Raw genomic sequence first — 72,089 nt, forward strand, 5'->3', positions numbered from 1 at the left:
CAGGAGAGGTGACGAGGTTTAAGTCAAATGGTTGGGATTCGATGGATCGCACAATTCTTGGATACACAAGAACAATGTGGTTTAATTCGTACAAACTGTATTTTATTTTTAACATATAAAGAATATGAAATACATATAAAGTATCTGAAATATAAAAATATATGTAAGATGTATACAGCATATAAAATATGAAATATAAAAAAGAAAAAAAGAAAGATAGAAATATATATTTCTTTTGTTTTCCTTATACATACATACATACATACACACATACATACATACATACATACATACATACATATATACATTACATTACATTACATTACATTACATTATATTACATTACATTATATTACATTATAAGGGTATCCGGTAATGTCCCCACGGCAGGATGTCGGTCGAATCAGGTACGATATATCGTTTGTCGTCGTACGGACTCAGGGCGATTTTTGTCTCGCTGATTGTGTACACCTCGTGCAATTTTGATCTTATGCAGGATTGTTGTCGAGTCATTTCAATTTCATCGCGCAGACACCGTGTGTAATCGTCAAATGTTATCGTTCTCGCTATGACGGTACGCTTGAAACCTTTAATCTTTTTTGTATCCTTTTTACTATTTATTCGCAACGCGTACATTTTTGCTCTAAGCCCGACAAATTCAGTCATGATCGCACCGTTATTCTCGTCCTTCATCAAACCCGGCACTTTCTTGTTCTCGAGCGGTATACCGTACGCGTTGTTAGCTGGATAATCGCTCGTGTCGAATCTAGCGATTCGCGTTTCATATTCTCGTACACATCCTCGCACTCGATGTGATAAATCAAACTGTCTGTATCGGTGTACATTATTTTACAATTTTTGCGATATAACGGTAACATGTATTCGTGGTGAAATTCGTATAAACACACTTTCGATATATCGAGTATACACATACTGACATAGATCAGTTTATTGAATTTCACCTCGAGGTTGCGCAGTTCAACGGCGACCAAATTTTCTGAAAAGACGCTCCTGCTATAAAAATTTGGTTTCGCGATCATTGCCTCCGCGCCGTATCGTCCGTCCCACTTTGTTAATAATTTTACATCGACGTGATTGCGCACGTTTTCCATAATTTAACCGAATACCGCGTTGTTCATTAACTTGTATAAATTTTTCTCGAAATCTTTTGTCGCGCGCGTTCTAAACCGGGTGTTGAGTTTGATGTAATCGCGGAGCCATGCGGATTGAGCGAATTGCAATACGCGATGTATCTTTGCGATGCGAAGGCCGTGACGCGTGCAATGCTGCAGGTTGCTATAGTGTATGACATAACGCTTCTTATCGTATAAAGTCGCGAGGAGCTTGTCCTGCCGCTTGCCGGGCAGCTTATCGCGCGTTGGACAGAACGGTAGATCAGTGTGCGCGTCGTGAAGATGTTGCGGATGGGAGTGGTGCACTTGGACACAGTACAATTGGACACGGTGCAAATGGACACGTTACAAATGGACACGAGATTTTGCACACGGTTCAATTGGACACAGTGCATTTGGACACAGTAATTTTGGATACAGTAGCTTTTGGACACATAAGAAAATACGCATCGTTTACTTGGACACCGCTCAATTGGACACTGTTCCTTTGGACACCGTTCGTTTCGACACAGAAAGATGCGCACCGTTCATTTGGACACCGTTCGTTTGGACACCGTTATTTGCCCACCGTTCGTTTGGACACCGTTCATTTGCCCACCGTTCGTTTGGACACCGTTCATTTGCCCACTGTTCGTTTGGACACCGTTCATTTGCCCACCGTTCGTTTGGACACCGTTCATTTGCCCACCGTTCGTTTGGACACCGTTCGTTTGGACACCAAAATTTGATTTAAATTATACGACGTAATCCACACCAAATTTTTGTTTTAAATAAGAAATAGGTTTGGGTTAGGTTATATCTTCCGGAAGTGGAGCCCCCCCGCAGGGCGGGCGGAACCCACTGTATCCATGCATGACATCCAAATATGCGAAAGGCTAAACAAAGTGCTAAAAGCAATGTAAAATTAATGACATCAGTATCAGAGATATATAAGTATGAATATATTTTATTTTGATATTATAACCTTCAAATGTATCTCCTTTTCACGATTTCATATTTTACATAGATTTACCAGTATAAAGTGTTATAAGAATACTGATTATATTTTCCCGAAATGATTTTTATTTTTCTCCATCTCTTACATATTCAAACAAACAGTGCGCATGTTTCTGTGTACAAATGAACGGTGTCCAAACGAATGGTGGGCAAATGAACGGTGTCCAAACGAACGGTGGGCAAATGAACGGTGTCCAAACGAACAGTGGGCAAATGAACGGTGTCCAAACGAACGGTGGGCAAATGAACGGTGTCCAAACGAACGGTGTCCAAATGAACGGTGCGCATCTTTCTGTGTCCAAACGAACGGTGTCCAAATGAACAGTGTCCAATTGAGCGGTGTCCAAGTAAACGATGCGTATTTTCTTATGTGTCCAAAAGCTACTGTATCCAAAATTACTGTGTCCAAATGCACTGTGTCCAATTGAACCGTGTGCACAATCTCGTGTCCATTTGTAACGTGTCCATTTGCACCGTGTCCAATTGTACTGTGTCCAAGTGAAGGCCACTCGTTGCGGATACTCCAGATCGACCTCGAGAATATAACCTGTGGTTGAATCCGAAGCGATCGCGCTAACGTCAAAGTCAGAGATGTCGTCGACCCATCGAAAATCGGCATAGGGCAACGGTTGACACATCGCCCAACCGTACAAGTTGTTTACATCGAAATACATCATGTACGACAATGGTTTCGATGAGTCGTAAGACGGCATGTACTTGTTATTGGCTCACGCGTATCTGCCGGAACATTGGCTCAGGCCACCGCGTATTCCCCGTTCGATAAACATAACCATATCGATATCAGTAAATAATTCGAACGTAATATTCGTATGTTTTAGCATCGCGTCCCACGTGTATCTAGGAAGAGTATAATAATACGCGGGGTCGAGCCCGTAACTCTCGATACATTTGTTGCGAAAATTTCCAAAAACGTCGACCAATAACAAGACATCCGTTTTTAAATATAGATCGCTGTATTCGCCTAGCGTTCGAACGGAGAACCGCCTGCAAACGTTTTCGGCGTGCGCGTAGTCGATCTCGGATACGGTGTCACCGGTCAAGGAACTATAAAATGATTCGCGCGGTGGTAAACACGTATCGTGCAACCTATCGACACAGTCAATGTATTCGTATGGAAAGACACCTTTTCGCGTCAATAAATTGAACTCTTCGATCGATAACTTTTGAAATTTCGATTTTAAAATTTGAAGTTTATCATTATTTAGAAACGATGTCAATTTTTCGAGACTAGTACTGAGAAATTTGTAGGAATCGATGAACCGTAACTTTATATCGCTTCGCCAATCTGATTTTTCTGCGATATCTTTAACGTGTTTTGTGAATGAAATATACTTTTCTTTCGTTATCGGTAGTACGTTGATTGAGCCTTCGAATGCGGTAGCTATTTCCTCGATGATAAAATGTGAATCGTAACCGGATAAATAGTGAAAAACTATTGGAATACAAAAAGAGTCTTTATAATTTAAATTGCAGTTTAAATGCGCGGGACCTCGACACCTCCCGGTAAGATGTCAATGATCGCGTACGCGTGTATCGTCTTGCGCAAACGGTTTTTTGCAAATGTAACAGTGTGTCGCGCTGTGAAATTTTCCCGCTCATCTCGCGTTAAATTTACCATGGGGACATTCGTGGTTAAAATAATCTTTACGCGTTACGCTAAATTTTTTAATTTTTCCACGAACCACGAAACGCAATCGGTACTACGGCGAGAATGATACGCGGATAACGATTCGCCGTCGGTCTTCCTCAGCACGCACTCCAAGTCGGCGTATACGACGAAGGGAAGTCGCTCCTTTCTGTTGTAGTTGTTGAACGCGAGCCACTTGTCTTTATCGCTCGGTAACCGGATGGCGCACTCGTTCATTTCTCGGCAATCTATGCGGCAATGTGCGACTGCAACTTGTCCTCCGATCCAAAATAGTGTAAACATCTGTAAAAAAAGAAATAATTAATCTTTCTTTCGTATATTTTATATATTGCATTTTTATTAAATATACGTACCGATCGCAGATATATTGTCTTCGTTTGCCACAACTCAATTGTGAGCTCACAAGGCGGGATAAATTCTTGATCCACGCAAAATGTCCGACGTCTTGCGAATCTTGCATGTACAACAAGTTGACGTGTCTGTCCTTCTTTTGTTCGCTCAAACGTATCGGGACAATGTTGTTTTCTTTCTCGATGTTGTATACATTTATCGAAATGTTGTGAAGTTCAAATTTTTTAATTTGACTCAATGTCATCGGAAACTCAATGTCTTGGAGATTTAGCACTGTCGTATAATGTGGATACGAAGATTCCCGTTCCGCGTTTCTTTCAGCTGGATGTAGAGCGGCGACCACCGCCCACGCGAAACACGCATTGTCTTTGGATTGCATTATTTCTCGCGATAATTTAATGTGGCACTCCGCGCGCATTGGATTATATTTATTTATATTTACAGTTATATATAAATCGAGAATTCGCGACAACGCCCACCCGCTATCGCGTTCTTGAAATTCTTCGAGCGAGGCAAGCGTGGGCTCGACGACGCGTCGCTCGTACCACTCGTGTAAATCGGATGTGCGAGAGTTCATAGTTTTTGGTATTTACACTTTTATTTGCGCTCTTATCACCCGACACGAATTCACCGTTGAACACAGTGTTCACTTTTACGTTATGATGTCTTTCCATAACTTTTTGCACGTGTCCGAGCACGATGTCTTTGGCGTCGTCGAGAAATTGTCGCGGTTCGATATAGTCTGCGTTAATCACTGCACCGGTTAGTATACGGTTTTCGAACGCGGTATCGATCTCTCGCCAAACGAGTCTTTCCGCGGTATTGTCACCACTGTAATCACCACCGCTGTGTATAAACCGTCTCTTTAATCGAGTCCTCGCACCCTCGAGTCGCGCGATTCTAGCCACCAAAGATTGTCGAACTCCGATCGAGAGTCGCGGACGTTTGACACGACTGTGTTCTTCGAGCTGTTTGATAAATTCCTCGCATCGCTGCGCCCTCGCGAAATACTCGCCCAAGGTAGCGACTCGACGCGACAGCTCCAACAGGTCGCGTTCGGTTTGCTCGGTGTTTTCCATGTTTTTATTATTATTATTATTTTTTCACACTTTTTATGCCAATGTTTTTTTTTTACTGTGTTCAAATTGGGCACATATTGCATGGAAAGATCTGATACATCGGAAGTCTGCAATTGGAGCAGGACCGTCCACTTATCGCGTCGTATATCTCAATCACATGCTTCCGAACAGCATACATGTATCCGAAATCAGTATCTGCTATGGAGATCATACACGAAGCACATACGGCAAAAGAACCACCCGTGGAATAATAAAAGTATATAGCGCAACACTTTGTACGTCCGTTTAGCGCAATAATTTGCGAATGAAGCACTATCTTGTCAACACATTCCGTAAGGTCCTCGCTTTGATCACTCTTGTAATTACTGTCCGACAATGCGTGATCTTCGTCGGACGATTCATCTAATACTGCCACGAAATAATTATCTATTTCCATTTTTTTTTATGCAGATTATCACAGAATCTTCCTCTACACCGAACACTTGCCACACAAAAATTTACAAGTATCTGCCGTACCTCTTTCAGTCGATATACGGACCGCAAGCTTTCAAATCGCATACTGAGTTTTTGACACCCTTCGTTCTTCATTATATATTTTTAATCTATCGCGTTATGTTATCGCGAAACGTATCCCGACAAACGACGCGATAAACGGCTCTTCCTGGAAAAAAGATGAAGAGAGCACCGCGATGGTTCTATCTTGTTTATATTATTTATAAATTCTCGAGCAGCCGGAAATCGGCGCTTGCCTTATATTTCAGACATCGACACCCGCCTTTTGTAAGTACACCGATAAACATGTCCCGACGCGAATTCTAGCAGCCGGATATCGGCGCTCGCCTTATCATCTAATTCCAATGTTACGCGCAATAGTGCGCGAGCGACTTTTCCTGGAAAAAAGATGAAGAGTGCACCGCGATGGTTCTATCTTGTTTATATTATTTATAAATTCTCGAGCAGTCGGAAATCGGCGCTCGCCTTATATTTCAGACATCGACACCCGCCTTTTGTAAATACACCGATAAACATGTCCCGACGCAAATTCTAGCAGCCGGTGCTCGCCTTATCATCTTTTTACGAAATTCAATAATGCCGCATGTGCAATAGTACAGTGTGAGACGATATTTGTTTATAAATTCTCGAGCAGTCGGAAATCGGCGCTCGCCTTTGTAATACACCCCCGCCGATTATGCTCCCGCGATAACCATTCCCCGCCCGCGTGACGTCAGTCCCCCGCGCCACCAAAATCCCCCTCCGCTCGCGTGACGTCATGCCCCCTCGCCCTCGCGGTTTCCCCTCGCCCCGCATTCCCCTCGGAGGACCTGAGTTAGAACCCGCATATAATAACTACTATTAGTATGACTATATTAGTATGACCTTAAATAGCACCGTCAAGGTCGTATAAAAATCATTTTAAATTTTTTAAATGGAATCCCCTATTTTTCATTACATATTCTTGTAGCTTATCTCGAGAGCTTTTTAAAACACTATATAAGGTAATACCATAAAGTATTTTTTTATTAAGTACTTTTTAAGTTATTTTATATTTTCATCTGACATATTTTGATATAAAAAATAAAATATTTCGTAAAATATTCAGTTTTCGATAATCTTACTGTAATATTTTTATGTACAGAATAATGAGACAAATCAATTAGTGCCAAAAAAACAAATAATTGTTTTAAAAAATACATTGTAAATAATTTTCTTAAAAACAATTATTTTTTATACTAATTGATTTGTTTCATTATTTTGTACATTACCCCCTGTATAAACAGAATTATTTTTACAAGAATTACCTTCAGTATATTTTGTATTTATGCATTTTCATTGCTTAGTCTGCTTCAGATTTTCGAGGTATACATATATTTTGTAGTAGTTTATTATTTGAAAATAATAATGCATTTACACGAGTTTTTACACTTAACATACAATAATGATAGTTTAATAAAATATCTCGTTGATAAAGAAGTTATTCGTGGCAGTGCCGAGTGTCCAAAATGTGGTAATATTATAACTTATGCATATGATAATTTATAACTTATGTATATGATAATTATACGATGCATTGCACTAAAAAAACTTATAAGATTCTACAAAAACGAAAAAAGCAAAAAATAACGTGCAATTTCAAAATTAGCATGTTAAACAATACTTGATTTCAAAATACTCATTTAGATATTGTAAAAATATGCCGTTTTATCGGATATTTTTTAACGATTCAACCAGCACATCATTATTTTTTATGTAATGAATTGGAGATAACCGAACATACTGTTATAGATTGGACCAATTTTTGTAGAGAGATAAATTAATTTTTCACAATATTAGTATTCATTAATTATGCAAACATTACATTAATTATATGTATTTTATTATATAGTTATTAGCACAGTATTTTGCAAAAGAAGAACAACAACTTGGAGGACTAGGAATTATTGTAGAAATAGATGAGGCGAAAATTAGTAAAAGGAAATATAATAAAGGTATTTTAAGAGGGTGTTTGGTGGAATAGAACGCAACAGTGGCAAAGTTTTTATTGTTCTCATAGAAGACCGATGTTCTGAAACTTTGTTACCATTAATACGTAAATATAATACATTGTTCCTGGTTCTATTATTTATAATGATTGTTGGCGTGTATATGATAATATTAAAAATGAAAATTATGTATATCTAACAGTAAATCATTCACAAAATTTTGTTGATCCTAAGACTGGAGTTCATACTCAAAATGTAGAAAGACTATGGCGAGAAATGCGTTATAATATATCACGTTTTGGTACCCAAAAAGATAATTATGAACATTTTATCTCTGAATTTTTGTTTAAAAGACTTTACAATCTTGATAAACGAATTGATGTTTTTTTTGATATTATAAGAAAAATGTACACAATAAATACTAATTAAGCCATTATTAAAATTATAATACTAGATTATTATTTACCTCTCAGCGAGTATCACACAAGATTAAGTTTAAAAGTTATTAACAAAAAAGTTTGAAATATACCGAAGTACATGCATGGACAGGAAACACGCGTGCGTGCGCGCGCGCCCAGACACACACACACACACGGGGGGGGGTGCAAGAGAGATTTACAATGTAGCATGTACTTTGTAAGTTGTAAAGCGAGGTCCACCCTGCCTACCGGCGGGGTGGGTGAGGGAGAGAGCCGAAGGCCCCCCTTGCACTCCCCGTGTGTGCGGCACGCGTGCATGCGTGCGTGCGTGCGTACGTGCGTGCGTGCGTGCGCGCGCGCGTCGTGCGAAAAAGTGCGCAGTTTTATGTCCCAAGCATCAGTCAGTTACTATCTTTAATTGTTCATAATTTTGTAGTAAACAACGAGTGACGATTAAATTAGCAGAAAAAGTTATTCAGAATTATGTCCTTAACAACATATACCAAGATCATTGAAATCGGTGAGATCGCCCTTAATCTTAAGTTTTACCATTAAATCAATCAATTATTTCCTGCTTTAACAAAAAAACTGTTCAATATATCAACAATTCACTGCTAATGATTTTCCTTCGTTTATACATATACTATTTCCACATACATGTTAATTGTTTATGTCTTTTGTAACGATGCAACCGCCATCGTTACCCGGCACGTAGCCAGCCGGAAGTCTGCCGCCCGGCGAATACCAGCCGGGCAGTGGCAGAGGCGCCCAGCGCTCTTTTAATACTTCAATCACCGCGGTTGTGATAAACAACCATACGGCCGTTATACGGCCGCCATTACACCGAAGACCGAGCATAGCCGAACGCTGCCGGAAGATCCCGAGCGTCACCCGCCGAAACGCCGCGTCGTTTCGCCCAGGGGAAGCGACGCGTTTACCGTAATTTACCCGCCGAAAACAACGCGTCGTTATCCCCATCCGGGGGCGAACGACGCAATTACCGATAGACGCTCGGGTATAAAAAGACGGCGTTTCGGCATCTCGGGACCAGAACGATTCCTGAATCCGCTCGAGCAGTACGCTCCGAGATACCAGAACCGATCCTGAAATTCGCAGCAACGACGGAACGTGAGGTTGACGTGTTCGCAGCCTCCGCCGAGCATTCTCGGTTTCCGTGCAGTCTCCGAACTCCTGACACGAATCCGACTAACTCGACGAGAGCGGAGTGTTCGCCACTCTCCTAGTTTACGGTCACTCATCCGACCACTCCAGCCAGCCGGACCGTGGGTTTGCGAGTTCGCTGCCCCATCGAATTTTCTCGACTCCGCCGCGCTATCCGCAACTCCGCGAACGGAAGCAGAGACGGAGAGTTCTCCGCCCGGTCGAGGGTACTCGATCTCCGATCGCACTCCCCTACCACTGGGAATACGCGATAAATCCCGCGACAACGATCAACGCTATTTTAATACTTGCGAATTATAATCACCGCGCCAAAATACCTATCACCTAATATTCCATTCTATTCCGCGCGCCGTCACAATAAACACGGCCTTGCCATACACGCGCCGACCGACCGCGCCCAATTTCTTGCGCGTCTCGCGCGCCGTCAAAATAAACACGGCCTTGCCGTATACGCGCCGACCGACCGCGCCCGATTTCTTGCGCGTTCCGCGTGCCGTCAAAATAAACACAGTTTCGCGAATATTATAAACGGTTCGATATATCGAACATCGCGCCCCGAATCGCACACGCGCATTGCATCATTCGCCACGCGTTAACTATTGTAAACCGACCATTGCCGAACGAGGCAAATAAAGACGATATCTGTTAACTAAATCTTTTCGTGTGTCTCACCTTTTCACGAGCCCTGATCCCGACTGAGCTCATCCACGCACTCGCGAAAAGTGACCCCGTTACACTTTTAATACTTAAAATAACTGCTATATTTTTCATACTTTTTTGTTAATAACTTTTTAATTAATAATGAGCGACGGCTAAAACCTTTTGCATGTTGTTCAGGATCATGACCTTGATAACATATGTCAAGGTCAAGTTCATACGAGGAGGTTCCCCTTTTATGCAGGTTTACCCTACTCAGATATAAATACCTAGTTATGATTTAAGTATATTTCTTGAAAGAACTAAATCATATGTAGAAGATAAAATACGAACTGGATTTAGAAAACATACAGTTGTAACAGTAAAATTAGTTGCAATGATGCAATATCATGTATTAGATTTATGTGTAATGTAATTGACTTACATACACATTATTTTAGTAATGTTGAGCATATCTTATCTGAGGATATAATATCTGATATAATAGAAATTATATATAATATTATTTTTTAAATAAATTTGCTAGCTATAATAAAAACACCAAATTTCTGTTCGAAAGAGTTATTCAACTTGATTTACAGTCCGATAAATATACCCCTCTTCAAGGTAGAACTTACGTTGAATTACCCAATTATATTATAGCAAAAAAATTTTGCGTTAATATTAACAATAGAAAAACTAATAAATTTAAATGCTGTTGTGCCTTCGGGGAAGCACGGTAGTTGGGATCGTGTGCCGGAGGGAATATGGAAATTCGGGCTCCGCCCGAGAACTACACGTACTTTAGTTAAATATAATAATTCAGACACTTTCCACGTTAAATAAGTAGATAAATATCAGCTTTATTTGTGACTTGGCTTATTTACAATGTTCCCGCACATTAAGGGGATCCAATATTACCGACAGAACGCGAATATTCTTTATTTTGCAAAATCTTTTTGTTGATTATAGATATCAACAAATCCTTTTCCACAATTAAGGTACACATAATAACGGAGTGCGGAGTTTAACATTTCATATGAAAAGTTAAAAAAAATGAGAGGATTACAGTTTTGTTATCGGCTTCTGCGTCAACATTTACTTAATATAACAAATTTGTAATCTACACGTGCCTAATCAGTAAACTCCGCACTCGGCATTTCATCAAAGAGTATAAGTGAACTGAACCTATTTTTGTGCATATGTTGTGTGCGAGATGGGGGCTCAAGAGTAAAACAGAGCAGTAGATTAGTTGCGTGATGTCGCGATAGACGGAGCTGCAATCTTACATGACAAGGACAGACATAATCGTACTATCTTTGTCTCTTTCATGCGTGTAGAGTAATATACATGTACGCACTAACATTATTGCAGTATCTTTTTTCTCTCGATCATACGCTCTGTCTCTTTCTAATCGCTCGCTCGCTATGTACTACGTATCGCTTAGCTTCATGCTCCTCGCATATTCACTTACGCGTTCACTCGCGCTTCTCTCTCTCTCTCTCTCTCTCTCTCTCTCTCTCTCTCTCTCTCTCTTTCTTTCTGCTCGTTCATTATTGTATATTGTATTCTTTTATTCCCATTATTATATTCTTTTATTTGCTCAATTTTTATTCTTTCTATTCTCGTCTCCCTACATGAAAATAAATAAATTTATTTATTTATGTTTATTTGATACATCATAAATGAGATACACAAGTTATTTTCTTTTTCTATTTAACTATAGTTAAATACAACACATGTACATACAAAATACACATAATTAAATACTTTTTCTATTTATGACATACACAATATCTCATTTATGTTGTATAAAATAAAGACGAATAAACTAATGTATTATTATGTAAGAAGACGAGAATATAGAAAGAATAAAAGTCGAAGAAATAAAAGAATATAATAATGGGGATGAAAGAATACGATAAAGAACGAGGAGCAAGCGAGATGACAAACATCAAACAGTTCCGAAGTCTCGTTCGCGAGGCTCTCTTTATCTATAATATCTCGGGTTACATATCTTTCGTAAAATTTCTGTTTTTCGTATTTTATCGATATCAAAATAATTTTAATAGATTAATGAGATTCTTGCAATTAAAATAATACTAAACATGACATAAATCGGATGATTTTTAATCAGTTATGTTATTAAAATTATGATTACTTATTTCATTTAAAATAATCGGATTTATATCGTATTTGGTGTCATTTTAATCGCAAAAATGTAATTAATCCATTACAATTATTTTCAGATATATAAAATGCGAAATACAAAAGTTTTCTATAGTAAGATGACATATATACGTGAAAGATTTTACAGATAAAAGGAGTCACGCGAGCGAGGCTTCGGAACTCTTTCATGTTTGTCATCTCACTTACTCCTTCATTCTTTCTCGCTCTCGCTTTTGTCGACTCTTCAGCGTCGGCGATCTTTCCTTATCTACAAAATATAAACATCTTCTATATAAAAAGTGAAACTTGTATTTTCCATTTCATCTGTATAAAAATAATTATAATGGATTAATGAGATTCTTGCGATTAAAATGACACGAAACATGACATAAATCGGATTATTTTTAATCAATTATGTTATTAAAATTATGATTACTTATTTCATTTAAAATTATCCGATTTATGTCATATTTGGTGTTATTTTAATCGCAAAAATCTCATTAATCCATTATAATTATTTTTATACTAATAAAATACAATATGAAAGTGTCAGTTTTTATTTTATAAGATGTTTATATATAGTAGATAAGGAAAGATCCCCACCCCTATAGAGCTAGCCCCCCCACCTAGCAAAAATAAAAAAACAAATAGCGTACAATTATGAGCTATTTATGAGCTTTCATATCCCGCAAATTAAAAATTTTGAGCTTATTGCACTACACAGGAATTTAATATTTATGGTGGGTCGATATCGACTCAGCCCCCCACCATAAATATTAAATTCCTGTGTAGTGCAACGAGCTCAAAATTTTTAATTTGCGGGATATGAAAGTTCATAAATAAAAATAAAAATAAAACTTAAAAATATAATATTCAATCAATCTATGCGGCAGAATTAGGAGCTATTTATGAGCTTTTAAGCTAATATAGTTTTAATTTTTGAGCTCATCCCCTTAACCCATAAAATCACCCTACGTCCTCCCGGCACAAGAGAGAACTATACTCAAAATTAAAGAAATTAATTATTTTCCGACTAAATATTGTTTATCGATTTATGAGCTCGTAAAATACACAAATTTCGATTATTGAGCTACAACCCTTTTACAATAAAACCACCTCACATCTCCCCGGCACAAGAGATAACTATACTTAAAATGAAGGAAATTAATTATTTTCCAATTAAATATTGTTTATCAATTTATGAGCTCGTAAATTACGATTATTGAGCTACAACCCCTTTACAATAAAACCACCCCACATTTTTCCGGTACGTGCATTTTGATTATTGTATTGTAACTTTTTTTGCAAGAACTACTATTATATTTCTATATGATAAAATTATACATTATAATTATAAAATAATAAATTTATATATTATGTCTGAATTAATTTTTTGATAGACCAAAGTATGCAACTCAATAATTTTTTCATATCTTTCATATAAATAAAAAAAAAAAAATAGGTCAATTGCGCAAATGTTTAGTTTATATTTTGATGAATCTTAGTATATATTCTTTTTATAAATTCTTTTTTTATGAATTAAATTAATACCGATATGTGAAATATAAAAGATTATTGCAGATAATCTTAATCTTAGATCTCAGATATTTAAATTGTATTATAAGACAACATTTAATAATTTTCTTACATCTATTCAAAAGGACATAAAAGTTAATGAATTAATAACAATTCTTATGATCCAATTTTGTTTAGAAATAAATTTATCTATTATATTATTATTGCATGTGATTTGGATTTTTATATAAATCGTAATTGTCTTTTTTTTGAGAGAATTATTTATTTTAAACACATTTCATTTATTAAAACTAGTTATAGTATAATTTATTTAAAAAACATCTTATTTAAACATTTAACATTTAACATGAACAATTATATAATATTATGTAATGCTTCTGTATATAATATTAAATAGTATATAATAATAATTGTAGATTTCCGTTGAAATTTGATGATACAGTAATTTCTGTTTCTTTTAAATTATCTCTTCTTTCTAGCAAATAGCAGTAAAGTGTCCTATTGTTTTTGGATCAGAACTACGTGTTCCAGAAGATCTTACAATAGATTAACCACTCCTCTTAAGCGATATGGTTGAGACATAAAACTACATTTTAGAGTAGTTGGTATGTCAGAAAGTCGTATAGTTTTATTAATATTTTCAATATCATATAATTCGCATATTATGAAATGGCTTGCGAAATAAGATTATATCATAAATAAAATATAAAACATAATAAAATGCATATAGATGAAATTGTTTAACAGAAAAAATAATGTTATTCTCTTTCTAATACTTATTATAAACATTTGTTACTGTGTTTTCATTTTAGCGATACATATTCTTACATTATTGCATTACATTTATCTGTTCGGATCTCTCTCTACTAAGTATCATATATATTACAATATAAATAAATATATTTAAAAAATATTCATTATACCTGCTTGAGGTGGAGCAGTTGTATCTACACCAATACAATTTGTTCTGGAACATTTATTTGCGCCGCCCAAAAGAAAATGTTCTTCAACTATTTTACTGAATTGTTCTTCTATGAGAAATGCATGTTGAATTTGCAATGTTGGAAACCATGCAAGTATAAAGAAATATATGTTTTGATCGCGATTTATCGTGATAAATTATTTTCTTAATAATGCTACCAGTAGCATCAATAGCTATAGAGGCGGGTTCCGTAAATGTGTATTGTCTATAAATATCAAGCTGATATTTTAACCAATATATTGTATAAAAAGGATCCATTCCTATATTGTGAATAATATTTGTTAATATAGTGCGTTTTGCTATAGACAACGATATAATCGGATTCTTATCAAAAATTTTTGAATCTGAATATTCATATACTGCATCACAGAGAGCTTGTTGTTTGTACAAATGAGGAGGTTCCGGATCGCCCGGTGACATTATTTTTGCAGCTGTTTTAGTTCTATAAATCATAGCACCTTCATTGTATTTATATAATTGTTCACCTATCTCAAGACATATAGGATTTCGTAAATATCTTTTACTGCAATTGCCTGTTCCTTTTGTTATTGTGCATTTAATTATAATAGTTTCACTATCTGTAATGTTTTTCGCGATTCCATTTATAGTGCTACCGCAATTACACTTTCCGCATATTGTTAAAGTATTATTGAAAATTTTATTTCTTTTAAATTGATATCCACATTGCAATTTACATGCTTCCCAATGTTGTTATAATTGCATCTTGCCATTTTCCTGCCTGTAATACTTGGTATTGTCTAAAAGGTAACTTGCGTTTTTCCGTTCTTGCATACTGTTTCGTCTCTATAAGATTGTCGAATTCATTTCTATCGAATATAACATCTATTATACTATGCTCTGGTTCTTCGTCCGATGAAAGTGAAGTTGTCTTTGATAAATTGGCAATACTAACATCCAGAGAATTAGTTTTCGAAAGATCTTTATTTATTTCCGAGGTTAATCCGATTGTCTTATCAAGCAAAGTGCATTTGATATTAAAGCGATTATTCACAACCAGGGTATATAAAGCATGCGGTTGTATTAGTCCTATTTCTTTTGACATATTGGGTTGAGTAAAAAGTCATTGCGTATTTTTTGTATGTTTTTCAAAGTCATTTATTTATATAAAGAATAAAGATCAATCAATGATATATTTTCCGTTTTGTTCGATAACCTTTTGTCATCTTTCGGTGAGCTTCATAATTCCCCGTTCGTAGAAGGACTTGTCTTTATTGGCGAAAAACTGAACAAGGTGCTGATTTACCACCTCATCTGAATTTAACGTTATTCCACGCAAGGAGTTTTGAAGAGAGCGAAACAAGTGGAAGTCTGACGACGCAAGGTCAGGCGAGTATGCTGGGTGGGGCAACACATCCCATCCAAGCTCCAATAATTTTTGACAGGTCGTCAAAGATGTGTGTGGTCTCGCGTCGTCGTGATGGAACACAACTCCTTTACGATTGACGAGCTCCGGACGTTTCTGGATGACAGATTCGTTCATATCAGGCGCACGGTTCAACGACGTGCGCCCGGCTAAAGATCGGCGCTGATTGGCCAGACTTTACTCAATAATAACTCTTTTATTAAGTGTTATATAAAAAATTGGTACAGGACTTTTCTTCTCGGTTTCACCTGCTCTACCTGCACATGACCGGTGATGCGGTTGACGCCGGACACCTTGTATATATATGTCATGTTACTATAGAAAATCAAATGTCTGTATTTCGCATTTTATATATCCGAAAATAATTTAAATGCTTTAATTACATTATTGTGATTAAAATGACACGTCGTAAAATATTAATAAATAATGTTTTTATGTATTGAATTAATTTTAATCAATATGAAAATAACTTTTTATTCGGTTACAGAATATTCGTTTATAAAGATGCGCATTTGTTTTTATTACTACGCGATATTTGTAGCATGCATGTATCTAAGTATGTATGTACGTATCGGGGAATAAAGCGACTGTACTATTCACACGCACACAGCCAGGCACATGCGATAATATCAGTGCGCGGCAGTATTCAGTCTCAGTCTCAGTCTCAGTCGCGCGTGTTGTGTAGATACGCGTAACGAGAGATAACCGCAAAAGTGTGCTCAACCATTATAACGCGTTATAACGCGTCGAATTTAAAAAACGAGTGTTGTGTTTGTGTAGTTATAGTGTGTTCATATAATGGGGCGAAAATGTAATGAGAAACGCTTGCCTCGCTTTGCCCGCAGACTTTCTTTAAAAAGAATAAGGGTCAAAAGGTTAGTATATTTATATACCATAATTCTAGAAGGAATTGTTTTAATGTATACTATATACTAATATGTCGCTAGATATAATTGAATTTTTTTTCCGTGCAGTTTACACAAAAATATAAGTATGATAATGTAATATTATATTATATAAAAATGTAATATTTCAAGTTTCTTTTTTTATTTTTTTTATTATATCTTTAAAGCAATTCCTAAATAGAAAACAACATAAAGACATTTGTATAAAAAAATTGTAACATAAAATTAATGTTTAAATAGAATTTAAGTAGTGTTAATAGGCGGGTTCTAAGCCGGGTCCTCTAAGGGGGGGGTGAGGGGCGAGGGGAAACAGGCGCGGAGGAATGACGTCACGCGGGCGGAGGGGGATTTTGATGGCGCGGGGTCCGCGGAGAGGGGTAGGGGGACCGCGGCGGAACGCGCGGCGGAACGGTAGGCGCGGGGTCCGCGGAGAGGGGGAGGGGACCGCGGCGGAACGGTTGGCGCGAGGTCCGTGGAGAGGGGGAGGGGGACCGCGGCGGAACGGTAGGCGCGGGGTCCGCGGGGAAGAGGGAACGCGAAGGTACGACGCCGCAGCGCGGTGTATTACAAAGGGCGAGTGTCGATGTCCGGCTGCTATAATTTATTATAAACAAAATAAAACCATCGCGGTGGTCTCTTCATCTTTTTTTCCCAGGAAGAGCCGCTCGCGCACTATTGCGCGTAACATTAAAATTAGATGATAAGGCGAGCGCCGATGTCCGGCTGCTAGAATTCGCGTCGGGACATGTTTATCGGTGTACTTACAAAAGGCGGGTGTCGATGTCTGAAATATAAGGCAAGCGCCGATTTCCGGCTGCTCGAGAATTTATAAATAATATAAACAAGATAGAACCATCGCGGTGCTCTCTTCATCTTTTTTCCAGGAAGAGCCGTTTATCGCGTCGTTTGTCGGGATACGTTTCGCGATAACATAACGCGATAGATTAAAAATATATAATGAAGAACGAAGGGTGTCAAAAACTCAGTATGCGATTTGAAAGCTTGCGGTCCGTATATCGACTGAAAGAGGTACGGCAGATACTTGTAAATTTTTGTGTGGCAAGTGTTCGGTGTAGAGGAAGATTTTGTGATAATCTGCATAAAAAAAAATGGAAATAGATAATAAATTCGTGGCAGTATTAGATGAATCGTCCGACGAAGATCACGCATTGTCGGACAGTAATTACAAGAGTGATCAAAGCCAAGACCTTACGGAATGTGTTGACAAGATAGTGTCTCATTCGCAAATTATTGCGCTAAACGGACGTACAAAGTGTTGCGCTATATACTTTTATTATTCCACGGGTGGTTCTTTTGCCGTATGTGCTTCGTGTATGATCTCCATAGCAGATACTGATTTCGGATACATGTATGCTGTTCGGAAGCATGTGATTGAGATATACGACGCGATAAGTGGACGGTCCTGCTCCAATTGCAGACTTCCGATGTATCAGATCTTTCCATGCAATATGTGCCCAATTTGAACACAGTAAAAAAAAAACATTGGCATAAAAAGTGTGAAAAAATAATAATAATAATAAAAACATGGAAAACACCGAGCAAACCGAACGCGACCTGTTGGAGCTGTCGCGTCGAGTCGCTACCTTGGGCGAGTATTTCGCGAGGGCGCAGCGATGCGAGGAATTTATCAAACAGCTCGAAGAACACAGTCGTGTCAAACGTCCGCGACTCTCGATCGGAGTTCGACAATCTTTGGTGGCTAGAATCGCGCGACTCGAGGGTGCGAGGACTCGATTAAAGAGACGGTTTATACACAGCGGTGGTGATTACAGTGGTGACAATACCGCGGAAAGACTCGTTTGGCGAGAGATCGATACCGCGTTCGAAAACCGTATACTAACCGGTGCAGTGATTAACGCAGACTATATCGAACCGCGACAATTTCTCGACGACGCCAAAGACATCGTGCTCGGACACGTGCAAAAAGTTATGGAAAGACATCATAACGTAAAAGTGAACACTGTGTTCAACGGTGAATTCGTGTCGGGTGATAAGAGCGCAAATAAAAGTGTAAATACCAAAAACTATGAACTCTCGCACATCCGATTTACACGAGTGGTACGAGCGACGCGTCGTCGAGCCCACGCTTGCCTCGCTCGAAGAATTTCAAGAACGCGATAGCGGGTGGGCGTTGTCGCGAATTCTCGATTTATATATAACTGTAAATATAAATAAATATAATCCAATGCGCGCGGAGTGCCACATTAAATTATCGCGAGAAATAATGCAATCCAAAGACAATGCGTGTTTCGCGTGGGCGGTGGTCGCCGCTCTACATCCAGCTGAAAGAAACGCGGAACGGGAATCTTCGTATCCACATTATACGACAGTGCTAAATCTCCAAGACATTGAGTTTCCGATGACATTGAGTCAAATTAAAAAATTTGAACTTCACAACATTTCGATAAATGTATACAACATCGAGAAAGAAAACAACATTGTCCCGATACGTTTGAGCGAACAAAAGAAGGACAGACACGTCAACTTGTTGTACATGCAAGATTCGCAAGACGTCGGACATTTTGCGTGGATCAAGAATTTATCCCGCCTTGTGAGCTCACAATTGAGTTGTGGCAAACGAAGACAATATATCTGCGATCGGTACGTATATTTAATAAAAATGCAATATATAAAATATACGAAAGAAAGATTAATTATTTCTTTTTTTACAGATGTTTACACTATTTTGGATCGGAGGACAAGTTGCAGTCGCACATTGCCGCATAGATTGCCGAGAAATGAACGAGTGCGCCATCCGGTTACCGAGCGATAAAGACAAGTGGCTCGCGTTCAACAACTACAACAGAAAGGAGCGACTTCCCTTCGTCGTATACGCCGACTTGGAGTGCGTGCTGAGGAAGACCGACGGCGAATCGTTATCCGCGTATCATTCTCGCCGTAGTACCGATTGCGTTTCGTGGTTCGTGGAAAAATTAAAAAATTTAGCGTAACGCGTAAAGATTATTTTAACCACGAATGTCCCCATGGTAAATTTAACGCGAGATGAGCGGGAAAATTTCACAGCGCGACACACTGTTACATTTGCAAAAAACCGTTTGCGCAAGACGATACACGCGTACGCGATCATTGACATCTTACCGGGAGGTGTCGAGGTCCCGCGCATTTAAACTGCAATTTAAATTATAAAGACTCTTTTTGTATTCCAATAGTTTTTCACTATTTATCCGGTTACGATTCACATTTTATCATCGAGGAAATAGCTACCGCATTCGAAGGCTCAATCAACGTACTACCGATAACGAAAGAAAAGTATATTTCATTCACAAAACACGTTAAAGATATCGCAGAAAAATCAGATTGGCGAAGCGATATAAAGTTACGGTTCATCGATTCCTACAAATTTCTCAGTACTAGTCTCGAAAAATTGACATCGTTTCTAAATAATGATAAACTTCAAATTTTAAAATCGAAATTTCAAAAGTTATCGATCGAAGAGTTCAATTTATTGACGCGAAAAGGTGTCTTTCCATACGAATACATTGACTGTGTCGATAGGTTGCACGATACGTGTTTACCACCGCGCGAATCATTTTATAGTTCCTTGACCGGTGACACCGTATCCGAGATCGACTACGCGCACGCCGAAAACGTTTGCAGGCGGTTCTCCGTTCGAACGCTAGGCGAATACAGCGATCTATATTTAAAAACGGATGTCTTGTTATTGGTCGACGTTTTTGGAAATTTTCGCAACAAATGTATCGAGAGTTACGGGCTCGACCCCGCGTATTATTATACTCTTCCTAGATACACGTGGGACGCGATGCTAAAACATACGAATATTACGTTCGAATTATTTACTGATATCGATATGGTTATGTTTATCGAACGGGGAATACGCGGTGGCCTGAGCCAATGTTCCGGCAGATACGCGTGAGCCAATAACAAGTACATGCCGTCTTACGACTCATCGAAACCATTGTCGTACATGATGTATTTCGATGTAAACAACTTGTACGGTTGGGCGATGTGTCAACCGTTGCCCTATGCCGATTTTCGATGGGTCGACGACATCTCTGACTTTGACGTTAGCGCGATCGCTTCGGATTCAACCACAGGTTATATTCTCGAGGTCGATCTGGAGTATCCGCAACGAGTGGCCTTCACTTGGACACAGTACAATTGGACACGGTGCAAATGGACACGTTACAAATGGACACGAGATTGTGCACACGGTTCAATTGGACACAGTGCATTTGGACACAGTAATTTTGGATACAGTAGCTTTTGGACACATAAGAAAATACGCATCGTTTACTTGGACACCGCTCAATTGGACACTGTTCATTTGGACACCGTTCGTTTGGACACAGAAAGATGCGCACCGTTCATTTGGACACCGTTCGTTTGGACACCGTTCATTTGCCCACCGTTCGTTTGGACACCGTTCATTTGCCCACTGTTCGTTTGGACACCGTTCATTTGCCCACCGTTCGTTTGGACACCGTTCATTTGCCCACCATTCGTTTGGACACCGTTCATTTGTACACAGAAACATGCGCACTGTTTGTTTGAATATGTAAGAGATGGAGAAAAATAAAAATCATTTCGGGAAAATATAATCAGTATTCTTATAACACTTTATACTGGTAAATCTATGTAAAATATGAAATCGTGAAAAGGAGATACATTTGAAGGTTATAATATCAAAATAAAATATATTCATACTTATATATCTCTGATACTGATGTCATTAATTTTACATTGCTTTTAGCACTTTGTTTAGCCTTTCGCATATTTGGATGTCATGCATGGATACAGTGGGTTCCGCCCGCCCTGCGGGGGGGCTCCACTTCCGGAAGATATAACCTAACCCAAACCTATTTCTTATTTAAAACAAAAATTTGGTGTGGATTACGTCGTATAATTTAAATCAAATTTTGGTGTCCAAACGAACGGTGTCCAAACGAACGGTGGGCAAATGAACGGTGTCCAAACGAACGGTGGGCAAATGAACGGTGTCCAAACGAACAGTGGGCAAATGAACGGTGTCCAAACGAACGGTGGGCAAATGAACGGTGTCCAAACGAACGGTGGGCAAATAACGGTGTCCAAACGAACGGTGTCCAAATGAACGGTGCGCATCTTTCTGTGTCGAAACGAACGGTGTCCAAAGGAACAGTGTCCAATTGAGCGGTGTCCAAGTAAACGATGCGTATTTTCTTATGTGTCCAAAAGCTACTGTATCCAAAATTACTGTGTCCAAATGCACTGTGTCCAATTGAACCGTGTGCAAAATCTCGTGTCCATTTGTAACGTGTCCATTTGCACCGTGTCCAATTGTACTGTGTCCAAGTGCACCACTCCCATCCGCAACATCTTCACGACGCGCACACTGATCTACCGTTCTGTCCAACGCGCGATAAGCTGCCCGGCAAGCGGCAGGACAAGCTCCTCGCGACTTTATACGATAAGAAGCGTTATGTCATACACTATAGCAACCTGCAGCATTGCACGCGTCACGGCCTTCGCATCGCAAAGATACATCGCGTATTGCAATTCGCTCAATCCGCATGGCTCCGCGATTACATCAAACTCAACACCCGGTTTAGAACGCGCGCGACAAAAGATTTCGAGAAAAATTTATACAAGTTAATGAACAACGCGGTATTCGGTTAAATTATGGAAAACGTGCGCAATCACGTCGATGTAAAATTATTAACAAAGTGGGACGGACGATACGGCGCGGAGGCAATGATCGCGAAACCAAATTTTTATAGCAGGAGCGTCTTTTCAGAAAATTTGGTCGCCGTTGAACTGCGCAACCTCGAGGTGAAATTCAATAAACTGATCTATGTCAGTATGTGTATACTCGATATATCGAAAGTGTGTTTATACGAATTTCACCACGAATACATGTTACCGTTATATCGCAAAAATTGTAAAATAATGTACACCGATACAGACAGTTTGATTTATCACATCGAGTGCGAGGATGTGTACGAGAATATGAAACGCGAATCGCTAGATTCGACACGAGCGATTATCCAGCTAACAACGCGTACGGTATACCGCTCGAGAACAAGAAAGTGCCGGGTTTGATGAAGGACGAGAATAACGGTGCGATCATGACTGAATTTGTCGGGCTTAGAGCAAAAATGTACGCGTTGCGAATAAATAGTAAAAAGGATACAAAAAAGATTAAAGGTTTCAAGCGTACCGTCATAGCGAGAACGATAACATTTGACGATTACACACGGTGTCTGCGCGATGAAATTGAAATGACTCGACAACAATCCTGCATAAGATCAAAATTGCACGAGGTGTACACAATCAGCGAGACAAAAATCGCCCTGAGTCCGTACGACGACAAACGATATATCGTACCTGATTCGACCGACATCCTGCCGTGGGGACATTACCGGATACCCTTATAATGTAATATAATGTAATGTAATATAATGTAATGTAATGTAATGTAATGTAATGTATATATGTATGTATGTATGTATGTATGTATGTATGTGTGTATGTATGTATGTATGTATAAGGAAAACAAAAGAAATATATATTTCTATCTTTCTTTTTTTCTTTTTTATATTTCATATTTTATATGCTGTATACATCTTACATATATTTTTATATTTCAGATACTTTATATGTATTTCATATTCTTTATATGTTAAAAATAAAATACAGTTTGTACGAATTAAACCACATTGTTCTTGTGTATCCAAGAATTGTGCGATCCATCGAATCCCAACCATTTGACTTAAACCTCGTCACCTCTCCTGCGCAGTACTTTCTCCACGAGATACACGTCCGGATAAGTCGCGCGACGCAACTCGTACTCGTAGAACGCTCCAGCGACAGATTTTTTGCGATAGTCCTCGAGTAGATAGGTTACTGGATTAGTACGTTGCACTTTAACGATCTTAAACACTTCGGTGGTCCAGTTTGGCGTGTAACCCTTCTCGAAGATCGTCTTGTACTTGCTAACGCGTACCGGGTCACCTACTTTGAACTTTGCCGGACCCGCGATCTTTATCGCGCTGTACACAGTATCCAAGAGTCTTTCGACGATCGCAGGGGTAACGTCGACGGGTCGCATGCCGATCGTTCGATGCTTGCGCGCGTTGTAATCCGATACGAGTCGCAGCAACGCATCGACCCACTTGTAAGTTCCGTTGAGCGTAAACATCTTCCACATATCGTTCTTAAATGTACGATTGAATCGTTCGACGACCGATGCCTTCAACACCGAATACGTGGAATAATGATTGATGCCGTGTTTCTTCACAAGACGTTGCACGTTGGCGTTGTAAAATTCCTTCCCCATATCGGTTTACATATTTTTCGGGCGCCTCTCGCTATTTCGAATTATCTTTGCGATAGCGTCAGCCGTCTCGCTTCCGCCTTTATTCTTGAGCGGTACAGCCCACGCGTACTTGCTCAACACATCGATGACGGTGAGTATGTAGTGGTAACCTCTGTTGAAACGAGAGTACGGACGCATCTCGACGATGTCAGCTTGCCACAGGTCATCGTAACCCCGCACTACGACGCGTCTTCGGGGAAAATTTCTTCTCGCCGAAGCATGCAGTTCCTCGACGAGTCGTAGCTTCTCGATATTTTTACGTCCGTTGGATTTTAACGATGTCATGTTTTTAGCGGTGCGGCTAGTTGGCGCGTAATAATACGTGTAAAGAAATTACATTATAATTTATATTTCTAACTTTTAACCACTCAATAACCGTTTATTCCCGTTCATCGTCTTTCCTAATTCGTTCGCAGCTGTTCCTGAGCCGTTCCTGAGCCTTTAGATAACCGTCCGACAACCGTTCCTGAACCGTTCGGCCGTCCTTCAACCGTTCGTAGCCGTTCGTGAACCGTCCGTAGCTGTCCGTGAACCGTTTCTTGTCGTCCATTGTCGTTCGTTGACGTTTCGTTGACGTTTCGTCGTCGTTCGTTGACGTTTCGTTGACGTTTTGTCGTCGTTTCGTTAACGTTTCGTCGTCGTTTCGTTGTCGTTCGTTGACGTTTCGTTGGCGTTTCTAATCTAGCGATATTCGTTTATCACGATCTGTAACGCTCGCATGTCTTTCTCTAACGCTGCAAGCTTCTCGTCTAACTCTTTTAGTTGATTTCTCAACGTTTTAACGCACTGATCCAGGTATAGTTTGTTGATGGCGTCGGTATCAGCCACAGGTTGCGCCACACGACGAATCTTGCGCGACCTCGCGTCAAAGTTCGTAACACAGTGCGACACAGAGCGTTATCGCGCACGAAATTTCTCATTAATCCGTTTCATCGACGATACGAAATGGCATTCGTCGCGTCTTTGCTCTGCTCGGACATTCCAAATTTGTTGATGCGCATCATCGATGCGAGAGACGTCGGTCGATCGATTGATTAGTTTTGTCGAGATATCGCTTAATTTATAATAATACCGGCTTCGCGAAGTTCCTCGATGATCGATAGGATCTCGTTGTCGTGGCCGTTGTGACCCGCTTGGTGCGAAGCGTCGAGCAATCGTAAACGATCCACCAGCTCGTTGGGATCGTCCCAGTGTACGTAATCGATCTTGTTGTCGGTTAGCGTCATCGCCCGAAGCGCGAATAATCCCTTTCCAGATTTTGTTTTTTTGGGTTCGATCGGTATCAGCTTTGCGATTATTTCTTTGTACTTGTATCCCCTGTTACTCAGTAATCGACCCTGCGCATCGTGATTGCGTTTATGCGCGTTCGTCGTCAACAGCATACTCTTGTACGTTTGCTTGTCATCCTCCGTATAGATGACGTCATCGGGGACTTTTTTGAAGATCAACTCGTAAAGACCAGGTGTGCCGACGTATCGTACGCCGTCGATAATTATGTTATCCGCGTTGTCCACGTCAAAACGTTTATTACCGAACATCATTCCATCGTTGTCGAAATAAACACCGTACACGGTGTCAATACCGCTCTCTCGATCGCCGCTCAGGACAGGCCAGACGTACCTCCGACCCAGCGACCTAACTGATCTCGCAACGTTTCTCGACCTTCCAGTGTTTGCAACTAATTTCGGACGGATGGCACGAGCGAGTCGTCCGTGGTTTCGAAAACATCCTCGTCCGCGAGTAATTCGAACATCGTAGGTTGTACGGTTCTCATTGACGCGGATGGTGTAGAAGTTATCGGCGGTACATCCAGTAGAGGGTCCGACCGTTTCGATTTATGCGGTGCTGGTGAGCGATCCGACCTGACGTTGGATCGTTTTCTCTTTTGCGATGTCGCATCATCTTTCTCGCGCTTCGGGATGGATAACGTTTCGATCCCCGCGTCGGTGTTACTCCCAGGCTCGTTCTTCACCGCGATCGAGCTAGAGTTGTCAACGATCTTTCGTAGCGGCTCAATGAGAGGTCTAGAGCGCCTGTCCAACACGATATCCTCATCGATCTTGCCGGTCTTCAAAGCGCGATATTTCTTGCGAATCGATTCGCTCGTTTTCACAATTGCCCTCGCAATCTTCTCGCGCTCGCAAATATCCTCGCTCTTATCGATCGCAGCCATCGCGGAAAAGCAAAAAAATGTCAATCTCTCTCTCTCTCTCTCTCTCTCTCTCTCTTACATTTCACCTCCGACGAAGTATCGGCAGCGACTAATCGTTTTGCGGTATCGCGAACACGTTAAATCGTTTTCTGTATCGACCATCGTGGAGCAAGCTGTCCTTGTCTATCACTACGAATCCGTACTTGCATTGCCAACAATCGCGACACAACGCGCAAAATTCATCGTACGGCATATCGGTATTCACGTGACCGTTGTACACGTGTTTCAGGTTGGTACCATCCTGTTTGAACAGGATCAGCAGGTTCGCGTTGTCGCGTATCAGATGTTTAGGTATTCTCGCGTACGTCTGACAGAGATAAAAGCAGTCGACGCTCGAGTGCCGGCCCATTGAAAAGTACTCTTTCACAGCATCTTGCTTATCGCATGCCACGTCATCGAACACGAAAATTGAGTATGGACGCGCCTCGCTCGGCGGAATGACGTCACTGTTGTTGGAGAACGTGAAGTAGCCGATTTCGTCGATCGATGTCAGCAAATTTTCCAGATATCGATATTTTGGTTGTTGCAACGACTTTGAGTACACGTACACGTTTTCGAAACGTACACCGTGCGGATTTTCCAGCAGGCTTATCAGAACGTTAGTTTTACCACAATTCGAGGGGCCGCAAACGATTGCGCGTATAGTAGTCGGTAGCATCGTACCATGCTTGCGCATCTCCGCGTTGTCCCCCATCGATCGTAATCTGTCGTCGCAATTCGTCACGCGTATCGCCAAAGGTTGTCGCACGAATCTCATGTTCACACTATCAACTGAGGAACGCTTTATCGAACGCCTATTTATAGGTGCGCGGAACAGCGAATCGCTTAGTAACGAAAATGTTCGTCCTACTGTCGAGACCTTCCGATATTTGCGATTTGAGCGCCGAACAGTGACAATTTGTGCCGAAAGTTGTTCTGCTGTGAATGTGCGGCGATCACGTCCACTACCTGTGGGACAAGCTTCCGGAACATATAAAAGCGGATTTAGAGGTTCAACAAGTTCAGCGCTGTTGCGAACATTACAATCAACCGTGGCAGCGAACGCACATCGACGGTCCAGCACCGTTGATAAAAGATTGCGGTGAATGTCAACGAAAATAAGTAGAGGCCGATTAAATCGTGCGATAAACGCTCTTCCTTTCGAATTACATATCCCCGGTTATCAGTTTTACGGTCCGGGTACTCATTTGGAAAAACGATTGGCGAGAGGTGATCGGGGTATAAATCCATTGGACGCGGCCTGTCGCGAGCACGATACAGCGTATTCCCGGAACACCGATCTCACCGAGAGACACGCGGCTGACAGGATACTCGCTGAGAAAGCGCGAACTCGCATCGTCGCGAAAGATTCGACTCTCGATGAGAAAGCCGCAGCTACAGCTGTTTGGGCAGCGATGAAAGCCAAGACAAAAATCGGCATGGGTATGAAAACGAAGACGAAGACGAAGACGAAGATGAGGACTATGCGGACAAGGTCGATGAAAAAGCGGATACTTCCGTCAGCGAAACGAGGCGGTGTATTGCCGATTCTACCGATGTTGGGCGCGCTCGGATCCTTGATCGGTGGAGCGGCTGGCGTGGCCAAGGCGGTGAACGACAGCAAAGCCGCGCGCCGTCAGCTGGAGGAGCTGCAACGTCACGATCGCGCGATGGAAGGTCGCGGACCTTATCTCGCTCCGTATAAATACGGATAGGGACTGTATCTCAGCCCGTACAGACGTAGACAAGGAGTGGCAACGAAGAAAAAAAAACGTCGAAAAGACGCTAAAAATGTCCACGGGTGTGACAACGAACATACAATTAGAACAATTGGCGGAACGTATGCGTATACCGTACTTTAGAGGGGTTTTCATGCGTGATTCGTTACCGATCGGTGGTATATATCGAAACGAGAGCGGCATTGTGAATTTGGATAACACCGAAGAACCGGGTACTCATTGGGTAGCGTACGCAAAGAAGGGAAATCGCGCTATATATTTCGACGGTTTTGGTAATCTTCGATCGCCGAATGAATTGGTGCGATATTTCGGATGGAATGTGACGAAGATCGAGTACAATCGCACGTCCTTTCAACTTACGATCAAAGCATCTGCGGATAATTATGTCTGGGGTTTCTCCGAACGGTCGATGACAATCGGTGTGAACTTAAAGCCTGACAATGCGTCGTTAAGACTCAGTATTCGTTAAACAGTTTTGCCCACATGTCTATGACATTCACGCTGACCGGGAAGAGTAGCGTCCTCGCGGCACACTACCATCCAGCCATAGATTTGAGCGACGGTGATTACGAGCTCGGTCTAACAAATTTTGAGACTTATCATATATCGATATCGAACGTTGTTTGATAAAGTACCAGAGGAGTCTCTGGTTTCGGGGGATATCGGGAAGAACGCTTAGAGTCCACGCACACGTACGTTGGTCCGAGCCGCACTTCGCGAATATTCGCACTTACACTCAATTCGATGATTGACTGCCGGTTGATAATGTCCTTACTTTCACTGAGATTCTTGAGAACACCGTGAGATTGATTTCTAGATCCGATCCGAACAGCAAACCAAATTCCGAGAGCGTTGTCGATTTTTCCAAAGAAAGCGTGCGCTATAAAAAACCGTTACTCGAGGAATGATCGAGGATCACCGGAAGGGTCGATATCGACGCAGGAGCGCGGAAAATCTCCTGAGAGCTTGATTATGATTGGCTGATAGCGTCGTGCGATGCTGATTGGATTGATAAGACCGGCATAGGGATTGGGTTGAGGTCGCGTATGAGAGAAAAGGAAGAGAGAAAGAGCACTAAAGAGAAGGACTAGAGTGAGTAAGATGATGGTGGTGAGATTGTGCAAATGTCGCGATATTTTCTGAACATTCCGCCCGCCTTCTACAACAGCGTTGAAGAATTATGCTATTGGTGATGGTGAGGCCGAATACGTTGCTGGTTGCTCCGTGGGTGAGGGTTGATCTGGTGTCGTCGGAAGCACTGCCAACTTGGTGATAGGCCGCTTGAGTTCTGTTGTGGCCGTCTTGAGGGTGACCACTCTGCAGAGACCGTCCTAGCCAAGATGAAGCTGTGTGACCCGAGCAAGAGGCCATTTTGATGGGGGGAATCTCTCATCCGTGAGAAGTACAAGAGAGCCGACCTTGATTTGTGTGGTGGAATGATGCCATTTCGATATCGCTAGCTGACGTTGAAGACATTCAGCTGGCCAACGTGACCAGAAATGCTGGAATTGCTGCTGAATGAGCTGCCACCGTGATAAACTTGGAAGGGGCACTGCGGAGAGAGATGGTTCCGGAATTGTAGTTGGCGCTGCCCCGATGATGAAGTGCCCGGGGGTGAGGGCTGCCAGGTCTTCTGGGTCGTCAGAAAGTGGACACAATGGCCTGGAGTTGAGGACTGTCTCGATTTGAACTAGAAGAGTCGTAAGTTCTTCATAGGTTAGGGCAGTCTCGCCTATAGTTCTTCGCAGATGATGCTTGACCGATTTGACAGCGGCCTCCCATTTACCGCCGAAGTGAGGGGCTGCTGGAGGATTGAAGACCCAAGTGGTGCCGTCATGGGTCAGTAGCTGAGCGAGTTCCGAGAATTTCTTTGATCCCGCATTGAATAGCCGCTTAAGAGATGTATCTGCCCCTTGAAAATTGGTTCCACAGTCGCTAAAAAGAGTTTGGCAGATACCTCGCCGTCCCGTTAACCGCCGATACGCTGCGATGAATCCGTCTGTCGAGTAGTCCGTCACTGCCTCCAGATGAACCGCCGAAGTTGAGAAGCAAACAAAGATGGCTAACCATCCCTTGTGACACTTAGCCCCTCGTCCTCGCCAAGTTTTAAGAGTGAGAGGGCGTAATCAACCCCTGTGTTGAGGAAGGGACGAGATGGCGTAATGCGAGATGATGGTAGTTGACCCATGAGTTGCTGTGCCCTTACGCCTCGTTGTCGAGCACACCGAACGCAGCGGAGAATGTGAGATCTTACTGGAGCTCGGCCACCAACGATCCAGTAAGCCTGGCAAAGATAAGTCAAGGTTACCTGAGTTCCGCCGTGAAGAGTCCGTAGATGGGCGTCCGATATAATGAGTCTGGACAGATAAGAATCCCGTGGCAAGATGGCTGGGTGCTTGCATTCAGAGTCCAATTGAGAATGCTTGAGTCGGCCTCCGACTCTGAGGATGCCCGAATGATCGATAAAGGCCGTAAACTTGGCGAGAGGATGAGATCTTGACAAATGTGCTCCGCTTGAGATGAGTGTCAGTTCCGATGAGAAGTACGCCGATTGGACTGACCGAATCCAATATAATCGTGAAACTTCCAGATCTGCAGGTGTGAGAGGTGTGGCCAGAGAAGACTGTGGTATACCTTTGAGGATCGCGCAACACCGTTGACAGTGAGCCGTAATCCGAAGAAGCCGTGTGAGCGATGAGTAACGATAAAGAAGCTCCCAGAGGTGGTGTTGCCTTATTGTTGAGGAAGTGAGAAGAAGCCCGGGCCGCTCCTCAAGAGTTGCCGCCGAATCTAGCTGTGATACCATGCTTGGCCAATGTTAAGGAGGCTGTGCTAGCCATGAGGGACCGTTCCACCAAAGATGATGCCGAGAGAGTTGCGTGGAAGAGAGACCGCGAGAAGCACAGTCTGCTGGATTCTCCTTGCCGGGAATAAACCGCCAATGGCCCTGAGGTACGCGTTCTTGAATTGCCGCCACTCGATTCCGAACGAAGTCCTTCCAGCGAGAAGGATGACTGTTGATCCAGGTGAGCGATACTGATGAGTCCGTCCACAGGTAGATTGGTACCTCCGCGAGTTCTAGTGTTCGTTGAACATAACTGATGAGACGAGAGTGTAGAACCGCCGCCGTGAGTTCCAGCCGGGGAATGGTGAGCCGTTTGAGAGGTGCGACCTTAGTTTTGGCGCAGACCAGTGTGATGATTGGCTCTGTTATGTGATGGGTGACCTTGATGTAAACTGCAGCCGCCATGGCAAGTTGCGAAGCATCTGAAAATCCATGAAGTTCGACCGTGGCTGACGGCGTGAGAGACATCCACCGAGGAATCGTGATGGAAGTCAGGGCCGACAGCTCTGAACGGAAGTGCGTCCACCGATCTCGAAGTTGCGGCGAGAGATAGTCATCCCAGCCGACCTTTTCCAGCCACAGTTCCTGGAGGAGAGTCTTCGCCCTGATGATTACCGGAGATAAGAATCCCAAAGGGTCAAACAGTTGTGCTACTTCCGACAGTATGGTCCGTTTGGTGATGACGGGCCGGTTGGAGGCCTTGCTCTGGAAGACGAACGGATCTGAGTGAGGCTGCCACGTGAGTCCCATAATCTTACCCTGCGTGTTAGCGAACGAGTGAGGCTCTACTGCTGCGCCGTCCCTAGGGAAAGCCCGAAATAGCTCCGGATGATTACTTTGCCACTTCGCCAGAGGAAAGCCGCCCGCCTTGTGCCCGGGGGTAAACTGAAGGGTTTTGATAAGTTGTCCAGAAGCAAAGGTGAGTTCCGATCCGAGATCGATGAGCATCCTGACCGAGTGAGGCGAGCCGCCAGGTGATCGGATGATGGCGCAACAAGTAGCGAGTAAGACTGCCGGACGAGTGAGAGCTGCCGAGTGAGATGGAGCGAGGACTGCGTGCGTGAGTCATTCCGAAGCCGCTGATGTGGTGCTCTCATTTGGTGAGGCTAGCGCCGGCGTTTGTGGGGCTGCGGTTGAGGAGATTACTCTGCCTTGTGTAGCTGACGGACGTGGGGGCGGTTGACCATCCATGTGTATCATGGTATGATGCTTGTTGCCGCAGTCTCTGCACCTCTTGGAGTTTTGACAGGCGAGTGCGTTATGCCTGCCCAAACAATTGAAGCAGAGTCGAAGGTCGATTATTATGTTGCGCCGCAGATGAGGAGACATATCTCTGAAACGAGGACAAGAGACAATGTAATGAGGGCCAGAGCACAGTGCACATCCAGAGGTCTCCGAATTCCCAGAGGGGGGTGAGATGGCCACATGAGCGGTGGCCGTAGATGGTTTGCTGCTGTGTCGTAATGCCTTGTTTTGTCAGGTGATGTCTAATTGATTAACTTCACTGAAGAGAGAGTGTCCGATGAGCAGTGCGTCTCCGAGGATGAGAAGGAGAGGTCCATATACCGCGTACGAGATTCACAAGATGGCCGGGGAGAGAGCGTTCCAGCCGGGGAATGTGGTCAAAAGCACCGCGTGGCTACAGGAGCGAGAGAGAGAGCCTAGTCGCGTCGTGGAGATCCGTTGCCGAGCGCCCGAATCCGTCCGAGCGTCGCCGAACACGCACGAACTGGCGGGCGCGCTGGAAGTCTGAGAGCGAGAGAGAACGCGCCGAGGATCGTTCTCGAGCTTTCGCCGGTAGCACTTGGAAAGCACACATTTGGTTCTCTTAGTCTGCACACAGAGATGTTCGATCCGATTCACTGAGGAGAAAGTGTGCGATGAGCCGGCCGTATCCCGCGCACGAGGCTCACAAGATGGCCGCCGAGAGCGTGAGCCTGAGCACGTGTCGCAGAGATCCGTTACCGAGCGCCCGAGCGTCGCCGAACACGCACGAGCAACCGAGCCCGACGGAAGTCAGAGCGAGAGAGAAGGCACGACACGGATCGTTCTAGAACTTTCGCCGTTAGCACATGGAAAGCACACACTCGAATTTCTACGTCCGCGCACAGATATGTTCTTTCAGATTCACTGAGAGAGTGTGCGATGAGCCGTCCGTATCGCGCGCACGAGGCTCACAAGATGGCCGCCGAGAGCGTGAGCCTGAGCACGTGTCGCAGAGATCCGTTACCGAGCGCCCGAGTCCGCCCGAGCGTCGCCGAACACGCACGAGCAACCGAGCCCGACGGAAGTCAGAGCGAGAGAGAAAGCACGACACGGATCGTTCTCGAACTTTCGTCGTTAGCACGTGGAAAGCACACAACCGAATATCTAAGCCCGCACACAGATACGTTCGTTACCGCACCCACCGATCCGGCTCGAAGGACCAAAAATGTTTGATAAAGTACCGGAGGAGTCTCTGGTTTCGGGGGGTGTCGGGAAGAACGCTTAGAGTCCACGCACACGTACGTTGGTCCGAGCCGCACTTCGCGAATATTCGCACTTACACTCAATTCGATGATTGACTGCCGGTTGATAATGTCCTTACTTTCACTGAGATTCTTGAGAACACCGTGAGATTGATTTCTAGATCCGATCCGAATAGCAAACCAAATTCCGAGAGCGTTGTCGATTTTTCCAAAGAAAGCGTGCGCTATGAAAGACCGTTACTCGAGGAATGATCGAGGATCACCGGAAGGGTCGATATCGACGCAGGAGCGCGGAAAAGCTCCTGAGAGCTTGATTATGATTGGCTGATAGCGTCGTGCGATGCTGATTGGATTGATAAGACCGGCATAGGGATTGGGTTGAGGTCGCGTATGAGAGAGAAAAGAAAGAGAGAAAGAGCACTAAAGAGAAGGACTAGAGTGAGTAAGATGATGGTGGTGAGATTGCGCAAAAGTCGCGATATTTTCTGAACAAACGTGAATTCCTCGAATAATAAATTTTATTTCGATGAGGATGACACGGAAATTACGATTCCCGAGGGATCGTACGAGATACACGCAATACACAAGTTTTTGAAACGTGCAATTTCACGGAAACGCCCGCGACGCGTAGTTCGCTCCGGCAATCGTGTCGACAAACGTGATGATATCGCGGGGATATCGCGAGAGGAAACCGTTCGAGCGAGCGGTGACGAAGACGAGGTTGTAGAATACCCGATAGTGCTCCGTGCTAATTACAATACGATGAATAGCGAGATCAAGTGCGCTTTCAGAATAAACTTTAACGAACCCAACAACATTGGATCGCTGCTGGGATTCTCGTCAAAGCGTATATTGCTGCCGGGACAATGGCACCAATCGGACATACCGATTAATATTATCAACGTAAACATTATCCGCGTAGAGTATAACGTGACCGCTGGTGCGTACAGCAATGGCAAACGCGTTCATACGATACATGAATTTTCACCGAGCGTGCCGCCAGGATATAAGATATCGGAAACGCCGGCGCAGATCATTTACCTGCCGATCATCACGCGGAGCATTACGGATCTAACGATACGCGTTGCGGATCAAGACGGACGATTGCTCGATTTTCGAGGAGAAGAGATCACCATCAGATTGCACGTACGACGGCGACAAAATTAGCACGCGATACATGAGATGCTCGTGTTGAGCGGAGCGAAAGACGCGGGAGATAACGCGACGACAACAACAACAACAACAACGTCAACATTCGCTAATATTCGATTATCCGGTTGCGCCAAGAAAAAGAAACTCAACGCGTCAAACGTTGAATTTTTGCAATCTTTGGGATTCGCGGTGCGAAATATCTGAGAAAACATGACCGATATCCTTAACATCAAAAGCGAGCCGGTCTTTGACGATCGTATCGTCAAGATCAAGACTCACACGTACAACCCTCACGCCAATACGACGTTTGAGCACAGCGATGAGATACGAATACCCATACAACAACAGGATCTGTATACGTTGCCGTATGAGAGTTTTCTATACATCGAGGGAAAACTAAAGATAAACAAACCAGCTGAAGGGTTTGATGTTGTACTGGGAAATAATTACGTCGCGTTCATGTTCGATGAGATTCGATACGAACTCGACGGTGTGGAGATTGATCGTAGCAGAAATGTGGGAATAACCAGCACACTCAAGAACTATGTAACGATATCATCCGATAGAACCGTGATTATGAGAAACGCCGGCTGGGATTCGCCTACTAACACGAATGGATACTTTAATTTTTGCGTACCGCTCTACATGTTATTGGGATTTTGCGAGGATTACAGGCGCGTGGTGATTAACGCTCGTCACGAATTGATCTTAATACGATCGCGCAACGACAACAATTGCTTGATTGGAAATTTGGTGTTGGAGCCTGTGATCGACATATTCAAGATACAATGGCGAATGCCGCACGTCGTATTGAACGAGATTAACAAGTTATCGATGCTACGCGCCTTGGAAAGCGGACAATACCTCAGTATGGGTTTCCGCTCGTGGGATCTATACGAATTTCCGCTATTGCAGCGTACAACCAAACATTCGTGGCCCATTAAGACCGCGACTCAGCTGGAGAAGCCGCGATACGTTGTTTTCGTTCTGCAGACAGATCGGAAGAACGTCATGTCCGAGGATACGAGTCGATTCGACGACTGCAAATTGACCAACGTGAAACTCTATTTGAACTCGGAATGTTATCCGTACGACGATATGAATCTGGATTTCGATAACAACAGATGGTCGATTTTGTACAACACGTATCAACGTTTCTGCAAAAATTATTACGGTTACGAGTATCTCGAGCCGAGTCTTACCGTCACGCAATTTTTACGTAACGGTCCATTCGTGATCATCGATTGCTCTCGACAAAACGAATCGGTCAAAAGCGCAACCGTGGATGTGAGATTGGAATTCGAGTGTAAGGAGAACGTGCCGCCGAATATCACAGCGTACTGCCTCATCATACATGATCGCGTGATTCAGTACAACCCGTTGACCAATGTTGTGCGCAAAATCACCTAAGTATGGGGGAATGAGACGATATAAAATCTATAATACATCAGGATCAATTGCAGTCTTGTTCTCGACGTGCTGATATAAAAAAGAAAAACGTTATGTCTGTACCAACGTTCGTGAACCTACAAGGATTCTTCGTCGGGATGAAATTGTCGTAAAGGAGGTGGCGGTGCTGAGAAAGGGGACCGTTCTGGCGCATTACATTTTTACATACCCCCTACCATGGAATCTCCTCACAAAATCCGACAAATCGTGCGCTTCCTGGCTGATCGCGAATCACCATGGATTACGATGGGAAGACGGAAACGTGCCGTACAGCATGGCTAAACGCTTGATTACATCAGCCGTGCTTGGAACAGAAGAGGATGACGAGACGTCGACTCTCGTGTACGTCAAGGGATGCCAGAAACGGGAATGGCTGGTGGATTTGCTTGAGAATCTTGCGAGAGAAAATTTAATCATCGAGACTTTGGATGCTGATTACGAAGATATTGAATCTTTAAATAATCTAGATGTTACTAATATTGGATGATTGCATAAGTTCGTGCCCGATTTTCATAGATGGCATTAAGTTACTGCATGGCGGAGTTCTATTGTTTTCGTGTGGTAATTGTTGCTTACACCGAATAGATGACGTTGTCTTATGTCAATTTAGCGTCAGACATTGTTCAGATAAGTCCATTTGTGCATAAGAGAAATCATTAAAAATGGAGAACGAAAAGGTGCATTTGCGGCATGTAATGCTATATGAATTTCGGAAAGGCGTGAGTGTTGGGATTGCATAAAAAAATATTCAAAGCGTTTATTTGGACCGCGCTCCTGCTCTCCGAACAGTCAAAAAATGGTTTGGCAGATTTCGAAATGGTGATTTCAACATGGAGGATCAACCCCGCTCTGGACAGCCTTCTGGCATTAATGATGACATTGTGCATGCCTTAGTGGAAAGAAACCCAAGGATTACAACTGAGGATATTGCTGAGAAGCTGGACATCGATAATTCAACCGCTTTTCGTCATTTAAAAAAGCTTGGATACATTTCCAAGCTTGATACGTGGGTGCCGCATCTCCTGACTGAAAGGAATAACTGAAAGAAAAACTGCAGGAGTTGCAATGGGAAATTCTGCAGCACCCGCCATACTCTCCAGATATTGCGCCTTCAGATTTTTATCTGTTCTGGTCTTTGCAGAATAGTTTAAATGACAAGAATCTCAATTCCGAGGAAGCTGTCGAAAACCACCTTACAAACTTTTTTCAAGAAAAACCAAGTTCTTTCTTCAAAAATGGAATCGACAAGCTTATAGATCGTTGGAAAACCATTGTAGAAAAGAATGGAGACTGATATAATTGATTAATAAGTGTTATCTCTAAAATATAATCTATTGAAGTTTATATTTAAATCGGGCACGAACTTATGCAATCACCCAATACTATACGATGCGAAAAACATGTTAAGAATTGCGCATTACAGAATGTATTAAAAATATTTAACTGGTGGTCGCAATACCAAAAAAAAAATTGCAATATTTTTATAAATAAAATGTGTAAACGTATTTAATGTTTTTTATTTCTTATTCTCCCCACTCCTTTCCTCGCGAGTCGTTTCTAAGTATTCTTTTTAACGTTGGCCGTTTCCCCTTCTCCTAAATTTTCAGAACAATAATCTCCCATCGCATTATATGTTGACCGTTTCCCCTTCTCCTAAATTTTCAGAGCAATAATCTCCCATCGCATCATACGTTAACCGTTTCCCCTTCTCCTAAATTTTCAGAGCATTGATCTCCCACCACATCATACTTTTGAAAAATAAGCATCACGTATATTCGATTAATTTTTTATACGATCAGTGTCGCATCAACTGCTAGTACCAACGGTTCACTTCTCATAACCGAGAGACAAAATGTACTCCGCTGAAGGAAGCACCAGCAACGGTTGCAAACGTGCGAATTACTACGTTCCACGAGACAAAATTAAACCGTGCAAGAAACCACGAGATGAAATTAAGCCGTACAAGAAACCACTTGATTTGTAAGTATCACAAATGTTTTATATATATTTTTCATATATTTTTCATATATGTTTTTTTCTATGCTATTTCATATTTTTTTTGTATTTTTCAGATGCGATAAACCACGTATTTTGGTACGCAGATTTGCTTTGACGCGCACTGCTTATAAATACTTGGATATTGGAATCAGTGTTGGAATAACATCTTACGTGGAACTGCATCTGGGCGATAACCGAGGCAACCGAATTGTTTTGTCTATCGATACATGGGAATCGCTAATGCTGAAACGAGCGGACGTTGAACAATTTGTACAAGCGCCTAATCATGCACCGATATGGATTAACGATTTAACAATTGAGATTGTTAAAATAAGTGATGCGAGTGTTGTCAAACTTACGTTGCGCGATTCTTTGTACATGAAACCGTCAACTATAATTTTCTTATTCGAACTTGAACACTGTGTTAATCACGAATATTTGAAGCTGTGCGAGAATCTAGAAGCTGTAAATGAGAGTTTCGATCAATTTGTTCGGAGTTTGCAAAGTAGTATGTTTGGCGCCGAGAGAGATTCTGCGGTTAAAATCTTGCGCGAAGTCTATGATAAAACATCTATCATAGATTGCGAACTATTAGCTTATGCTGTGGATGAAATTTTGTTTGAAACCTTGAGACGGGGTGATATATGGTAATATAAATAAATAAATAAATGTGTTAAAAAATGAAAAAAAATGATTATGTATTTCTTTCGCTTCCCTTCCTTGCATATTCTCCGTACAAACTGCGAATAAATCTTGCGCGGGGCGTGCCTGCTTAGATTGTACCCGTGAAATACCAGCAAATGGACTCTGTAATTCTTTACGATCTTAAGGTACGATGCAGTAATGCGTGGGAGAAGGACGGCGCGAGGCGTTCGCATGAGCGCGAGAAAGGGTTAGCGTTCGTAAGTCGGTGCGATAAGGATAGCGTTCGTAAGACGGTGAGTATGAGGGAGATAGCGCGAGACATGCATGTGGGAAAAGGAAAGAAGAAGGTGCAGAAATAATCATTTTATTATATATATATAATAATGTTTATTTTAAAAACGTGTGTATAATACAAATTGTGTGTGTGTGTGTGAAATATAAAATATAAAATATAAAATATAAAAGGATAAAATATAATAATATAATAAGGATAAAATACAATAAAATATAATATACGAATAAAATAAAAATAAAATATAAGGCGGCGCTCCATCTAAAACAGAAAAAAATACGTCTTATTAAAATATCTAGTTTGAATGTTCTAAAATTTTAACAATAGATACTTACGATTAATTTTACGATCTCTTATTCGGAGGCTCGTCCCCACGGTTCTTCCACCACGTCTTCCTCGTAGGGCTCGAGCCCGAACAGACGTCTTAACGTTGAATAGAGACCGTCGGAGCCATTATCTTCCCATACGTCCTCACGCAAATCGCGCTCGTGCCGCCGCAACATTCGAATCATTTGTCGGTGTTCAAAATTCATAAAACCAGGAATCTGGATCTCACGAGTAAAATCGTACTATAAATCAAAATTATATTGTAATATATTACAAATAATTAATATATTACAAATGATTAATATGACATAAAATAAAAAAAATACTACTTACTCTCTGGTATACAACTAAATTTAATAGGGCTCTCAACAGCCCTATCGCCACATCCTCCGCCCACCATGCCGCGTTCCATAGCCCGCGGCGCAACACCGTTTCTATTAGTGATGGCATTTTTTTAAAATTTTTTAAAAATTTTTTTAATCACTTCAAAATTAATCACTTCTAACTTGTTGGACTGACGTTCGCTCTGCTAACTCTGACGATACTATCCTGTCGCATCGAAAAATCCAGATCTGCTGCGGCAATGTTTACCTTCGTTCTTCATTGTATATTTTTCATCTATCGCGTTGGTTTTATTTTGTTTATAATAAATTATAGCAGCCGGACATCAGCGCTAACCTTATCATCTTTTTACGAAATTCAATAATGCCGCATGTGCAATAGTACAGTGTGAGACGATATTTGTTTATAATGTTTATCTTTTTACGAAATTCAATAATGCCGCATGTGCAATAGTACAGTGTGAGATGATATTTGTTTATAATGTTTATAAATTCTCGAGCAGTCGGAAATCGGCGTTCGCCTTTGTAATACATCCCCGCCGATTATGCTCCCGCGATAAGCATTCTCCGCCCGCCTGACGTCAGTCCCCAGCGCCAACAAAATCCCCCTCCGCCCGCCCCCTCGCCCGCGCGGTTTCCCCTCGCCCCGCATTCCCCTCGGAGGACCTGAGTTAGAACCCGCATATAATAACTACTAATATTATTATATAATGCGCCATTTAGAGCTCTACAACTTTGGTTTGAAACATTTTTCTCAGAAAAGTTTCGTTTTCGAGATATTTGACCGTTTCCAGATTTTTCTAACACCCTGTATGTTTTAATTTATTGATTCTTACATAATCACCAACTTTAAATTGCGTTTTCAGATGTCTTTCAGGCGCATCCTTCGGACTTAGCGTCCTTCGGACTTAGCGTCCCTTGGACTTAGCCTTTCGGACGCCTTTCGAACGCTTTTCAGACGCTTCACAAGGTGTCATTCCTATAGTTCTATGCTTTCTATTGTTATAAATATTAATCAAATTTGGTAATATATCAACTCACTTGTAATTACCTTGTATACTGAATTGTTTCCACATTAATTTTTTGAGTGACCTATTAAATCTTTCAACAATTGCAGCTTTTTTATCACTATATGTCGAATAATGATTAATTTTATTTTGTTCCATGAATTTTTTAAAATCTTTATTATAAAATTCTTTTCCATTATTCGTTTGTAGATGTTTAAGTGGTTTATGCTGTGAGTTCAGGTCAAGCGTCTGAAAGACTAAATCTAAAGGACGTCCTTGAGATAGGTTTTTAAAACAAATACTCATTGCCTTGAATACGCTTTCTCCGGTTTTATTTTTAACAGGAATTGCCCAAGCAAATTATGAAAAAGTATCAATAACTGTTAATAAATATTTATATTCCTTATTAATTTTGGATATTTCCTTTAAATTACTCAAATCCATTTCAACAATATCAGCCTGCCAAAGATCATCGATACCTAATGTAATAGTAGATCTTCTTGGATAATTTCTCCTTGCCGGTTTGTGTAATTCATCAATAATATTGTTTTTACAAACGATCATTTATTACAGAATAACCATTTAGCTTCATTTGTTTTAAGTACTTTTCACGCGGAATGTATTATATTTCAAATTTTTGATAAAATTTTTTTTACGTAAGTGAATTTCTTCTTCAGATATTTGTCGAGTCTTAAATAAATGTAATAACTCACAATAAAAATTAAATGACAATTTATATTTTTCAATCCTATCCATTAATTTTAATGATGTTTTGAATTCATTATCCAATATTTCAATTATAACAGATATGGCACTTATTACAATATAAATAATGGTGTAACAGAAATACCTGATAAACTTGATGCCGCAAATATTGCTTTACTAAGTGATATACCGATTTTACATTTAAAAAAATACTTATAATTTTTGCGATAAACATACATTCGTTTTTTAAAATACTCCTCCATTTATTATTAATAAATGTCCAAACATCGCCTAAAAATAAAATATTTTAATTTTATAGATAAATATAAAAGGGGTGATAGATTCTTTCTAAATGTAATACGACCTATGTGAACTTAGCACCCGACTTTAATAAAAAAAATTGTTCGTACATGCATTCGATTACGCTCGGTTTGTACCCGTTTGTACTACTTTTTATTTTGTTTGTACCTCAAAGGAGTAAAAGTTACAAGGGGTTAAAAAATCATCAGTACCCCACTTTGAGATACAGTAATCTTCCAAATGATATTTGATTAAGCATTGTTTGTACCCGTTTGTACCGCTTTTCGTTTCGTTTGTACCCCTACGGGGGTGGAAATACGGAATATTAAAAAATCGTCGAAGGGGTAACTCTGCCATTTTTAAAGATATTCGAAATCTGTAAACGGGTGCTGTTTCGTAATCGTTTGTACCCGTTTGTACCGCTTTCCGTTTTGTTTGTACCCCTACGGGGGTGAAAGTACCGAATTTTTAAAATGAGGGTAAGAGCTAACTCTGCCATTTTTAGAGATATTTCAATTCTCTAAACGGGTGCTGTTTCGTAATCGTTTGTACCCGTTTGTACCGCTTTTCATTTCGTTTGTATCCCTACGGGGGTGAAAGTATCGAATTTTCAAAATGAGGGTAAGAGCTAACTCTGTCATTTTTAGAGATATTTCAATTCTCTAAACGGGTGCTGTTTCGGAATCGTTTGTACCCGTTTGTACCGCTTTTCGTTTCGTTTGTACCTCTACGGGGGTGAAAGTACTAAATTTTCAAAATAAGGGTAAGAGCTAACTCTGCCATTTTTAGAGATATTTCAATTCTCTAAACGGGTGCTGTTTCGTAATCGTTTGTACCCGTTTGTACCGCTTTTTATTTCGTTTGTACCCCTACGGGGGTGAAAGCACCGAATTTTTAAAATGAGGGTAAGAGCTAACTCTGCCATTTTTAGAGATATTTCAATTCTCTAAACGGTACAAACGGGTACAAACGATTACGAAACAGCACCCGTTTACAGATTTCGAATATCTTTAAAAATAGCAGAGTTAGCTCTTACCCTCATTTTAAAAATTCGGTACTTTCACCCCCGTAGGAGTACAAACGAAATGAAAAGCGGTACAAACGGGTACAAACAATTACGAAACAGCACCCATTTAGAGAATTGAAATATCTCTAAAAATGGCAGAGTTAGCTCTTACCCTCATTTTGAAAATTCGGTACTTTCACCCCCGTAGAGGTACAAACGAAACGAAAAGCGATACAAACGGGTACAAACGATTCCGAAACAGCACCCGTTTAGAGAATTGAAATATCTCTAAAAATGGCAGAGTTAGCTCTAACCCTCATTTTGAAAATTCGGTACTTTCACCCCCGTAGGGGTACAAACAAAACGGAAAGCGATACAAACGGGTACAAACGATTACGAAACAGCACCCGTTTACAGATTTCGAATATCTTTAAAAATGGCAGAGTTACCCCTTCGACGATTTCTTAATATTCCGTATTTCCACCCCCGTAGGGGTACAAACGAAACGAAACGCGGTACAAACGGGTACAAACAATGCTTAATCAAATGGCATCTGGAAGATTACTGTATCTCAAAGTGGGGTGCTGATGATTTTTTAACCCCTTGTAACTTTTACCCCTTTAAGGTACAAACAAAATAAAAAGTAGTACAAACGGGTACAAACCGAGCGTAATCGAATGCATGTACGAAAATTTTTTTTTATTAATGTCGGGTGCTAAGTTCACATAGGTTGTAATACGTGGTATAATTCTAGGTGAATCGGGTAGTGGAAAAACATTTTTATGTACTAACTTTGTCGCAAATAAATAGCTAAAATACACGCAATTATATGTTTATAGTCCATCTATAGACCAACTTACTTATGTAGGATTAAAGAAAGAGTTGGGAAAAGATAAATATGATATTGATTATTTTTTTGAGAGTAATTGGGAACAAATTTTACCGGTAGAAGAATGTGCATCGAATAATTTAGTAATTTTTGATGATGAAATGTTGAAAGATCAAAGTAAAATAATAAGATATTATTGTGAAGAAAGGCATAAAAATATTAGTATTCTCGGATTATATCATAAATACACTAAAATAAACCTTATAATTAGAAAAAATTCAAATCTATGGTTTATTTTTAATGAGTTTGGAGATAATCTCAGAAAAATACATGAAGAATTGGCTTCTGAATTAACTTGTGAAGAGTTTTGTAAATTCTGTAAAAAAGTTTCGTCAGAACCATATGGATTTTTGGGAATTGATAAAACAAAAAGTGGTAAATATTTCTTTCAAAAAAATAATGAATTATTATTATTATTATAAATGGGAAGAAATTTACGTAATATATCAGACAAAGGACATGACTTAAATTCAAGAGTGTTAAACTCTGGATCAAGAAATAAGGTTTTAATCAAAACTTCAGATTCAAAACTGTTAAATACAGATTTAGAACTATCAAATTCAGATTCAGAATTGTCAAATACAAACTGTACCCATAAGATGTTAAAATCACTAAACATAAAAACAGGTTTTAATTTTAGAAATAGATCATTTAAAAGCACATATGAAATAATGGGTACAACTCCATAAAAACTGGATGAAATAGAAAAGATGCAATATAAATTAAGAAAAACATTTCAAAATGCAAGAAATTTAAATGCCAAAAAATGTATAGATTTAGAAGAAAGAAATAAACCAATAACTTCTAGACCAAATGAAACGAATAAAGAAATTAACATATTGATTAATAAATTGGATTCAATTCAGGTCAAGTCCCTAAGTCCAAAATCTGCGCCTGAAAGGCACCCGAAAGGATTAGTCCAAGGGACGCTAAGTCCGAAGGACGCCATATATATACAATCAAGATACATATCAAGATACTAAACTTGAAGAAATATTAAAAATTTTTAAAGGTTATACAGAGACTGACGATAGCGATGAAGTATTTGAAGAAACCTTCGAGCACCCTTTGGACGCGGACATAGTACCATCTATTAGCTTGAGCCACGCACTTAAAAAAATCACCTTTTCCAGTGTCACTAAGTATTAAAGAAGAAGGGGGTCCTTTATGGAATAAATATAAAAACCATCTTTATGATGAAAAGTTTGGATTCTGGCGTGACAGAGACAATGATGATAAGTTAATGATAGAGAATAAAGCTGTAAGAATAACACAAAATGATAATTTTGTTTTTTATGATGATAATCATATAAAAATAGTAACTTAACTTACTAATCCTTTAATAAAATTATTAACAGAAAAAAAGTACCATATAATTTCAAAGATATTTATAGTGAAGATGATATAAAAAAGTATAAGAACATAATTTATAAAACTAATGCAGTTTATAAAGATAATGATCCTAGCAAAGGACCAGCTTCAAATAAATAAAATGGGAATATATTTTGAGATATTTATGGGAAGAAATGAGTGAGTCAAAAATTAGAAAAGGAAGTAAAAAAGGGGGTGGTTTTATTAATAAACTTTCAAATAAACTAACCGGAAAGGTTCCAGAAATGTATTTACTAGGATATAATGCTTGTGGACCTTTTACGAATGTTGAGGAGAGATTAAAAAAAGAGTGGAAAGGAATAAATCTTTTAGATGAACATTGCAAGCAACATAATCTTTTTTATTACACAAACCCAAATGTAGATTATAGTGAAATAAAAAAAGCAGATAAAACTTTATAAGAAGCAGCATGGATGAAATGCAGTAAGGGAGTAAAAACAATATTATTTATATAAATATTAAAAAAGTGTAAAAAAATATTTAAAAATTATAAAAATTCTTTAAGTTAATTAAAACTTACTTGTTACATTTCTTCTTCTTACACGGTGAAGTTTCATCAGCATCTTGAATCGGAACGTAATAATTCATGCGGCTTCCTTTAGTGGGATACATTTTTATATGAACTCTTCACACAAGTGGCCGATGCAATACTGAACGTATTGAACATATTTAAAATATGTATTAGCGTTGCAAAATTGCAATGTGGTGGGGATTATTGTCGACGCGATATTTTTTTCAATTTTTCCATTCAAGCGCCGATGTACGGTTGCTTCGTGATGACATCACCCCCAGGTGTGAGATTTAGCCGAATACACAAAAAATACAACGTAATATAAAATTTTCAAGCGCCGATGTGCGGCTGCTTCGCGATGACATCATCCTCAGATATCCAAACGCGCGTGTCAAAACATGACAAAATCGTGAAATATAAGGATAATCCTCATGATTAAATTGCATTAACATACTTGGACAGCAGCATGTAATTTGAAACTTTTGCGACGCACCTGGGATTTGACATCATCTCTAGACGACAAAAAAAAAAATGCATTAATCGACATTAGTCAAAATGTACGTGACAAATCGCGAAATAAAGATTTAGTTGATAAACATGATGGAAAGAGACATCAAGATAGAATATAAAATCATGGTAAAGAGGCACACCCTGTCAGTATTTTCGCCAAGAGTTCCGACACAAAAGCTATTAATAAGCGCATCTTGTTAGCAAAAATTTTTGGCATAAATTTAGAAATATGGCGGAAAACAATGCCGAAAGAATTCTGCGTGAGTAATCTGCAAGGGTGAATTCGATAGAGGAGTACGTTGCGTGGGAGCAACGATGCGACGAATATATCGAATCGGTGGAAGAGCAAAGCCGAATCAAATGTCCACGATTATTGCCCGATAATTGCTCGAATCGCACGACTCGAGGGATTGAAGAATTCGTTACGCAGGCGTTTTGTACATGCGGGTGCAGGATGCAGTACGCGGCAACACGGATTGATTTGGCGAGAGATCGATACGGCGTTCGAGAGCCGCATATTGACTGATGCGGTTATAAATTGTAATCACATCGAGCCTCGTCAATTTTTCAAGGATGCCAAAGACATTGTGCTCGAACACGTGCAAAATGTGATGAAAAAACACTTTAATGTGAAAATTAATACATTGTTCAATGGTGAATTTGTGACGGGTGATAGGCGCGCAAATAAAAGTATCAATACGAGAAACTATGAACTCTTTCGCACATCCGACTTACGCGAATGGTACGAGCGGCGTGTTGTCGAGCCCACTCTAGCATCGCTCAAAGAATTTCAGGAACCCGATAGCGGGTGGGCATTGTCGCGAATACTCGATTTAAATATAAATATAAATAAATATAATCCTTTGCGCGCGGGATGTCATATAAAATTACCGCGGGCGATAATGATGAAGAGAGCGGTAATAAACGTGCAATCTAATGACAATGCGTGTTTCGCGTGGTCTGTTGTCGCCGCTTTATATCCAACCGAAAGAAACGCGGATCAGGAATCTTCGTATCCTCATTATACGACAGTGCTGAATCTCCAGGACATTGAGTTTCCAATGACTGTGAATCAAATTAAAAAATTCGAACTTGCCAACGATATCTCAATCAATGTATATAGTATCGAGGAAAAGAATATTGTCCCGATACGTCTGAGTGAGCTGAAAAGAGACAAACAAGTCAGCCTGTTGTACATTGAAGACAACAACGTTGGACATTTCGCGTGGATCAAGAATCTATCCCGCTTCGTGAGCTCGAAATTGAGCAAACATAATGGTTAAAAATATATCTGCGATCGGTACGTATATATTTAATAAATTATATTGCAGAAATATTTGAACAAAAATTAAAAATTATTTCTTTTACAGATGTTTGCACTACTTTGGCTCGAACGACAAGTTACAGTCACATACGGTGGACTGTCGAGAGATGAACGAGTGCGTTATCCGATTACCGAGCGATAAGGACAAGTGGCTCATGTTCAACAACTATAATCGGAAAGAGCGGCTTCCTTTCGTCGTGTACGCCGACTTGGAGTGTGTTTTAGAGAAGACGGAGGAAGAGAGAAACTACCAACATCATAAAGTATTTAGCATAGCATATTATGTACATTGTTCGTACGATGATTCGTTATCCGCGTATCATTTCATTATTTTATCAGCTAATGTCCCCATGGTAAATTTAACATCTGATAAATGGGAAAATTTTCATAGCGCGACACAATGTCACATTTGCGAGAAACCATTCGTACAAGACGATACACGTGTACGCGATCATTGCCATCTGACCGGGAGATACAGAGGTCCCGCGTATTCAAATTGCAATTTAAATTATAAAGATTCTTTTTGCATTCCAATAGTTTTTCATAATTTATCCGGTTACGATGCACATTTTATTATAAAGGAAATAGCTACAGCGTTCGAAGGGGAAATCGAGTTACTTCCGATAACAAACGAAAAATATATATCATTTACGAAAAATGTTAAACTTGCAGAAGAAAAATCAAAAAATCATATTAAATTGCGTTTTATCGATTCGTATAAATTTCTCACAGCCAGTCTCGATAAATTGGCATCATTCTTGAATAGAGACAAACTCAAAATTTTAAAATCTTAATTTCTAAATTTATCGAATGACAATTTCAATTTATTAACACGGAAGGGCGTCTTTCCGTACGAATACATTGACTGCGTCGACAGGTTGCAAGATACGTGTTTACCACCACGCAAATCATTTTACAGTTTCTTGACCGGTGACACAATATCCGAGAGCGATTACGCGCACGCCAAGAACGTCTAGAAACGATTCCCCATTCGAACGCTGGGCGAATATAGCGACTTGTATCTCAAAATTAATGTCTTGTTATTAGCAGACAATTTTGAAAATTTTCGCGAGAGTTGTATTAAAAGTTATAGGCTCGACCCCGCGTATTACTACACTCTTCCCGGATACACGTGGGACGCCATGTTGAAGCATACGAATATTACATTCGAATTGCTTAAGGATATCGACATGGTTATGTTTATCGAACGCGGAATACGCGGTGGTTTGAGTCAATGTTCCAACAGATACGCACATGCTAATAACAAGTATATGCAATCGTACGATCCATCAAAACCTTCAACGTATCTCACGTACTTTGATGTAAATAATTTGTACAGATGGGCAATGTGTCAACCCTTACCCTATGCAGATTTTCGATGGGTCGATGACGTATCCGATTTTGATACATCATCGATCGCGCTTGATTCGCCTATAGGCTACATCCTTGAAGTCGATCTCGAGTATCCGCAACGTGTTCACGATGCGCACTGACCTACTGTTCTGTCCGACGCGCGACAAACCACCTGGTAAGCAGCAGGATAAGCTGCTCGCAACCTTATACGATAAGAAGCGTTACGTAATACATTACCGCAACCTGCAGCACGGCACGCGACACGGACTTCGAGTTACAAAAATACATCGAATATTACAGTTTTCACAATCTCCATGGCTTCGCAGTTATATCGAACTCAATACACAATTCCAAACACTCGTGAAAAACGATTTTGAAAAAAATTTATATAAATTAATGAATAATGCGGTATTTGGCAAAACGATGGAAAATGTGCGCAATCACGTTATTATTAAGCTTGTGACACATTGGGATGGAAGATATGGCGCAGAGGCGATGATCGCAAAACCAAATTTTCATAGTAGAAGCGTGTTTTCGGAGAATCTGATCGCCGTTGAATTGCGCAATCTCGAAGTTAAATTTGATAAACCAATCTACGTAGGTATGTGTATACTCGACATATCCAAGACATGTTTGTACGAGTTTCACCACGATTACATGGTACCTATGTATCGAGAGAAATGTAAAGTCATGTACACCGACACCGACAGTCTCATATATCACATCGAGTGTGAAGATGTATATGAGAATATAAAGCGCAACGTTGACAGATTCGATACCAGCAATTATGCGGTGGACAATGTGTACGGTATACCGCTCGCGAATAAAAAGATACCAGGTTTAATGAAGGATGAAAATAATGGCGCCGTCATGACTGAATTCGTCGGGCTTAGGGCAAAAATGTACGCGTTGCGAGTAGATGGTAAGAAAGACAAAAGAAGTAAAAAGTAAAAGGCGTCAAGAGTAACGTCGTCGCGAGAACGATAACATTCGACGATTACACGCAGTGTTTGAACGAAGAGATTGAAATGACGCGTCAGCAGTCTTGTATAAGATCTAAATTACACGAAGTATACACTATTCGCGAGACAAAAATTGCTCTAAGTCCGTACGATGACAAGCGGTATATCGTACCCGAAACCACCGACACGCTACCGTGGGGACATTATAAAATACCGTTGTAAATAAAAAGCATGTATATTTATTGTAAATAAAAAATTACGTATATTTATTGTGAATTAAAATTATATGTATATTTATTGTAAATTATATGTATATTTTGTAACGATGCATCCCTCCACCGTTACCCGGCCGTCGATCCGCCGGAAGTCCGCTGCCCGACGAACACCGGTCGGGCATAATGCGGAGGCGCCGAGCGCCCATTTTTAAAAACACAAGAAACATTCCGATTTGTAACCGCCGTTTAGACGCGTGTTTATCGTCGCCGCGCTCGGGTAACCGTACCGACCGTTCCCGAAACCACCCGAGTCGCGCGCGGCGGTTCACCGTTAAACAATATGCCTTAAACATTAAGGCATATTACGCACGCGTACCCGCCGTAAAGCGGTATAATTAGGGTACGTTTTACATCTCGAGACCAGATCTTCCGCAACCGTCAGAGGCGTCTCTAAGACGCCTGGAAATCCAGAACGATCCTGAAAACACGCTCAAAGAGAGAGAAAACGGGGTTGAGAGTACCCAGCCTCCGCCGAGAGTTTGCGGCATCTCCGAGAGCGATCCTTCCGATCTTATATGAAAAGAGGAAAACGGGGTTGGGCGTACTCAACCTCTGTCCAGAGTTCTCGACACCTCGAATAACTCCGTCCACCTACGTGCAACGGCGATCATCCAGTGGTAGGGAGTTCCCAGCCATTGACAAGTGTTCCCGTCGGCCATTGCACTCCTGAATTCCACGAAAAAGACCATCCCGGACGAAGCAATAACGCGCTATCCGCGAACCGACAGTAATTCCGCGACCGCCATTTCCGCGACTCGCCATTAATACGGCGCGCTAAGTCTCGCTTAGGGGGAGGATCTATATCCTGCCGCGACACCGATCGACGTACACGAATCGATACAGGCGCGTTTAAGGACCGCCCACCGGCCCGACCGAAATTATCGCCCGATAACTGGCGGCCTCTGCCGAAATCACGATCCGCGAGCGTAATCGATATTATATCGAACCACCGAAATCGCGCTCCACGCCGCGCATACATGCATTGATTCGAATGCACCCGACACGACCGCACCGCTACTCGATTCCGCATCTCACACACACTCGTTTGCATTATTGTAACACACCGATCGTCATTCGCATTACATTTATACTATCGCTATTCTGCTAATTTATATTATACATTCCCGCAGGCACTCACCCGCCTCTCGTCTCACACGCACACCACTACACACGCTCACACACACACACCGTTTATACACATATACTCACGTTGTACACACACACATTTATACGCAATAAATTACATTCTACCTCACAATACTTTCGTTCGTCTCTCGATACCCTTTCACGAGCCCCGGATCCCGACCGAGTTATTCGCAACCGCCTCGCGAAAGCGGCTTATTACAATTTTATAAAGTTTACAATTTTGTTTATATTTGTAAAATATCTTTAATATTATGTATTATTGGTAACATATTTATAATATATTATTTTTATGTATCCAAGAATTGTGCGTTGCATCAAATCCCATTTCACATAAACTTCGTCGCCCTTTTTGCGTATCACCTTTTCCACGAGAGCTGTTCAAAGCCGTTCGATAGCTGTTCAAAGTCGTTCATAGCCGTTCAGCGGCCGTTCAATGGCCGTTTAATGGTCGTTGAACGGCTTTTGAACGGCTATCGAACGGCTTTGAACAGCTATGAACGACTTTGAATGACTATCGAACGGCTACCAAACGACTATTGAACGACAAAACAATTATTTATACACCATTCAAATATTTAAAGTCTATGTCCATGTACTGAAATGTAACATCTATATTTTAATTAACTAGCTGACGCCGTTATCTAACGTCACGTACAGGAATTTAATACTCGCGTACTGGGATAAAAAAGAGAAAAAGGGAAGAATAAAAGAGAATAAAATATATTTTAACAATAGTTTATTCTAAATAATGTTTGGATGAATCTTTATGATGATTCGTCCACAGAAGAAAGATATATAAAGAATATACGTGGAGGAATTATCTCATTATTGCAATTTATGCCTCGATCAAATATGTCGCAAAAGACCTCTGAAAAACAGCTGCTCGTGAAAGAATTGCATGCTCCCACGTAGACGTGTCATAGTACGCGGATACGACGATATGTGGCAGGCGGACGTGGTCGAGATGCGTCCATATGCGCGATTCAACAAAGGCTACAACAACATACTCACAGTTATCGATGTGTTGAGCAAGTATGCTTGGGCTGTACCGTTCAAGAATAAGAGTGGAAACGTGATGTCGGATACGATCGCAAAGATAATTCGAGACAATGGAAAATGTCCGAAAAATTTTCAAACCGACAGAGGAAAAGAATTTTACAACGCAAATGTACAGAAACTCGTGAAGAAACACAGTATTAATCATTATTCCACGTACTCTATCATGAAAGCCTCGGTCGTGGAACGATTCAACCGCACGTTAAAGAACAATATGTGGAAAATGTTTACGCTTAATGGAAATTACAAGTGGATCGACGCGTTGTCCCGGCTCGTTGGAGAGTACAATGCGCGAAAACATCGCACTATCGGTATGAGACCTATCGATGTTACCCCCACCATCGCCGATAAACTTTTAAATACGGTATATAGCAACGTAAATATTGCGGCACCGGCAAGATTCAAAGTAGGCGATCCGGTACGCGTGAGTAAAGTCAAGACCATCTTTAAGAAAGGTTATACGCCAAATTGGTCGACCAAAGTGTTACAAATCGGAACGTTTCTTGTGTTTTTAAAAATGGGCGCTCGGCGCCTCCGCATTATGCCCGACCGGTGTTTGTCGGGCAGCGGACTTTCGGCGGATCGACGGCCGGGTAACGGTGGAGGGATGCATCGTTACAAAATATACATATAACTTACAATAAATATACTTATAATTTTAATTTGCAATAAATATACGTAATTTTTTATTTACAATAAATATACATGCTTTTTATTTACAACGGTATTTTATAATGTCCCCACGGTAGCGTGTCGGTGGTTTCGGGTACGATATACCGCTTGTCATCGTACAGACTTAGAGCAATTTTTGTCTCGCGAATAGTGTATACTTCGTGTAATTTAAATCTTATACAAGACTGCTGACGCGTCATTTCAATCTCTTCGTTCAAACACTGCGTGTAATCGTCGAATGTTATCGTTCTCTTGACGCCTTTTACTTTTTACTTCTTTTGTCTTTCTTACAATCTCTCTCGCACCGCCTTGCGAACGCCGTATCATCCACGTGCATGCATCGCGCTATCTCTCTCTTTCTCTCTTTCTCTCAAGTGCATGCGGACGCTATCCCTCTCCCACACATTGCGAACGCCTCGCGCCATCTTTTTCCAACGTGCATGCAAACGCTATCTTTGTCTTACGCTCATATGGACGCCTCGCGCTATCCTTCTCCCACGCCCATAGAATATCATTAGCGCTATCCTTTTCTTATACATTGCGGACGCCTCGCGCTATCTCTCTCACACCTACTCGCGGTATCGTACCTTCGCGTTTCCTCTTCCCCGCGGGTCTTTCCCCTAACCCTCGCTAACCGATTTCGTGCGGTCCCTTTCCCCCTCTCCGCGGACCTCTCGCCTACCGGTTAGGTTAGGTTAGCGGGTCCCTCGCCTATCGGTTAGGACGCGATCCCCCTCCCCCCTCTCCGCGGACTCTTTACCCATCGGTTTCACCGCGGTCCACTCCCCTGACGTCATATCCCCCGCGCCGGTTTTCCCTCGCTCCTCACCCCCCCCTCCGTCCTCAGAGGACCTGAGTTAGAACCGGTCTAGATACAGTACTCTGGCATCGTCACGTACGTAATTCTTTTGGCCACGTGGCGCAGCTGTACGGTTGTCATACACTAGGATATATACATATTGCTACAAATTATCTTCTGAGGATGCCGTCCGAGGGATCAAGCAGCGGTTCCGCTGGAGAATCAGCGGGAATACATGCAACTAGGGATGTTCGATTCCGATTCGATTCTTTAAAAGATCGATTTTTTAGTCAAAAAATCGATTTTTTGAATCGATTCTTTGCTATACGATTTTTTTGCGAATCGATTCTTTACCCTAAGAATCGAAGAACTGATTCTATTTTTAAAAATGCTTCGAAGCATTTCTAGCGTGTTCCCGACCGCAGCCTATGTCTACACTCTTTACAATCTATATAGTCTAAGAGCCAATTTCACAATTTTAACAGATTCCAGGAACCGACATTCGCCCGATCATCTACAACAACTATTATTTTTAAATTCACTGTCCATTAAAGATTGGCAATTAAAAAATGAATAAGTAATTTGGTACTAAAAACAAAGCAGTATATAAAAGTATATAAAAGAAATGTATGTAAAAAGTATGTGAAATAAACATATATTTTTTGTAAATACTTTTTTAATAATATAAAATTTTTCAAAAATTTAAAGCTTAATTGTTTAATTAATTATTTCCTTTATTAATTTAAGTTTTAAAAATTAAAAAACTAATTAAAATTTAAAATTAATTAATTAATTAGATTTATGTATGTTTCAATTATATATAAATAATTTTGTACGATTTTTTAGATCGATTCTTGCAAAATCGATTCTTTGATTCCGATTTTTTAAGAGAATCGATTTTCATGATTCGATTCAGAATCGATTCAAGAATCGATTCTTTTAATAGAATCGAACATCCCTACATGCAACCGCTATCCCGAATTCATTTACAATAGAGAATTTCAATCCAGAAATCACAACATGGCGGCGATGGTTACAACGGTTACAAGGAGCATTTACGATTTTCCGGATCACCGGGAATGCTCGAGTTCGATATTTGCTACATTACGTGGGACCGAGCACGTTCGATATACTGTGTGATCCATTAGATCCGGCAGATCCATTCTCGCAAGCATACGAGACGTTAACGGCCAAGTTGGAAGAATTTTATGATCCGGTACCGTTAGAAATTGCCGAGAATTTTAAATTTCACCAACGGCGGCAGGCGGAGGGCGAGACTGTACAACAATTTGCGGCTGCTTTGCATAAATTGAGCCTACATTGTAAATTCGGAAATTATTTGAAGACGACCTTGCGAAACCAATTAGTTTTTGGACTCAAGAGCAAAAAAATCCAAACGAGACTCTTTGAGAAGAGAGAGCTTACATACGAAGAAGCTTTGCAAATAGCCATAACGATGGAGCTGTCGGAGCAGGGTGCTACATCATTACAAAATGGCGCTACAAGTCCATTGGCAGCGGTAGAATACCTGCAGGCGGGCAAGAAATCATCGAGGAAATCTAAAGATAAAAATAATAATAATTCGTTTAAAAAGAAATTAGCAACTACTAATTCTTCGAATTATAATAATAGTAATCAGATGCGATTTAATCCAAACAAAGGTAATATTAAAACTGTAAAGTGTTTCAGGTGTGGTAAAGGAATAGGAATAGGCAAACCTCCAGTTCTTTTACAAGCCTTCGGTTCTTAAATGTGAAGCATTCGACAAGAGCTATACAGTTCTCTCTGTCACATCTAGGAAACTAGATATGAATTAGAAAAGATTGTATACCTCAGAGTCTCCTAAAGGGCCCTATAAAAGTGTTAAACTCTGAATTAACCAATTCAAGAGAATTAAAGTTAACTGGAACTAAAAAGAAAAAAATCACCCGACGGTATGTACTCAAAATAAAAAAAACCAGCGCTGGCGAGCACATACCGTCAGGTGATTTTCTTCAAATTTTTGCGTCCTTCGGATTTAGTTTTTCAGATGCACCTTTCGGCAATGTTCTAGTGGGTCACTGACACAGTGTTAATTCACTTGTAAACCTGCTTAAGATGTTTTTTTCTCTCAATTAATATTTTTTCCATACTGAAAATTATTTCATTCTTTTTAATTCAGGTCAAGCGCCTGAAAGACTTAGTCCGAAGGACGCCCTTCATGTAAGTCAACCATTACACTCACATTTTTTAAGTTCAGGTCCTCTCCTTCGAAAGTAAGTTTTAATTTATCAAATAGACCTATGTTATCTATAAAACGAAAATACATTACATTAACAGGTTTGATATAAGCAGATAATTTATTTGCAACAAATCTAAATATCAGTCTTTCCACAAAATTTGAATACACACACATATCAAGGGCGTCCTTCAGACTTAGCCTTTCAGGCGATTGAACTGAATTAAATATTTTTATACCATGATGGGTTATTATTAATTTTACAGGACTATACACTCTTGTTTTATCATTATTCTTCTCAATTTTAAATTTGTTTATATCAAAAGCTAGTGGTTCTTCTTCTTCTATGAGATTTTTTCTTTCTTCTTCTATGAGATTTTTTAAGTTTTGAATAGCAAATTCACTCCGGGCTAGCAAACCTAGAATAATTTTACCCAGTTCTTTTTTAATAAGAGAAAATATTTTATGTTCAGTCACTCTTGATTCTGATTGTGTCAAATATTTTGTTCATTAATTTATCATTTTTATTAAATTCAACACTAATAGAATTCACTTTTAATAATTCAATTCTATATTTTGACACCTAGTTCTTTTTTTGTTTCTAGAATATTTTCACTTTATATATGACATTTTTTTGAATATCTTCAGCTGAATTAAGACCTTGATCTAAATTAATAATTACTGTATATTTTTCACGCGCATCATCAGAATTTAGTTCTTCTGGGAGAAATAAAAATATAATTTCAGGTGATAATAAAGCATCCTTCGGACTTAGCATCCTACGGACTAAGCCTTTCTTAACCTCACATCATCATCTCCAGGAATATATATATCTACCAACCCTATTTCACCAAACTTTATTTGTTTAAGTTTATCGAAACTAAAAGATACCCCATCTTTTAAATTTCCTTTCGGTTTGTACAGCATTTATATGAATTAGAAGTATTAAGGTTTTCAGTTGTAGGTGGGTTCTAACTTGATTCCACAATATATACTTTATTATCACACGTTACAAAATACCTCACGTCTGTACACGGTGGTGGTCTCAGAGAGAGAAAGAGACCCGGAACAGGTATATCACGCCCGCTTCGGCTGCTCGTGATAACAGCGCCGCGGATCGATACATATTGGATTTAAGGACCGCGAATTATAACTGGCAATGCGCAAACCTAACATCTTCCTTTCTTAAACGAACTATTTCGCTTACATATAATAAGAGCAGTCTTTAATTTGTCACTATGACGGTTTTGATTTGGCCGCGATTTGTCGGATCTGCGAGTTATGTCCGCTACCGTCTTTTGAGGTTTTCTGACAGGTTTTTGCTGGATTGTATTCTTTGATTGAATAACCAATATCTCCGTTTGCTGTGGCTGTGGATCATCCGGAGGATCATGTGGGACATCTTGTAATAATTCCTCCGGTTGTTCCTCATTCTTGGATTCATTCTCTGATACGTTCGAGTAAGTTCGTATTATTCGTTCATCCACGAAACCATGATCCTCATCTGCATCTTGCTTCGGAGTTGCCTGACCAATTAAACGCATTTGAAGTTTTTCTAACTCCGTGTCTTTCTTTGTATGCGATGCTATGCATTTCGCATCTACTGGTAGAGTTTCTAACGTGCTTAACTCAAAAGCGTCGACTACATCCATGCTTTCAGAGCCTATCTTTAACGGTAATCTCGATAAACAGTCAGCATTCGCATGGTTTTCTGATTTCCTATATCGAATCGTATAATTAAATCCCTGCAAGAAAATAGCATAATGTTGCATTCTCATTGCACTGTAAACCGGTAAACTTTTATTTGGCGACAATATGTGTACTAATGGTCGATGATCCGTAACCAAGGTAAATTTATTATCATAAAGGTATTGGTAAAACTTCTTAATTCCGAATATTATACTGTATGCCTCTTTATCTATCTGCGCGTATTTCTGCTGAGTACTTGATAGGGTCTGTGATGTGTAATGAATTACTCTTTCGGTGCCATCTGGGTATGCATGTGAAAGCACCGCCCCCACTCCATATGAACTTGCGTCCGTTGCAAGGACGATAGGTAATTTTGGGTCAAAATGAGCTAATACTTGCTTACTTGCAAATGCTTCTTTCGCCTTTTTAAAAGCTTCCTTTTGCTTCTCCGTCCATGCAAAACGAATGTTTTTATGTAGTAAACTATTTAATGGTTTTAAAATAGTGCTTAAATTTTGTATGAATCTGCTGTAATAATTAATCATCCCCACAAAAGCACGGACGTCAGAAATATTTTGGGGACGCGGCATCATACTAATAGCCTTCATTTTAGAAGGTTCTTTATGTATTCCATCCTTTCGTAACACATAATCGCAATACTGTACTTCATGTATAAAAAACTTAGATTTCTCTAAATTAATTCGAACATTATGTTTGTGCAATCTATCTAATACCGCGTGTAGTCTACGTAAATGTTCACAATGCGAATGAGCTGTGATTACAATGTCGTCCAGAAAAATAGCTACGCCCGGAATATCCTGCAATATTTGTTCTAGTGTTCTTTGCCATATCGCCGGGGCAGATGCAATACCGTACATTAGTCTATTGACTGCGTAAAGTCCCCTATAGGTATTTAACGTAAGCAATTTACTATCTTTCGGGTGTATTTCTAACTGTAAGTATGCTTGGCATAAGTTAATTTTAGAAAATTTATTGCCGCCGGCCAACTTGGCAATAAGTTCATTTGTAGTGGGTACCAGGTGTTTATCAATTATTAGTTTTGGGTTAATCGTAGATTTGTAATCCCCACAAACTCCAATAGTACCGTTTGCTTTTAAAACCGGAACAATAGGGGTAGCCCATTCTGAGTTTTCTACTTTTGTAAGAATTCCAACTTGAACTAAATCATCTAATTCTTTTTCCAATAACGGAATTAATTTAAAAGGAACCGATCGTGTTTTTAAAAATACTAGAGTTGCATTTGGCTTCATCGTAAGTCCTGCTTGTATGCCAGTAATCTTAGCCAAAGTAGACGCACATAATTCCTCGTACTCCCGTAATATCAATTGTAATTGATTCGTAACATCCTGTGTAGTAATACTAGTAATTTCTAATGCATTACATCCAAGGAAATCTGGCACACCGCGCTGACACTTCAATTGTCTAATCCATTCCCTTCCTAATAGAGGTTCTTTCTTTAGTTCCGTAAGATAAATGTTTAATTTCTCCCGCACTTGATTACATTGTACATAAATTCTTATATAACCTGAAATCTTAACTATCGTTTTACAATACGCAACCAAATTGAGATTTGTTTTGAAAACGGTCGAACCTGGGAATAAGACACTAACCTGTTCACGATTCATAATCGTGACCGCGGAGTCACTATCGACTTCAAACCGAATCCGCCTATCATTTACTAAAAGCGTGCAAAAAAACTTATCTCTTTGATCGGTATGCTCTAATTGTAGCACTTCGTCCAAATAGTTGGCAGACTCCCTCTTTTTGAAACAGACTTTGACAAGATGTCCAGATCCTCCACAAACAAAGCAACGTATTTCTCGATTCAAAGTACATTGAGATGCGAAGATCCTGGCGCCAGGACACACACACACAACGCCGCTCAGTTTTTTTTACATGCCATATTATTTACCAAGCTGGTCGCATTTAGCAAATAAAATCTTGGATTGGGGGGATTCGAACCGACAATCTCAAGATTACTAGGCATGTGTTATCTCCCTGAGCCATACGAAGATAACAGTTAAACATGACTAATTATTGAGTGATATATGATCCGAGCGCTTCGACGCTTAGATCAAGTTGGTTGCTTTTGTAATTTTGTTGCTTTTATAAATGATTTTATAGGTGATTTTGGTGTTTTTAGTTGATTTTGGTGAGGGAAAAAATCTGGTCCAGAATGTATGCTTTTATATACTACTCAGCAAACACATATCGACAGACCAACATCGATAATAAAAGATTGTGGCAAATGCCAGCAAAAATTATAAGAGGTAGTGGTTTGTTAAATCGTGCGATAAACACATTACATATTCCAGACTATCAATTTTGCGGACCAGGAACTCATTTAGAAACACGATTTGCTAGAGGCGATCGGGGTATCAATCCATTGGATGCCGCGTGTCGCTAGCACGATAAAGCTTCCCAGTCAGCCAGGTCTGTTCTAACAGATATTGCCAAGTGCTTGCTACAAATTATTGTCAGCAAAAAGGCTACAAATTTGGTACAAGAGTTATTATTACCGATTAAGCTGGCAGATTGCCGGCAAGAATCAAGCAAAGCTTGCTAACATAACTACACAGCAAATTGGCGGCAGAAACCGAGCAAAGCTTGCTGACATGACTGACATCAGATTGTCGGCAAAAACTGAGCAGGATCTAGAGTGCGCAATTTGATGGCAAATTGGCAGCAAAAACCGAACAAAATCTGCAGCTTATTACAAAGTATTATAAAATAGTTCAGTCGCTTATCGCTATGCGGCGCGTTATTCATTATCTATACCCGTATTCAAATTCTTGTCATGAGTGTATATAAAGCCTACAAAATACTAATAATATTATAATATATATATTTCTATCAGTTCAATTTTTGACACAATTCTTATACAGGAAATCCAGATATTGAATTGATTTTTTGCAAATTGGACAGATAATTGTTCGATTTTCACTTATTCAAACAATTTCTGTCCAAAAAGATCTTTAATTTTATAAATTAAGTTATTTGAATTTACCTATATGTTTTAACATATTAATATATGGTTTTATATAATGTCTAATTATCTAATGGTCATTTTATGACCATAACTTATCATCATTTTGTTACTTAGGGTTAAGGCTTTAAATCTATTTAAATATATACTTTTATATGAATGGCCAAAAGCTGCAGAATTTGTTCGGTTTTTGCTGACAATCTGCTATCAGATTGTCTTGCGCAGATCTTGCTCGATTTTTGCCATCAATTTGACATCAAATCATGTCAAGCTTTGCTCGGTTTTTGCCGTCAATTTGCTGTCAGGTTATGTCAACAAGCTTTGTCACCAAAACACAAGCTTAATGCGGACACAGATGGCACTGGATTTGTTACCAAGTTTTGAGCGAATTTGATGCCAATTTGGCAACAATTTGTTATCAAATTGCTTACTGGGTTATTCCCGAAGCAACTATCTCGGTCAACGACACGTTGCAGATAATATACTCGCCACGAAAGCGCGAACACGTATTATCGCGAGAGATTCGATTCTTGGCGAAAGAGTGGTCGCTACAGCTGTTTGGGCAGCTATGAAAGAAAAGACAAAATTCGGTATAAGGATGAAAACAAAAAAATCATTGATGAACAAAAAGACTGTAAAAAAACGAATACTTTCTATAGCGAAACGCGGTGGTATCTTACCAATTTTATCATTATTGGAAGTTATCGGTTTGTTGGCTGGCGGAACAGCGGGAATCGCGAAGGCGATGAACGATAGTAAGGCGGCGCAATGTCAGCTCAAAGAAATGCATCGTCATAATCGCGCCATGGAAGATCATGGACTTTATCTCGCTCCATACAAGCATGGACGAGAGTTCTCAACAACGGTTAAGAAAAAAAAAACGTCAAAATAACTACAATATAAAAATGCCTGGCGGTTTAACAATGTAGAATTGGAACAACTTGCAAGACGTATGCATATATCATTTTTTAAAGGCGCTTTCATGCCTAATAATTTACCGATAAACAGCGTACGACGAAATGAGAGCGCTATCGTCAATTTGGATGACGTCGTTCCGGTACTCATTGGGTAGCGTATGTAAAAAAGGAAGATCGGGTATATTTCGATAGTTTTGGAAATCTATGACCGCACAATTAGTGCGATATTTTGGACAGAATACAATCACACGGCCTATCAAAATTATGATCAAAGTTGTTATAGCCCAAAACGGCTATAACCAAATTAGTATAATTATTAATTATTAAATATTATTTAACATACGTTTTTTTTTCTGACTATAACTCGAAGCCGAGGAAGACGTATAGAATTATGAACACAATCGCTGACAAAGCGAGCCATGCACGGAGACTACGCGATCGCGAGGCTCGAAGGACGACGCTCTGCGCATTACATGTACACGGTTTACGGTTGTTGTATATCCCCTCCACTATGTATTGCTCGCGTCTCAATTCTGGTATCAGTGGCCAGCACAGATCATTTATCTACCGATCGTTGCGCGGAGCATTACTGATTTAACGATACGCCTTGTTGATCAAGAAAAGAACGCCAGGGGCACAAAACAAAGTATGTCCTTTTCTATAAGCATCTTTATCCCCTTAAATAAAGGCAAACGCTCGGTCTATGGTCTTATCTTGCACGATCGCGTTATCGAATACTGCCCACTCACCAACGTAATTCGTGTTCGTAAAATTACCTAAGTCAGCAAATATCCCCTCTAATGTCAAAAATATATAAAGAATGAAATTTTGACATCATTCTTGCAATCGTACAATAATATTATCAGCATAATCGCGCCAACGTTTGTGGATCTGCAAAGATTCATTTTTAAAAATAATTATTCTGAAATTTTTTTAAAAAATAATTTTTTTCAAATTTTTATTAATGTGATTAAATAGAGCTGCTTTTACCATAAAATTTTCGTATAAAACATTTTTTGATATAATAATTTTTGAGATATATCGTGTTATAGCCCGAAAAGGCTATACACGAATTAATAGATATATATTATTTTAGATATATATTATTTTATACAATAAGGCATTGCTCAACGTGTAACGCGAATACAGATCACGTTACAAGCGTTGACCGAGCGAAGCGCTGACAACGCGAGCCACGCGCGAAGCCTGAGCGTCTGTGCAATCATTTCATTGCGAAAACACGGAAATCAGGGCAAGCGGAAGAAGGAGATTGCGAAAATGCAACGTAGAAGTCCTACTTAAAAACAAAGTAAAAAGGAATAAAGAAATTGCGAAAATGCAAGCAAAGAAGTCCTACTTAAAACTCCTTAGCTTGCATCCAGATCTGGCCAAAATCAAGCGACACGACACATAGTCTTGTCGCTAAACGATCCCCTCCCAGGAAACCAAAGGGAGATAATAAAAAGACCCATCGCTAACGAACGGCGGGCAGTCTTTACGATTAATATTACGCGGGAAGTCTTTACCATTAATATTACGCGGGCAGTCTGTATCATTAACTAATATTACGCGAGTAGACACCATAACTATCAAGCAGGCAGTCTTGACCATTAATTTACCTAACGCAATCTTTATTCCTAATTACTTCCACGCGTGTAAAATCGCTAACAGTCGGCAGAAATACATTCAAAGAAGCGAGTCTCGAGACCGAAACTCGACTCTAGACACGCGCACGTCAAGACATCCGTTATCGCGATACGCGACGCGAGCGAAAGTGCGGGAACTTTGTAATTAAGCCAAGTCACGAATAAAACAGATATTTATATATTTATTTAAATGTAAAGATGTCATTTTCCTTTATAATAAAATCAGTGACTCGGGCGGAGCCCGAATTTCCAAATTCCTTCCGACAAACGATCCCAACTACCGTGCCTCTCCGGAGGCACAACAATCGAGAAAAGCAAAAACTCTACATATAAGGGGTGCTTTCACCCCTTAGAAGTGTTTTCAGGTAGCAACTGAAAATTTCTAGATTCATCTATTGATCCCTCCTACATAAAGTTTCATCAAAATCAGAATTTTCGGGTTTGCGAGGTTTCCTTGTAAATTAAAGTTAATATCCCAAAAATTAACTAAGTTTACGTTAAAAGTTACTTAAACAAAAATTAACTCATTTAAAGTTAAGTTTTAAAATTATTAACTTATTAACGTAAAGATGTCTTTTTTTATACGGATTCCAGATATTTGTGCATTAGAAATTTATACCGTAATATATAAATTTTTGCAAATAATTACTGTGCCATTATTTTAATTATTATCTTAATTAATTTTAATTATGTTAGTTATCTCTTTCAATTAATTTTTATATTTTTCAATATATGTTTGTTATTCGTGTTTTGTTTATGGGAGCATTTTTGAGATATTTTTAATAAATTAAACGATAATCGGAGGATTTTTCCGGAATTACAACCGACTCGTATTTAATAATTTAATTTTTCATACATCCAGCTGCAAAATCGTTCTGCGATTTGTAGAAAGTTTTATAGAGAATTAGGATAAGGAAAAAGTAAAATTGCAAAATCGCTGTCTAGGCGACCAACTTGTTGCATGTTTCATGACTGAGTTCATGAGATTAAAGTCCGCGTTATAATTCATGCCTTATTTATTTAGTCTGATTTAATCTTTGGTTTAATATTCATTAAATTGGACACAGATTGTCAGAAAAAGATGATATTGAATATATTGAAATGCTATTTCTTTAAAAACAATTTGCGCCATTTGAAAAAGTTATCGGCTTGCTCATCACTAAGATTATATACATCCACTTCGATAGTTACTATGAACAATAAGGTACAAATTATTTTGATGAAAAATATTAATCTTATTATGTAATCAAATTTGCTTAGTAACCAATTTTTGCCTAAGAAAAGTCAAAAAAATTTTCTTTTTTAAAATTTTCTAGCATTTTTCATAAAAGCTGAGGCTTAGAAAAATGATATTGATGAGGTTGACACATAAATATGTATGGATCACATTGCTTTTATTAAAAACTTACAAGATTATATAATTACGCAATAATTTATTTTCATCAAAGATAAAATTAAATTTCCTAACAAATGAGCTATTATCATGATATTATTAAAAATAAATATAAATCGCTCATGATATTATTAAAAATAAATATATATCGCTTTTAAAATTATTTTGTATTAAATATATTTATATAAAATCATAGTGATATTTTCGGGTATCTATAAATATCGTATCGAATTGGAAAGTTTCTCTTCGAAAAGTTTCTTCGAAATTAGACTGAGATTCCGAAAGTAGTTTTGTCATAAAATTTCTTACTATTAAGTATATCCATAAGCATAATCGGGTGCTCAATAGGAGTAAGTGAATTGTAGCAATTCAAATCGAGATTCTAAAAGTAACTTGCCAATAATAATGTATAAGCACTCGAAATTGCGGATATTCGATCATATTACATAAGAAAAAACATTCAAAATTCTATCTAGTCTCAACTTCGTAAAATCTCGATTTGATTTAAGTCTTAAATATTCGCACGCTCTCTTAAGAATCGTATATGAATATATTTAATAATATATGTTTGTGCATTTACACATATATCCTTTTACCATTACCACCGAGATATCAGAGACCTCTACATTCTATTGATTCTTCTAAAAGTTTTTGCTAACATGCTACTACAAAGCTATATATTCAATATCTCTTACATAATTCTAATAATTTCAACTTAATGCTTATATGAATATTATAAATTTGTTAATATGTCACAACACACTCAATACTATATTTTAATATTATTATTATAAATAACTATATGTATTATGCAGGAGCAAACATGCAAAAGTTATAGAGTTGAGAAAGATTCATTTGGAGAAATGAAAGTACCAACAGATAAGTATTATGGTATACAAACTCTTCGGGCAATAATAAATTTTCCAATTGGTGATACATTCGAGCGTATACCTGTAAGAAATAGCAATATTATACATTTCAATATATTTTCTTCATTTTTTTATATTTGACATAATTTGTATAAATAATTTTCCAGTTCAGGCTGATAGTTGCTTTGGGTATAATAAAAAAGGCTGCTGCAGAAGTGAATAAAGAATATAATTTGGACCCAAAAATTGCCGATGCCATTTGCAAAGCTGCAGATGAAGTAATAAATGGAAAGTTATATAATCACTTTCCCTTAATTATTTGGCAAACTGGATCTGGCACACAAACTCACATGAATGCCAACGAGGTTAAATATTACTTTAATTTTAATTATATTATTATTTAATTACAGACTATTACAGTATATTACAGACTATTGAAATAATAATAAAATGTTTATTTTACCAAGAAAATTTATTAAAAATGTTTAGGTTATTGCCAATCGTGCAATAGAAATACTTGGTGGTGAACTCGGCTCAAAAAAACCTGTGCATCCAAATGATCACGTTAATATGTCACAAAGTACTAATGACATGTTTTCATCAGCTATGAATATAGCTCTTGCCTTAGAGATTCATAAATCATTAATCCCAGGCTTAATACAATTGTGTAGAGCGTTAAAAAAGAAATCTGAAGAATGGGAAAATATTATAAAAATTGGTAGAACACATCTGCAAGATGCAGTGCCATTGACATTGGGGCAAGAATTTTCAGGTTTAAATTCAAGCAAAATTTATGCAAAATATTTTAATTAATTTTAACATTTCACAAATGTATTCAAATATTTAATGTTACCTTAAAGGATATGCCATGCAGATCGAAAATGGTATTGAGAGAGTGAAAGATACACTTCCAAGATTATATGAATTAGCTGTCGGTGGTACAGCAGTCGGAACTGGATTAAATGCGCGAAAAGGCTTTGCAGAAAAGACAGTTGCAAAAATTGCGCAACTTACTAGTTTACCATTTGTTCCTGCTCCAAATAAGTTTGAAGCTATGGCTTCGCATGATGATATTGTCGAAGTACATGGTGCTTTTAATACAGTGGCTGTTTCTCTCATGAAGGTACACATTTATGTATACAATTATTACAAAAACATATTTTTTAATAACTTCTATTCTACACGGATTTCTTTTGCATATAATCTATGTAGATCGCAAATGACATTAGACTTCTTGCAAGTGGACCTAGATGTGGTTTAGGTGAGTTATCTCTTCCAGAAAACGAACCTGGAAGTTCTATTATGCCTGGGAAAGTTAATCCTACGCAGATTGAATCAGTGACTATGGTGTGTTGTCAAGTAATGGGTAATAATGTGGCGATAAGTATCGGTGGCAGTAATGGTCACTTTGAACTTAATGTTTTTAAGCCACTTATCATTGCCAATGCTTTAAGATCCGCAAGGCTTTTAGGTGATGTTTGCACCACTTTCGTAAAAAATTGTGTTGAAGGTATTGTTCCAAATATTGAAAATATAAAACGGAACGTTAGTGAAAGTTTGATGCTTGTCACAGCATTAAATCCATATATTGGTTATGATAAGGTACATATTTCTTCTCTTTTATATATCTCTATTTCTATTTTTCTACATAAATATGTAAAGAAAACTTTTTTTTAAATATCTATATATAATAAATATTTTTGTAAACATATTTTTGTAAAAATATTTATTATTAAATATTTATAATTTTTTTTCCTTAGGCTGCTACAATTGCTCAATATGCGCATAAAGAAAAAATTACACTAAAAGAGTCTGCATTGAAACATGGAATAACGGCGGAACAGTTTGATCAGTGGGTTAGACCCGAACAAATGCTTGGTCCGAAATAATTATCATGTTAAAAATATTTATTAGGAATATAAATTCTAATTCATCTTAACATATATTTCTATCAGTAGAATCTAATATAAAGAAATATTAATGGATGCACAACAGAACAAAATATTTATATCTTTGCATATAATTTTATTGGTAAAAAATTGGTATTATCAATATATATACTCATGGTATTATCAAAATATAATCTCTTTATGATTCATTATACATTTAAAATCAAATTTAATAAAGGTAATTACTTAATTAATATTTATAGTTATATAATTTAATTATAATATTCATAGTTTATCGGTTTATTTATGATTACTTCATTTAAAACAATTAATTTATTTGCAATTAGCGATTAAATTCTTAATTATTAATTTCGATTAATAAAATTAATTTTTCTTCACTTGTTATATATATTATTATTAATTTACACACACATACACGCGCGCGTACGCGCACACACACACGCGCACACACACACGCGCACACACGCACACATAGTTATGTATAAACAGCGGATCAAAATATCGAGAAAAGATTTTGGAAAATTAAGTAATAGAAATCTTTATGTTTATTATTCCAAGCAGTAAAGACAGTTTCTTTGAACTATAAAATCTTTATTAAAATCACAGATTACGTCTACACAGCTGCTAGATTATGAATTGCATGTAGCAACAGTGATTGAACACACTTACCGATGCTAACTAAAAAATTGTATGTATATTAATTTGCGATCAATATTTTTATATAAATCGTATTTTGTTATTTTTATAAATTGTATTTCATAGAAAAAGAAAATTCTTATATTATATTAAATCAAATCCAATCAAGTAGGTCATTTTTTTATATATAATTGCAAATTACAGACTTATTTTGTAGGAAAAAGAACAATAATTTATTGACTGGAAATAATTATAGAACAGCAAGGCTAATACATGAATTAAAAATATTCAAAGTTAAATCTATATCAGCATATAATACATATAATATTCACGTATGTGCACATGTATACGTCGTAGTCAGATTACAAAATCCGTCGTTTTATAAAATATATAGGCATTTTATAAAGTGCGGTCACATTCTTAAATCATGGTTGAAAATGAAATGTTTTACAATCTGGAATGGTTGAAAATGAAATGTTTTACAATCTAAAAATTTTAGTCTTTTTTATAAAACGCTAACAAGCGATCTGCCATTTTGTCAAATGCAACGATTTGTACATCGTTTTAGATTCTGACTAATTTTGAGTTTAGATATTCGAAATGATACGATGTGATGGAAAATTATTTCAAGTTCGAGGTGCGCGCAATTATCAAATTTTTGCAAGCAGAAAGCGCTAATCAGTATAATTATATTATTCTTTCAAACAATTTTATTGTTTTCTTTAAATAATATCCTTGTTTCATTAAAAAGATTTATATTATGTAGCTTTGAATAATTTAAATAAAGCCTAAAAGAAGTTACATAAAGTTAAATTGCATGTTACTGCATCTTTTTAATCAAATTTTCACGGCATCTTAGGGTCATGGCATGTAGAAAAACTTAACTTTACTTACACTAAGAAAAAAAATGTTAAATCAAAATTTTTTTTATCCGACTATATGCGGCGATCACGAGCTGTCAAGCAAAATATTGGTAAAAATGAAGATGAAGGGAGACACTACCGATGACTTTGATCTTGACATATGTTGTCAAGGTCATGACCCTGAACAACATTCAAAAGATTTTAGCTGTCCGTCATTGTTCATTAAAAAGTTATTAACAAATGAAGTTGACAATATAAATGTGTGTTTAACTTTATACTTTGAATTTAACCTGGCGAATTTTATTAATATTCATTCTTATGGATACACATTTACTTAAATATGCATATAATTAAAATAACATAGAACATATAGTATAGGAAAGTCAATACTAATAATTTTGACTTTGACATATATTATATTAACATAAATCTTTTATTTTGATTTCAAAACAAAATAATACAAAACTCCACATTGCGGTTCCACGATCATTGTATGGATGGGAAAGTGTATGCGTGGGCGCAGTGAGTTCCGCCTCTCCCTCTCCCTATGAGAAGGCTTCACTTCCGGAAGATATAATCTAACTCAAACCTATTTCTGATTTAAAACTAAAATTTGGTTTAGGTTATATTATATCTTCCGGAAGAGGAGCCCCGACGTAGATGGCGGGAGGGAGGGGGACGGAACCCACTGCATTCGCGCATACACTTTCCTATCCATATAACAATTGTGGAGTGGACCTCACTTCGCGTTGTAAGGTGTATTCGTAGAGACAGTAGGTTCCGCTCCCCTTACGGGGGGCTCCACTTCCGTAAAATATAACCTAACCCAAACCTATTTCTGATTTAATTAAACTAAAATTTGGTTTGGATTATGTTGTATAACCCAAACCAAAACTTTTTTTTAAATCAAATTTTAACTTTAAATATCTCAAAAATTATAAGAGACCGCCAATTAAGTTATAGGGAAAAGTTACTCAAGGTTATAACTAGGGTTTCACGAGACCCAAGACAAGACAATATTCGCAAAAATATTGTATTGGTCTTGAAAATTTTAATCTTGTCTTGGTCTTGAAAGGATTTTTATATCAAAGATCTTGTCTTGTCTTGATTTTTATTAACAGTTTTTATTTAACACTAAATTGTTTGTCAGCTTGATAAAAAACAGAAAATAGTAAGTATATCTGATTTCTTCTGTTATCCGAAGCGCCGAGCACAATTTTCGCTTGTTTTTTACTGCGTATACTCACGTCTCGATTGTGCAGACGCAGTGACGCAGTTTATACACAGAACAGCGTACACAAGTACACATCGCTGTTGCGTATAAAACAGCTCTTACAATTAGTTCAGACGTGTTTGCGCAGTTTGTATTAAAAACATGAAACGTAGTAAATCTAGTACAGTATCCATAAAAAAAACTAAATCAAGTTCTTCTGCTGAACATGCAAACATTTCCGAAAGTGATAATGAAAGTTCGGAAGTAAGTGCAGTTAAACAATGCACATATAAAACTTATTTTAAGTATGAAACAAAAAACAATGAAAAAATCGGTGTATGTTTATTATGTCAAAAAGAAAATGTGACTAAAGAAATAAAAATGAAAAATAGTAACACTACTGGATTAAAAAAACATTTGGTGAAAGATCATAAAAAAGCATATGAAGATTTATTTGGATCAAAAGCAATGAAAAATAAAATATTGTCAGAACAACAAAAAACGATAGATGTATTTTTAAACGTACGTATTGAAATTAAACTTTATAAATTAAGTAATATAAAGTAATTAATTTTTATGTCACATCAAAGTGTGTAATGATAATGATGCGCAGGTTCTCATGTGCATGCCTATCGTATTCGTCTTATATTTTGCTTTGAATGTCGAACAGATTAACACTATAAAAATTTTAAATTTTAAATTTTTTACATATATTATCAAGATTTTTAGTTTTCTATATACAATATAAACATATTTATATAATTTTTTCGTGCGTTTCCTGTTTTTTCTTGTTTTTTGTACAAATAAATATACGTCTATTTGCGAATAAATTGTGCTTGTTATTTATCTTTCGATTATGAATTTTTTTAAATATCTAAATTTACCTTCTAGAATTAGAAGTAGTATTGTGAGTATATGCACACTCAATACAATAATACACATAATAATACATACATATACGTAAGAATTGTTCTTTATAAATATATTCTTTTTTTATAGAATGAAAGTCAATCAATTGAGTATGTTACTTGGGATAGATTACTTGTTTCATGGCTAAGTTACAAAAGACTTCCGTTTACATTTTTCAATGACGAATTAACGCAAAAATTATTTCAAAGAATAAATCCTAACATAAATATGCCTAAAAGAAATGCTATGAAGGAGAAAGTTATGAACGAATATTACAAAATGAAAGATAATCTTTAAAAAATATTAAATGAAAATGAGAGTAAATTTTCTTTTACAATTGATGGCTGGATAGCGCCAAATTTTGAATCATATTATGGAATTACTATACATTTTATAGATACTAATTGGAAGTTTCAGTCATTAGCATTAGATTTTGTTCCATCAAATGGAAAGCATACTGGAAAAGATACTGCTAACATTTTTTTTTGATAACATTAAGGATTATGATATACAAAAGAAAGTTCAAGGCATAACATTAAATAATGCTATTGCAAACACAACATTTATTCAAGAATTTAGTGAGTTAATGGATAATGAAGGAATAGTTTTTGATACAGAAGACCAGCACACATTATAAATTTAGCAGTACAAGATGTTTTAAAATTAATGAATGTCAATATTAAACAACGCTATAATAATCTATATTTAGATACAAATGAATATAATGATAGTGAAGATGAACATGAAAGTGAATTAAGTGATAATGAAATGAATGAAAATGAAAATGAAATTTTTTCCCATATAATAAATAATATTAGAAATACTTGTAAAAAAATACGACAATCTGAACAATTAATTATTTGGTTAAAATTATTTTGTGAAGCTGCCAATATTAAATTTGTAAAACCTGTATTAGATGTAAAACCCCGTTGGGATAGCACTTATGATATGCTAAACACAGCTATAGTATTAAAACCAGCAATAGTTATGTTGTGGGATAATTGTTCCAATTTAACAAATTTAAAAATTGCTGAAACAGACTGGACTGTTTTGGAAAAAATTGCACAGTTTTTAAAACAGTTTAAATATGTATCTAAAATTTTATCAAGTGATTTAAATGTAACATTACCTACCGTTGTTTTATTGTAGCATTTAATATGCTTATTGATAAAATTGAATCAATAACA

General features: G+C 38.9%; 4 protein-coding genes and 1 pseudogene across 4 annotated transcripts; 2 read left to right on the forward strand and 3 right to left on the reverse strand.

Moving 5' to 3' along the window:
- Nucleotides 1–25,333: 25,333 nt before the first annotated feature.
- On the reverse strand, nucleotides 25,334–26,451 carry LOC138940520 (uncharacterized; annotated as a pseudogene).
- A 2,935-nt stretch (nucleotides 26,452–29,386) lies between these two features.
- Nucleotides 29,387–31,014, reverse strand: LOC138940521 (uncharacterized). Its single transcript, XM_070309507.1, has 3 exons — nucleotides 30,276–31,014; nucleotides 29,627–30,120; nucleotides 29,387–29,539 (listed from the first exon to the last, which is right to left on the reverse strand). The coding sequence occupies exons 1-3, from the start codon at nucleotides 31,012–31,014 to the stop codon at nucleotides 29,387–29,389; spliced, it is 1,386 nt and encodes a 461-aa protein (XP_070165608.1).
- Nucleotides 31,015–31,026: 12 nt separating this feature from the next.
- On the reverse strand, nucleotides 31,027–32,001 carry LOC138940522 (uncharacterized). The gene has a single exon (XM_070309508.1). The coding sequence runs from the start codon at nucleotides 31,999–32,001 to the stop codon at nucleotides 31,027–31,029; it is 975 nt and encodes a 324-aa protein (XP_070165609.1).
- A 2,882-nt stretch (nucleotides 32,002–34,883) lies between these two features.
- LOC138940523 (uncharacterized) lies at nucleotides 34,884–36,083 on the forward strand. Its single transcript, XM_070309509.1, has one exon. It carries the CDS (start codon nucleotides 34,884–34,886, stop codon nucleotides 36,081–36,083), a length of 1,200 nt encoding a protein of 399 aa, XP_070165610.1.
- Nucleotides 36,084–65,192: 29,109 nt separating this feature from the next.
- LOC138940498 (fumarate hydratase, mitochondrial-like) lies at nucleotides 65,193–68,163 on the forward strand. Its single transcript, XM_070309462.1, has 6 exons — nucleotides 65,193–65,455; nucleotides 65,539–65,736; nucleotides 65,861–66,143; nucleotides 66,232–66,494; nucleotides 66,584–66,973; nucleotides 67,132–68,163. The coding sequence occupies exons 1-6, from the start codon at nucleotides 65,312–65,314 to the stop codon at nucleotides 67,258–67,260; spliced, it is 1,407 nt and encodes a 468-aa protein (XP_070165563.1). The 5' UTR covers nucleotides 65,193–65,311; the 3' UTR covers nucleotides 67,261–68,163.
- Nucleotides 68,164–72,089: the final 3,926 nt, after the last annotated feature.

This window comes from Polyergus mexicanus, unplaced genomic scaffold (assembly GCF_030449975.1).
Source record: "Polyergus mexicanus isolate NDT 795.1 unplaced genomic scaffold, iyPolMexi1.0 SCAF_17, whole genome shotgun sequence".
NCBI lineage: Eukaryota > Metazoa > Arthropoda > Insecta > Hymenoptera > Formicidae > Polyergus > Polyergus mexicanus.

Excerpts from the sequence above, each read along its gene's own strand:
- LOC138940498 (XM_070309462.1), top strand. The coding sequence starts at position 65,312 with ATGCAGGAGCAAACATGCAAAAGTTATAGAGTTGAGAAAGATTCATTT. Across the intron at positions 66,144-66,231 it reads ATTGGGGCAAGAATTTTCAG|GATATGCCATGCAGATCGAA; the intron begins GTTTAAATTCAA and ends GTTACCTTAAAG. Across the intron at positions 66,974-67,131 it reads CATATATTGGTTATGATAAG|GCTGCTACAATTGCTCAATA; the intron begins GTACATATTTCT and ends TTTTTTCCTTAG.
- LOC138940523 (XM_070309509.1), top strand. The coding sequence starts at position 34,884 with ATGACCGATATCCTTAACATCAAAAGCGAGCCGGTCTTTGACGATCGT.
- LOC138940522 (XM_070309508.1), bottom strand. The coding sequence starts at position 32,001 with ATGCTCATCGATCTCGGATCGGAACTCACCTTTGCTTCTGGACAACTT.
- LOC138940521 (XM_070309507.1), bottom strand. The coding sequence starts at position 31,014 with ATGGTATCACAGCTAGATTCGGCGGCAACTCTTGAGGAGCGGCCCGGG. Across the intron at positions 30,121-30,275 it reads GCTAAGTGTCACAAGGGATG|GGGCAGATACATCTCTTAAG; the intron begins GTTAGCCATCTT and ends CCAATTTTCAAG. Across the intron at positions 29,540-29,626 it reads ATTCCACCACACAAATCAAG|GACGGTCTCTGCAGAGTGGT; the intron begins GTCGGCTCTCTT and ends CATCTTGGCTAG.